This window comes from Periplaneta americana, chromosome 5 (assembly GCF_040183065.1).
Source record: "Periplaneta americana isolate PAMFEO1 chromosome 5, P.americana_PAMFEO1_priV1, whole genome shotgun sequence".
In the NCBI taxonomy this organism is placed as follows: Eukaryota; Metazoa; Arthropoda; class Insecta; order Blattodea; family Blattidae; genus Periplaneta; species Periplaneta americana.
In genome coordinates, this window is record NC_091121.1 from 161,610,909 (window position 1) to 161,682,997 (window position 72,089).

Consider the following 72,089-nt stretch of genomic DNA (forward strand, 5'->3'; position numbering starts at 1 on the left):
TGCTGTCCACTTGCTGGTTTGCTATCTAGTTGTTAAAGTTGCCGCCAGATCGCGTGTGGCTGATTAACGTTGGCGCTCGCGTCGCTGTACACAATCTATTAACACTTCAACAGTTGGCTCCCCTTCTCCAAGGTTCGATCAGTCGATGTGTGATCTCTCGCTTACTGTCCGTTTACCTACGTCGCATCCCGATTTCCCCCACCTGTTTCTGCTCGCTCCTCTGTAAAAGCTGGGCTGTCTTACCTCTTTTCTGAAAACATTAATTTCTGTTAGGAATTGGACGTTTACGTAATATTATACAGCTATTTAAAATAACTTAAATAAAAGGGCGTCGTTCAGTAATTAACTGTCACGTGATTTCCCCTCTTTCTACGATCCTGCGGCATAACCACTTGGACGGACAATAGATAGCATGTCTGAGTAATTTTATCTGTGAGGGTCGGGCAGAAGTGAAGATTGAATTTACAGTACGTAAGGCACTCTTTTATAGAGTAGGTACAGAATTATTTCAACATGAGTTACTAGTACGAAGGACGAAACTGGCAATTGAAATTAGATGCAATAGTCTATAGTGCGATAATATGCACAAAAGAACTGAAGCCTGTATCGAAATGAACGGCCACCATTTAAAAAAAATGTGTTTAAATATTTATATTATGATTATTTTTCAATTTACCTTCTTTCTCTATATTGTACGCCAATGTGCTGTAGACAGTATAATATACACTGCATAATGAATACGTTCGCATGGATAACTCAGTTCGTGAGTAAAAACACTTATTCTTAATACAGTACTGTATTATGATTAAGCAAAAACCTAATGAAAATTATCGAACTCAAAAGCGCAATATTTCCTAGTTTACGTAAATGGATGAACTACTTTTCTTCCCTCCTGTACCTAGTAGAGTGATTTTTGTTTATGGTTTACGCCAGTATCATCGAACTACAGTCGTGGAAGGGGATAGAAAACAGTGTTTCCTGTTCTCTAAAGGTATATCCAGGTTAATATTAAAAATGTTAGTAAAATAAAATGATGTCCCTGTAGATACTTTCTATCTACTGAAAGAATTTAGTATACGATTCCAATATAAATTTGGCATTTTCTAAGTTAAAAATAAAATTGGAGATGCAATCAAGAAACTGAGTAGAGAAATAGTTATATTCTTATCATTCAAGAAGAAAGAGAGAACAGAGAATTTTTTTCCTGTCCCCGATTCTGACAGACGCTAAATCTCACCGAAAAGAAAGATTGGCTTGTTGGCACTTACTTGAAAAGATGTTCACTGCATGCATCAGCATTCTTTTTTCTGCTAGTTCATGTCTAAGATATGCAACATTCAGTAGTTGCATTAAAATATTATATTATAATGTCGTTTCCCACGACTTGCTTTTTATCAGAAGATATTTTATGCTATCTGTTGCATAAAATATATATATATATATATATATATATATATATATATATATATATATATACACACACACACACACACACATACAGGGTGATTTACGAGGTTTTACGGAGCTTATTTTCGAAGATATTCTGAGAAAAAATGTCATATAAACATTTGTCCTATTCTCAATATTCTCAACATGTTTTGCTATTAGATCTATGCAAAAGATAATAAATATCAGTACCTTAAAAACAATATACTTTGTATACCTCCACTCGGTAATGAGTTTTGGAATAATATTCTGGGGAAATTCCACAGATAGTAACCGTATATTCCGACTATACAAAAGAGTAATTAGAATAATAGTGGGTGCCAAAACTACGGAATCGTGTAGGACTATTTTCGAAAAACCACAAAAAATGCCCATAGCTCGTCAGTATATTTTTTTCATTAATAATCTTCCTCGTATCTCATCGTGAAAACTCTGTAACTAATTCAACAATTAATAGCATAAATACGCGTCAAATATTACTATCATCTTGTATGTATGTATGTATGTATGTATGTATGTATGTATGTATGTATGTATGTATGTATGTATGTATGTATGTATGTATTTATTCACACTGCAATGGGTATATACCCGGTGGCAGTGGTATCTAATTACACTCAATAATGACAATAATAAACTTATTAATTAAAAATACAGTTAATAATAATACTAATAATTAATATTAACAATAATAATAATAATAATAATAATAATAATAATAATAATAATAATAATAATAATAGGGAATATCCTAAATTAAATAAAACGATCACTTAAAATAATATTTGAAATAAATTTCATTTGTATCTTAAACCTAAGATCGAACTAAAACCCACAAGTACGATATGTTCATATCTGCACAAGTATCTTTCAACATTACACTCATTTCGCTGTCAACTCACTCACTGCACTGGAACTACGACACATTTCACTGATTCCATCCCGATTTCACTAACACTTCAAAAACATTTCACTGTTCAAATATTTTGTACTGCCACTATAAACTATAAAGCTTCACTGACACACACTTCACTGACACAACGTAATTCTTCACTGATACAACACTTCAATAACAACATATCAATTACACCCTTTAAATACTGTGTATAATTACCGTCTATTAGTAAAGTCCTAAAGCCTATTTTTAAATATATTTTAGGTTGTTGGTAAAGCCTTTAGTAAGTCTGCAGGTAAAGCATTCTAGTCCCTGATAGTACGATTGAGAAAGGAAAACTTTCCAGTGTCCGTCCTCTGCCTTCTTTCCCTCAATTTATATCTTATCCCACCACCCTCAAATCCATTTTAATGTTATCCTCCCATCTACGTCTCGGCCTCCCAAATTTTTTTTTTCCCTCTGGTCTCATAACTAACACTGGTTCATATAAACTATATTAACAAAATAAAGGAACATTTGTAACATAACTTGCAAAGTCATCCATTTCTCTGTATTCAGTGTCAATTCCAGGCGCAACTAATAGATACGAACATATGAAGACTTTGTCAGCTATGGATCCCTATTTCATAATTTATTTTCTGCAATTTATAATGCTAAGATGCCATGAAGTGTTGTAAATATCAAGAATATTCACTTGTTGCATAAATAGCTATTAGGGCCAAATTAAAAAAGTACCTAATTTCTTACGTCTTCTATTCTGTAGGTGAATTCATGACATTCAACAACGCTTCAACAAATATTTAAGTGTTGTATTAAGTATTGATACTAAAATTTTGTGTTGTACTAGTGAACTATATTGTTAAACTCTTCTGTATATAGGTCTGGAATGGATGGGGCCGTCTATTGCTTATGTTACAATGTAGTATTAATATGTTACATTTTATTGATAAACGTTTTCGGCATATTTATGCCATCTTCAGACCTTAAAAGTTGTCTTTATACATACTTAATATTATGCCACATTGGTTAAGTATGTATAAAGACAACTTTTAAGATCTGAAGATGGCATAAATATGCCGAAGCCGTTCATCAATAAAATTTAACATATTAATACTACATTGTAAGATAAGCAATAGACGGCCCCATTCATTCCAAACTTATTGTATTCTGCTTATGAATGAAAACTTCTAACAAAATGATAGTATCTTCTGTATATATTTCAACTAGACTGTGACTATAATAATTAAGACTTTGTAGCACTAATATAATAAAACCTGTCTATGACGGAACCTTTAAAAGAAAGAAACCTATCAATACGGAAAGAAAATCTCAGAATGGAACGATTTCATGCATGAAAGCGACTTCTATAAGCCGGAAACTATTAAGATTTTTTTTTCGTTTGGCATATACCGTATTCTAGTTGTGAAGCGATGTACGAATATCATGGAATGTAAGTAAATAATACAATATAACTCAACCCGTGTTAGTAAAGAAGAGAGACAATTTGAGCATATTTTCATATATTCTGTCGTCTCGCTTCACTTATCTTTCTTCCCACCACAATCTGAACACACGCTCTCGCCATGAAACAATACCATCCCATCGCACCTCCTCATACTCATCCTCTTTCACAATAGCCTTACCAAGACTCTGGAATTCGTTACCTGTTAGCATCAGAGACTGTCGAAATAAAATTGAATTCAAACGCAAACTTACTAGGCACTTGGTCAATAATTGAGACTCGTTCAGACATGGTTTCTTGTAAATAGTTCTCTTAATCTATCACAAAATATTTCAATATCCGGTAATTTCATTACTATACAATTTTGTTATTGTAGGTTTAATTTGTAATTCAGTAAATACAAAAATATTCTTTGTCCTTTACTTCTATGATAAAATGTCTAGCTCTCATTAATCAGCTAATCTTGTCGTACTTTAATTTTTATTGTAATTGTAATTGTAAATTTAGTTTTAATTGTAATTTTATTGTTCATATTATAGTTGTAATCCCCTGGTAGATGGGCAGAGATGGCCTGACGGCCTTATCTGTACCAGGTTAAATAAATAAATAAATATTAAATACTAAATAAATATTTTGAAATTAGTTTTAAAATCATTGATATTTTAGCACTATGAAATTTGATGTTGGCGTAATTTCTGTTGTTCCTATGTAAGTTGAATTCACCAAAATGACGAAATAAATTTCAGACATAACTTTGTAGAGACGAGAAAGTGAAAGAAGATGGACCTATTCTTGTTGCGTACCTGTACCTTTTCACCTGTTCGCTCATATTACCGATATCACATTTTGTGCTTTTGTTGCTACATATCCGTCTTTATCCTTTATCCCTTTGCAGCGTCTGTTTGTACAGCATGTGTTACACACATAAGTAGCTCAATTATTACACACAATAGGACCAGAAGACAATGAGAGACGCGAATTTCAAAAGGAATGAAACAAATTCCAGTACGCTTTCGTTCTTCTGTATTTTGTACTGCTCTTTTGTCCGTATTGTTACGGATAGCATCGTCACGCTCTCAACAACCTATACGTCTCACGGGTTACACAAAACCGGCAATTACGAAGATGGATTGCTTCTGTTGTAAAGCCATTTCATACATAACACGAGAAAACTTTGTTGCTTTCTGTGCGTAGGATGACAAGATTTTGTAGATTTTCTAAAGAAAGTAATGAATGATAATAGCAGTGGTTTATGCATAAAATGATGCAATGAAGTTATTTCTTTATACATTTTGCACAAAGTCACAGTGCAACCTCATCAAAGTTAGTTGTGTAACGTCTACTTTAATGTAATTACACTCATATATAAATTTGACTTCACAAACTGCAATTCGAAGTCCATAAAGTTTATGAACTCTTGTTATAAATTACTGCATTTAGAATTTATATGAACTCTTACATTGACATTCTAAGCTAGTATCTAGACCAATGGTCCTCAACCGGAGAAACGTGGCTCCCTGGAGATTAGCAGAGGAGGACAGAAAAAAATAATTGGCCTAATAATAATATTAATAATTTCATTCATCCATAGTTTTCTGCCCTAGGACAAGTCTTTCACTTCAAACCCAGCATTCTCCAACCTTTCCTATTTCCTGCCTTCTTCTCTGTTTCTGCATATGATCCATATATCTTAATGTCGCCTATCATCTGATATCTTCTTCTGCCCCAAACTCTTCTCCCGTTCATCATGTTGTCCTGTGCAGCCCTCAGAAACCATTTTTTTCTCTTTCTAATCAGTTACAGCATCATTCTTTCTTCACCCCTCTTTCCAACACAGCTTAATTTCTTATTCTGTCAGTCCATTTCACACGCTCCATTCTTACTATATCTACAATAACATTCAAATGCTTCTAGTCGCTTCTCTTCACATAGTCGTAATGCCAACATTTCTGTCCTATACAATGCCGCACTCCACACAAAGCACTTTAACTAGTTTCTTCCTTAGTTTTTTCCAGAACTCCTCATAAAATGCTCCTTTTCCTTTGCCGTTGCTATTCTCCTTTTGACTTCCTGGCTGCAGCTCATATTACTGGCTTATAGTACACCCCAAGTATTTGAAGCTGTCGGCTAGCTCTACTTACTCGTTTAGAATTCGCAACTTTACTTCCTTTATTTTTCTTCCTATGACCACAGTTTTCTTCTTCTTTGTAGTTATCTTCATCCCATACTACTAACAGCTGTCATGTAGCTCCAGTAGCGCATCTCTTGGTATCGTCTCCTCTTCTGGTAACAACGCCATATCATCAGCAAATCTTACGCAATTTATTCTTCTTCCACATACTATCACCCCTCCCATGTACCGAAAAAATTTCTTAATTAAATACTCCAAATAGATATTGAACATACTAGTAGTAGATGTTAAAGGGCATCCTTGTCGTACTACTCTCCCTATTACACTTCCTTCCGACATGTATTCTCTTATACTGACATTGGCACGTTGTTTCGTATTATAAAGGTTACAAAAGAGCCTCGTCTCAATCCAATCCACAGCTATTTTCTTCAAAGGTCCCCGTTAGCTTTTTCCAATCAACTCTGTCGAAAGCCTTTTGTATGTCCACAAATAGTATATAGGCCTACATTTCTTTATTCTTCTCGAGGTATCTTTCATCGACAGTTCGAAGCAGTCCAATTGCAACTCTCAAACCTTTTCCCTTCCTGAAGTCAAACTGCTCTTCTTCCAACTGTTCATCCATCTTAGAATATAAACGTCGATTCAGTATTTGCAGGAGAGACTTCGCCGAGTGCGACCGAGCTACGTCGGTAGCTCTCAAAGTACATTATGATGAAATTTTTAAAGGAGCATTTTTAATGAGTGTCATCTACACTTATAACTCAGGTGATTTTGAAACTACTTTTACATCGCAATAATTTAAACGTCTCATTTTCAGACTGCCCTTGCTGGAGACATCAAGCTCTAACTACCCCTTCCGACCAGCACGGTAAGTAATGTAAGAAAGTAGTTTATTGTAGGAAATTGACAGGGAATGTAAGCGAATTACAATGATTGTGAGAAATGTCTAAGTTCGAATTTAAGTATTAAAATACAAAACGTATCGGTATGACACATACACCTAATAATATTTCCATGACAATTATGTGGAATAAATCGAATGTTTGAGTTAATAAGGAAATAGGATGAGGTATATTTAGGGTAAGGTTGCCTAATTCCGTGACCTTCTTAATGTTTATAGTTTTTGAAACCTATACACACCTATACTAGGAAAACTACAGTACACAAGAGACAAACAGATCTGTAAATTAATATAACCTTCGTAATAAATTTTGAAGTTCTCATTAAATTACACAAATGAAGATCGACTTATTGGTATTATGATGTCAGAGAATCTGTTGGCAATCCTGGAAGCATGGCCTCCTTGATAATATTTATTTCATTATTTTGTTTCATTATGTAAAGCTATTAGTAAAATGGGAAAATTATGAAGGAAAATTGACATTTCACTGAAAACTACTATTTTTACGCAAATCCTTGGATGCGAGACTTCAAAATGAGGGGTCATTCATTAAAATCCGCTCATCCGTTTTCTCGTAATTTTCATTACCAGTTAAAATTATATGTATGTATGTATGTATGTATATAATATATATAATGTAAATTTAGCCTTCATAATATTAAAATGAAGGCAGTTTCCAATAATTTCAGTTTTCTCCATAACTATAAACAAGGCACCATAAGACCAAAGATTCAGTAAAGTTACAATCATTTACCGCAACCAGTTTTTACACACGGACTGTTGTATACAGCTCTATAAAGAACACGATCACAAGATACTATAAAATATATGTAACATAAAGTGAGGAACTAGGCGCTCATTTAAAAGACAGCAGAGGTTTTACGAGAAACATGATCTTTAAAGAAGTGTCTTCTGCTTGTGGTGAGTGAAATATTGCTGCTTTATCATGAATTTGTTGTTTCCTTTATAGTCAATTATGTGTTTAGATATCCAAGACTGCGTTGACACACAAAGGACTGCTTACTGCTGCTGAATTAGTATTTGAAACACGTATGAATGTCTCATTTTGACACCGACTCTTTTAATTTATTTCGTGGTTTACCTTCGTCGATTTACTGTTCTCCATGTAAATTTACACTAACAAACTGTGTCGCGTAAGAAAGACGCATACCTTTATTTCCATTCGTTAGAATAACAATGAAATCAAGAGGACATCGAGAACAAATAAATTTCTGTAGTTTATACAACATTGGCAGATCAGGAATTAATCTAGACGTATTTCCTAGGTGTTTTAGCTCTATTGCTGTCATGATGAACAGCATTTTTAATTCCTATCCTCCATGTAACGGAAGGATAATTCTATAAAATTATTTGTCACTATATTTTAATTTTGTCCAAGAAAAGTTTATCTGATTTCTTAATTAAAATGTCTAATTAATTGAAATGTAAAAATATTTTAATCAATGATGGTATTCTGAATGGAACAATGATTATCATCGATTAATTCTGTATGTTCAAAGATTGAATTTTAAAAACTCGTAGATAATGCCAAAATTACTTCGGTTTCTATATTACTTTTCCCAGCTAAATTTAATTGAGTCTTTCTTATTTTTCGACTTGAAAGTCGGAATAGAAGCATCAGTACAGGATCACACATTGGGGGCTCTAGTAACATGGATTCGGAGCGTTGCTGGAAAATTTAATTAGAATTTCAAGAGAAGAGACCGTTATCCCCACATTCACTATGCAGTAATAGAGTAAGAGAGATAGAAATTATATGTATTCATAACCTTGGTGTTAGAAGGAAGTCAATAATAACGCTAGGCTGATTACACTCAGAGAAAGCATCTCTTTCAATCTACTCGAAGTTACAGATAGGAAGGAAATGAAAACCTCTCGCCTTTCCCAGAAATAAAAACATGAAAATTTTTGGTTAGTTTTTGTAATGAATTGCTTGAGAATTCAACCTTGTTCAGGACGATGAGAGGCATTTGAATTATTGAATCGTGTCACAAACTGTATGTAACGACATCCAAAACTTTGTTTTTACATATTGTTCCCATTCTCTCATAGTTCCTCATAAAGGATTTTAGATCTTCCATGCTGTTTTCAGAACATGGTAAGGGTGATAGTAAGAGGAAGAAGAATAAAGTGCATAAGATTTGCTAATGATAAGGCGTTGTTAGCAGAGGAGGAGATGATACTAAGGGATATGCTACTGGAGCTAAGTGACAGCTGTGAGCAGTACGAGAAAAATATAAAAAAAACGAATACGATGGTTATCGGAAGAAGAGTGAAGAAAGTAAAAGTGCGAATTCGAAATGAGACAGTAGAGCAAGTGTACAGCTTCAAATACTTGGAATATACTATAAGCAGTAACATGAGCTGCAATAAAAAGGAGGATAGCTATGGCAAAGGAAGCTGTTTTTAATATTATTATACTATTATCATTATCATTATTTTATTATTATTATTTATGTTAATTGTCATTACTGAATGTAATTAATTACCACTGCCACCGGATATTTACCAATTTGCAGTCTGGATAAATACATACATACATACATACATACATACATACATACATACATACATACATACATACATACATACATACATACATACATACATCTTCTGTGGCCTTCTGGAAAAGAACTAAGGAAGAAACTAGTGAAGTGCTTTATGTAGAGTGTGACATTGTATGGAGCAAAAACATTGGACATAATGACGAAGTGAAGAGAAGCGAATAGAAGCATTTGAAATGTAGATTTGGAGAAGGATGGAGCGTGTGAAATGGACAGACAGAATAAGAAATGAAGCTGTGTTCGAAAGAGTGGGTGAAGAAAGAATGATGCTGAATCTGATCAGGAAGAGGAAAGGAATTGGTTGGGTCACTAGCTGCGAAGGAACTGCCTATTGAAAGATGTACTGGAAGGAATGGCGAACGGGAGAAAAGTTCGGGGCAGAAGAAGATATTAGATGATAGACGACATTAAGATATGTGGATCATATGCGAAGACAAAGAGGAAGGCATAAAATATAAAAAATGGAGAATGCTGAATTTGCAGTGAAAGACCTGCCCTTGCGCAGAAAGCCTTGAATGAATGAATGAATGAATGAATGAATGAATGAATGAATGAATGAATGAATGAATGAATGAATGACCAACATTTAATGTCAACTTTCGAAGTTTGTTAGCCGAAAAGAAATCTTTCCGGTGTCGTTAGCTGCCGCATGGTTATGTGATCTAAATTCCCTTTTTGGTGTTTAATTGGTCTTACTTAATACCTTTTATTCTTTCTTCGCATTTGTTTTTTCTTGTTTCTTTCAACTGAGTATTCGCCATCTCTCAAGTGAATGGATGGATTGATGAATGGATGGAAGGATGGAAAAAAGGGCAAAATTGATAGAAGAAACATTTATAAGGTGATCGAAATTGCGAATTTGCAGGGGAAATTGGAGCTGAGAACAATAATTGTCTGTGTGAGCTCAAAGCCTATTGGTTCACTTGTCTCAATCCGATTTTCGCAGTTTCATATGAAGGAATATTGGAGATTTTTGAACTGGAAAATCGAAAATGGACGTAACCCAGAACCTACCACATGACTGGTGAGGTAAGCATGACTGAACAGCAACTAAGTAGGATCGTTTGGACAGCGAGTGGGTAGAAGGGACATTGCTGTCCTCGCAAGAGAAGGGATCGAGTCTTTGCGCTGTGCGAGTGACGCTCTCCAAAGTACCGAAGTCATTATGCGAAAACCAAGGCTCCGATTTCAAAAGGTTTTATTTTGAAAAAAAAAAATGCCGATATTTGTTTGGGGTGATACGTAAGTCAGTGGCCTATTTTTGTTACGGCTTCTCTCGACGTTTGTCTTAGGATCGTTTTCATAGATGAGACTTTGGAACAAAGTTGACTTTGGAAAGTATAAAGTCGTCATTTTCCTATTCACAGTCGACACTTTGACGAAAGTGAATTTCGATCGTGACTTTACTTCGAAATAGCAGAAAATCCAGACTTAGACTGTGACTTTCGTTCGTGAACATAAGAAAAATGGCTGATATTTGGGATATTGTTATATTTTCCGAGAAGATTTATAACATCCTGGAAATTATGACATGTGCAAAACTGTATTGAATTTTATAGAGATAATGAATTCAAATCAAGATATAGATTTTATAAATAGACCTTATTAAATAATATTCACATGTTTCAAGATGCACTGATGAATAATAGAATAATAAAAAAGGATTACCTGTTCCATAAAAATACTCTTATTTCACTTCAATATTGCTTTATGGGTTTAATGATTAATTGTTTACTATTTATTTTGTATATTCAATTGTATTCTTTATACGTCTTCACCAGTTCGAGTAGCATGTCTCTTTCATAATCTGTCTTTGGTGGCATCTTCTTATCTTTCACGTCTTCACAATTATTTTATATTGAATATATTATTTGTATTAACAAAAGCCGCCCTAAGTAAGAGTTCAATAGATCGGCCTGCTAATCAATTCATAGTGAACAATAATTAATAATTAATGATTATAATGCTGCAACAGTCGCTTAACGTTTGCCGATGTTCTATTGTTTCACTGATTTGAGACTTAAAAGATGGCTTTTATTATGGCAATGCCTACTCTACTTCAGCTATTCATTAATTAAATTTTTTTAGAAGGCCATGACTGTTTGCCAACATTAGAACAAGATCGTCAAATCTCGACTTACCAAAGTCAAAGTCAAATTCTCAGAAGTATTGTCTATGAATAGGACTTTTAACAAAGTTAAACTTTACTATGAAAGTTGACTTCGGGAAGTTTTCAGCCGAAGTCTCGTTTATGAATACGACCCTTAGTGTTTTAATAAAACCACAGGCAGGATGAGTTGTCTTAATTAGAATACTAACCAATTGACTGTGACATGACAGGATATGGAGATGCTTCTGGCATAAGAGGAATTGGGGATGAGTCCTAATCTTGAAACTCGATCAGGCATTAGATGCTAGCCGCATCACTGGTCGCTCCTGATGCTGTATTTCAGGTTGCCAGATACCGAGTCCAGCTCCGTCAGCTTAAGTTGGATTAGGGAAGGAACAAAGGCAGGAGTTAAGGGCGGTGATTCTGGCGTAAGATAGACTGAGGATGGAACCTTATCAGGAACCTGCAACAAATTTTGTCGAGTTTCAAGTCATTCCATCCTTCAAAGCAATCGTATTCTCTTTTGAAGGAAGAGTCGGGTGAAAAATTTGGTAATTTTCCATCAGAAATCGCATTTTCCTTTTTTTAATGAATGAGCAATATCTCAATTGTTTGTTGACCAAGTTTTAATGAGGAAGGAAAGGAATGTTTTCTTCGTGGCGGTAAGAAAAAAGCCGTTGCACATTTATTGCTTTTAAGAGAAGTTTAATAAATGTGTTCTTGTATGTTGTAGTAACATTTTTCGTACAAGACTTGGAAGTTAGTTTCCTTGCGGTAATTTGCATTATGTCTGTAGACGTTTTTACTAATTTGTATTCATCTTGTTTCTTCCGACTCCACAGTACAATGTCGTGAAGTAAGATTTCTTATAGCAGTTCCATGTAATTGATATAGTTTTTTCTCTACGTCGAACCACTCTCTTGATTACGGTGCTTTGTTGGAAGTTCTACATGAATTGCAAATGCTTTGTCAGAAAGGATACTGTTGTAATGAAATTCTTTTGATGAGAAGTACAGTGTGGAAGTTTGGATTTAGTGTACAGATGTTCAAATATGGTTTATAGTTCGATACATATTCAACTAAATAAATAATAGAGTGCCTTATAAATTATTTAAAAAGCAATAATAGGCTAACTAAACCCCTTTGGGAAATTATTTACACATATATATCTGTGATTGATCTCTTTCCTATGGCGATCTGCTCACTTAAGTTGGGTCTTGCAACTAGTGCTAATAGACGACTGTGATCACCTGATAGCAAATTGATACCGTACTAGGAAATTTTATTCTTCTGGAATTAATGATCTTTTGTTTAATCGTCTTCAGTTATTTATAACTGTGTTATTTCTTTTACTTTTCCTTCTCCATTGTTTTTTTTTCATTATAATTGTTTACCTACTATTTACTAAAAAAACAACAATTTTTTGGTAGCTTTGTCTTCTAGGCAGCCTTCACTTGGAGGAAGCTGAATAAAATTCAAAATAATAAAACAAACACTATTTTAAGGCGAAACATATCTCATTGTTGATGTTATTGATGAGGATAATCGCAATGATGATGGGTGTTTCTTACTGAGTGGGTGAACTGGTTTTGATTTAGGATATCAAGAGTTTGAATCCGGTCTGAATTCTTGAAAATTTCCCTTCTTGAACTTTAATCCTCTTATAAAATGTTTAACGGAGATTCTGCCGTTGAGAATAAAATACTATCAAGTCGCAGTACTGATAATAATTATTACTGTGGTTAAAGAAAGTGGAGAACTTTATGTATAAATCAAATAAAGTCATGCTAAGGTTTGCTTCGCTGGCATTAGGTTATTTCTCAAGTGAATCATCTTCAAACTTAACATAAGTAGTAATTTATTCATGACGAAATGGAAAATATATAGCTTCACTCGTAAATTATTTGTTACTAAAAATGTCGATAATTCAACAAAGGGATAATTGACCTTACTATGAACAGGGGTTCCAAATAACGCCAGTTCTGAATTTCCAAATTTAAAAGTAAACAGATTTTATGAACTTTTCAATTGATAGAAGAAACGATTGAATAAAAATATATTTTATTTAATATAATAAAAAAAACTGTAAGTCACTGAGAAAATGGTCTTCACACTACAAATACATTTATTTATTTATTTATTTATTTATTTATTTATTTATTTATTTATTTATTTATTTATTTATACATTTATTCATTTATTCATTTATTAATTAATTTATTTAATCGTTTATTAATATATTTATTCATATATTCATCCATTTATTTACTTATTTATTTTTACATATATTCATTTATTCGTTTATTCGCATACTTATTTATTTATTTATTTATTTATTTATTCATTTATTTATTCATTTATTTATTTATTCGTTTATTCATATATTTGTTCATATATTTATTTATTTGTTTATTTATTAATTTATTCATTCGTTCGTTCATTTACTTAATCTGGCTGAGTTAAGGCCAATAGGCCTTCTCTATCACACCACCAGAATACAAATAGACATATACGAGAAATAAATGCAGAATGAAGAAGGAAATAAGAAATAGAAGTAAAATTACAGATACTAATACAAAAAGCACAAACGCAAAAAGAATGAGAGAAATAAAAAAATATATACATATACTAGTAGGAAGATAAGATTACAATGAGTACAAAATGTACCAATACAGTATATTGTTTACCTATACTGTATTGGTACATTTTGTACTCATTGTAATCTTATCTTCCCACTAGCGACATACGCTGTATTAAATAACGTTAAATCCTATGACAGTGTGGGAAAATGTTTGGCAAAAGTTCGACAGTTGAGGGTGGAATTGGCCGAGGGGGAGGGAGCCGATGGATAAGGGAAAGATTTATTAGTGTTGCAATGAGTAATATTAACATTGAGCGAATGATAGAATTAGGGGATATTTTTTTTTTTTACTGTGTCTTTTGTATTTTATTGCGTGTGTGTGTTTTTATTTATATACTGTATTACCTTTATATTTATTATTTGGATTATTTGGTGCAGCTTCAACAAGAAATTGAATTGTTTATACTGTATATATATATATATATATATATATATGTGTGTGTGTGTGTGTGTGTGTGTGTGTGTGTGTGTGTGTGTGTGTGTGTGTGACACTGTGCGTGTCTGTTTTTCATATCTCCCTTTTATTTTATTTGTATTATTTTTGTGAAATTTGGGTATAAAGTTAGATTAGTTATAATAGTGGTAATCAATGATAACGGTAGTAATAATAATAACTGTTGTTTCACTATTTTATTATTAGTTGGCATTATTTTCGTTTTGAAGATTCAAACTGTGCATAGTTACAGCACGAATGGCCGTATGAGCTCGTGCGAAGGATCTTGTGTACATGAGTTTGTATAATTTATTATGCATCAATAAATGCACTTATCTATCTATCTATATTGTTTACCTAATGCATTAGTGAGTAAGCAAAATGATTAAATATCTAGAAGTAGCTGACTGTGGAAATGTAAAGCGAAACAAAACATTAACAATTTCGAAACATTTTCAGCGAGTTAGAATACTCAGTTTACTGCATTGCTCTCTACGCAGTCAGAAAATGCTTAATGAGTTTGTTTTTGAACACTGTTAAATTCCGACAGTCTCTGATCTCACTAGGTAGGGTATTCCACAAGCGCGAAGGCGATGATGAATACGATTATGTTTATGACATAAGACGTATGTGTTGGTATGGTAGTATGCGGCTACTTTGCGTGCGTGTGAAGAGATTATGATACAATGATAGATAACTCAAGCGGTAGGCAAGGTAGGTAGGTATAGGTAGAAGTATGAAGGACTTGGTAAAGGAGAACTAGGGAATGCAAATGTCTACGTTCGGTAAACCGTAGCCAGTTTTAAACAACAAATGGGGTTTGGATATAAACCCATCGAAAACGAATACCTAGTAATAGGAGGTGATGCTGCTGATTTCTAAATAAGAACGGAAAAATAACATGAACGAGAAGTTTCAAATATCTGGGAGTCAAAATAACATAAAATGGAGGAAATAATGAAGAAATTACTGCCCTAGAGACGGCGTCAGCTGGAAAAAAAACTCGCATATACATACAGTACATAAGTAGAAGCACTTATGACGCCACTTTTTTGACAAGTCATAGTGATATTAATGAATTGAAAACTCTTAGTAATTCCGTTTTTAATAAAGCCAAGAAATGGTTTCACTCTAATAAATTTCTTTTAAAAGAAAGTAAACCTACATCTTTGTTGTTTAGTAGTACAGTCATGGAAAATAATACTTTTATACTTCTTGGTATTACCGTGGACAGCACACTTACTTGGGCAGACCATGTTGATTCTGTTTGTAAAAATTTGTCAGGAGTAATATTTCTTCTGCGAAATTTGAAAATGTATGTTCCGAAGAATTATATTAGAGTTGTCTATTTTTCTTATTTTCATAGTATACTTTCGTATGAAATAGTTTTATGGGGTAATAGTTCTCATACTAATAAGGTACTTATGTTACAAAACAAAGCAATTAGAATTACAACTAATTCGTCAATGAAGGCACACTGCAGACCATTATTTGTAAGTGAAAAAATTATGACTGTAACATCACTGTATATTTATCAAGCCCTAAATTTCGTTAAAGAAAATTCGCATAATATGTTGACACATAGGAATGATGTTCATACAGTATATACAACACCAGAAACCGTGACCTTTTTGACGTACCTAAGAGTAGGCTAACTAAAACAATGAATAATTATTTTATTATGTCGTTAAAAATAGCAAATAAATTTCCGAGATATCTTTTTAATCTGGAAAGGAAGTCTTTTAACAGACTTGTCTCTGGTTGGTTAATCAACAAACCATTTTATGAAATTAATGAGTTTTTTAATGTCAACGTTGTTGAGAGTTTTTGAATTAATTTTATTGTTCTGTTGTTTACTTTTATTACTGACTTTGTCAATTGCACTATGTTGTGTACTCTGACTGTAGAACACTGAATATACACTGAATATATTGAATATATTTAGAATGGCATTACCAAATGGACAGAAGTTCGTTGAAAAGAGTGTAACCATATAGCACAAACAGATAAAAGCTGACAAATCGATACAGCAAAAGACGACGTGTTGTATACAGCAAGATAGGTTGGAAGACTCGTAGAAAAGCGGAAAAGTAGTTGGGCCTGTTTTCTTTTAGAAACCCAGAATGAGTGAAGAAAGACAGACTATTAATCTTATTTAAAGTGGTTCCTATTTTCTTCTACAGCTTAGAAGCTGGTTAAGGCGTCGACCTTTTCAGATATTCAGGAAGCCAGTCCTACGTGTTTGCTTTCTTTAACCCCAAGAATATGACCTTAGCGCTCATTTTTGTTAGAGACTGAATGAATTGCAGGGTAAATTAATGGAGAAAATCTATGACCACATCGGGAGTCAGGACCGCGACTTTTTGGCTTGAATCCTATCACCCTAACTGCAATGCAACCGTGTTCCCATAGCCTAATTTATAAGAAGGTAAAGTAAGCAAAAATAATTGAACTGTTAATCTATGAGAGTAATATTGTGTTGAAGCAAATATTCGTAGCGTTTTTCCCTAAGACAGACGTTTTTCTTTGTGATAAAAAGAAGACAAAATTTAATTATTACAATGATGTACCGAAGTACATATGATATTTCCGTGCAGGAATTCTGATTTACCATATGTTGAAGCATGGGTAGATCTGAGAAAAATTCTCTCCGGCACCGGGAATCGAACCCGGGTTTTCAGCTCTACGTGCTGACGCTTTATTCACTAAGCCACACCGGATTCCAGTTCCGATGCCGGATTGAATCCTTCTCAGTTTTTAACTTCTACCTCTCTGTTCCCCTTTGGTGGCAGAGGTCCACTCAGTACGAGTAATTAAGTGACCGGGATCCGACTCATTCTTTTACCTGTAATACATCATTGTAATATGATAAGCGTAAGTAATCATTTCGTGATTCAAAACGACGCCTTGTTAGGTCGGACCCCAGCCACTTAATCACCCGTAATGAGTGCACCTCTGTACACAGTGTTGGATATTGTGCCACTGTCACATATTCCGTGACACAGTACATGAGGGTAGATCACCAAAGGCGAACATAGAAGTAGAACTTAAACTAAGAAGGATTCAATCCGACATCGGAACTGGAATCCGATGTGGCTTAGTGGCTAAAGCGTCAGCACATAGAGCTGAAAACCCGGGTTCGAGTCCCGGTGCCGGAGAGAATTTTTCTCCGTTCTACCTATTCTTCATAAAAAATTGTCTGTGACGGACTGTTTCAAATACTTTGAGTGTATCTATTATAAGTACTAACATGAGCTGCTGTCATGAAGTGAAAAGGAGGATAGAAATGACAAAGGAAGCTTTTAATATAAAAGGATCATCTTCTGATGATGTCAGAAAAAATAACTAAGGAAGAGAATAGTAAAGTTCTTTGTGTGTAGTGCGACATTCTATGAGGCAAAAATATGGATATTTCGACGAAGTAAACAGAAGCGACTAGAAGCATTTTAAATGTGAATTAGAGAAGAATGGAGAGTGTGAAATGAAGAGACAGAATAAGAAATGAAGCTGTGATGGAAAGAGTGGCAGAAGAAAGAATAATGCTAAAACTGATCAGGAAGAAGAGAAAAAGGAACTGACTGGGCCACTGGCTGAGAAGAAACTGTCTACTGAAGGATGCACTAGAAGGAATGGTGAACGAGAGAAAAGCTCGGACAGAAGAAAATATCAGATGATAAAGGATATTAAGATATGTGGATTATGTGCGGAGACTACGAGGAAGGCAGAAAATAGGAAAGATTGGATAATGCTGAGTTTGCAGTGAAAGGCCTGCCCTTGGGCAGAAATATATGAATGAATGAATTATCTATGACTTCATGCCAACGTTGGGATAGTTTTTGGAATCATCGTCTGAAGATATCTCTGTATTTTGTTATTAATATCCCAAATAATTAAAGGAGTTTTTTTCTCTAAATTATAGTCTGTTGCATGACTTGTAAATCACCTTGATATGTATCTGAACGGACTATTTTAAAATATTTCATTATTTTAATATCTGTACCAAGTGGCAAGAGAGATATTGGACTATCAACCTAACCATGGAATGATTCAATGTAGGCTATTTTCTTTAGGCTTTTTCACCTTCAAAATTTTATAGAGCTCTTTCAGTGGTGCACTGAAACCAGATGTGAGACAAGTGGCCAACAGGCTTGGAGGTCACATATTCAGTTTTTCTGAGCCCCGAACTCTCTTGCAAAGATGCCGTTCTCGCGTACGTTTTAAAGTTTCTCCTCCCATTTCCCTCTCTTTCAATTTAATGAACTTTTTTCAATTCAATGCTACGCGTAAAAATGGCTAATGCATGAAAGCTGATGATGATGATGATGATGATGTTGATGATGATGATGATGACGACGATGACGATGACGATGATGACGACGATTATCCTACGTTGCCTCTTACTGTCACCAATGAAACTTGTATTTTTGTCTATCGTTTCATTAGTACGTTCTAAAACAAAGCACTATGTACATGATTTCAAATCATCACAAAGCGAACACACTCGAAATAACTACTTTTGTACCTAATATCTTTCTATCAGCAATTCCCCATATGATATCACTTTTATAGTTGCAGATGAACTTGCTGGTGTCTGGAATGTGTATAAAACTGGCATTATTACTTACTTACTTACTTACTTACTTACTTACTTACTTACTTACTTACTTACTTACTGGCTTTTAAGGAACCCGGAGGTTCATTGCCGCCCTCATATAAGCCCGCCATTGGTCCCTATCCTGAGCAAGATTAATCCATTCTCTATCATCATATACCACCTCCATCAAATCTATTTTTATATTATCCTCCCATCTACGTCTCGGCCTCCCTAAAGGCCTTTTTCCCTCCGGCCTCCCAACTAACATTCTATATACATTTCTGGATTCCCCCATACGTGCTACATGCCCTACCCATCTCAAACGTCTGGATTTAATGTTACTAATTATGCCAGGTGAAGAATATAATGCGTGCAGTTCTGTGTTGTGTAACTTTCTCCATTCTCCTGTAACTCTTCCCTCTTAGCCCCAAATATTTTCCTAAGCACCTTATTCTCAAACACACTTAACTATGTTCCTCTCTCAAAGTGAGAGTCCAAGTTTCACAACCATAAAGAATAACCGGTAATATAACTCAGTTATAAATTCTAATTTTCAGATTTTTTGACAGCAGACTGGATAATAAAAGCTTCTCAACCGAATAATAACACGCATTTCCCATATTTAATCAGTGTTTAATTTCCTGCCGAGTATCATTTATATTTGTTGCTGTTGTTCCAAGATATTTGAACTTCTCCACCTCTTCAAAAGATAAATTTCCAATTTTTATATTTCCATTTCGTACAATATTCTCATTATTATTAATATTATCAAGAGTATTGGTCTTAATATTAATTGCAAAATTAATTTTTGCTTTATATTTATAGCGTACGTTCTGCTTACATAATTTAGTATCTTTTTGTTTCCTATATACATCATGTCATAAATTTTCAGATGTTCTGTGTACAAAAGAATGGCGATAGTGTAGAAAGATTGATATCAAACGTCAGCATTGCGAATGATAAAGGTTATATAACGAAGATATGCGTCATTTGTATCTTCGTTTCCACGGCAAATAAAGAAAGGAACAAGGTTACGAAACTGTTATAAAATACGTCAGAGAAGTGTAGGCGTATTTTCAGTTGATTACTGATATAACTGATCTTTGACATATCTTATTATTGAAACGTTTTATTTTTACTCCGGTATTATAAACCGTCACTACACAAAGAAATAATTGTTTGTTTAATACGACTTCTGCGTTTGTTATGATACTTCATACTGTGCAATAGAAAGTGGCGAACAAAATGATCTCTGCCGATTTGGAATAAACCGCCATTGTGTGTTGTTTATTTTAAATATAGGCCTACTCTAAAATTCTAATAGTACAATGATTATATTCTATGTATATCGTTTCCAGATGAACTGAGTAGTAGGCAATGAATAAAAATGAAGTTCTACAATAGTTCATGGGAAATTACTGCACACAGACCGATAGCCAGATGGTATGATTAATTTCTTCTGTATGTGAACTTTGCCATATTGCAAACCTGTAGCAAGCGTTAGCGTTTTTGACGTATAGAATTGTATTGTAAACTTGGATGCGAGTTTCCTTGCGATAAGTTATCGGATGACATCTCAAATTGTCGGAGTTTTAATTTTTTCCGTTTCGGTTAAGAGCCGATTGAACAGTACAGTCATTTCTGAATATCAGTGTACACCAGTGATGTCAAAGCAAGCGCATTTTTCTGACCTTGACGTTGTGCGCGGGCATCAAGCGCTAAGTATGGAAAGAGAAAGGGTTGTGTATATGAATAAGCAGCCTGTTGGGTTAAGAAAACAGTGGTGCACAAACTTCAAACGCAACGTGAAATTTTATGTCGTTATTTTTATATGGCTTCTTTCTGTTTGATATTATTTATATTGACTGTAAAATAAAAGTACTAATATCAATTTCTTAATATTGCAGTTTTGTTTTAAATGTTAGTAACACAATAAATAGTTAAGAAGGAATATTCACATAAATTCCGTAGTAGTACAACTATACTGTACTAAATGGATGTAAACACATCATTCATAAAGAAAGTGATATCCCAAAAAAAAAAAATAATAATAAATAAAATAAAATAAAAATAGAGATTGTGTATGACATGGCAAGTTGGAATTGATATTGATGATACATTTAGTCTTATAAAAGTAATAAAAAACTAATCAAAACAATATTACAGTACAAAGCAAAGATACCTAGGTGCTGTATATGTTTTAAGTGTAACTAATATTCCATAACAAAACTCTTAACGCATTATGCTTTTATGTTGATATTGGTGAGCAACTTCCGATCATCAGAATATTAAATTATTTTCTCGAAATGTGCTGAAGCTATAGAGCTGACATTTTTTCAACACATGGGCACTATCTTTTGCTTATGATGTAACAGTAGTTGCTTTGTTAATTCATTTCCTTACAAACAATTTCCATGCGAATATTTTCAAAATTTTCAATACACTATCTTCAGTAATACGTATATACGGTATATTAGATTTACGAAAACATTCTGTAAGGCTACTAAATAAATAGGCCTATACCTGAAAATTTCACTTTTCTATACGAAAAGTTGAGAAAATATTTCTTTTGAATAAAAAATCAAACTTGTGAAAAATGAGCATTAAAATTAAAACTTACATTCTTATAATGCATTTATACTTCTCAGGCAAATCTAAAAATTAACATGGATACAGTTTTAATAAGTTCTCTTGCCTTTATCTATTGAATCAGTGCCGGCCATCCCTGCATATAGCTCGACCAAGCGGCATATACTACCTCTTTCGTCTGTCTCTTTCCTCTCCGCTGTAATGCGCTCAGGCTCTCATATATAACCGTAAGTAATCTCATTAATTTGAAGGTGTTATTCTTTGAGATATTAAAACAAGTTTAATACAATTTTGCTCGTTTCTACTTTCTTTGCGAGAAAAAAAATGCTTTATATGAAATATGCTCAGTCAATTTAAGACGGCGGTGTATTATGATAATTAATGATCAGTCGGTAGACTCGCTGGCCTGCTGAACCAGAGCTGCGCTCGGGCTTGGGTTGGATCTCCCGTTTGGTTTCCTCCGAGGTTTCCCCCAGCCGTGGGACTGATGCCGGGTGGTCTATGGCGAGTCTTCGGCCTCACTTCAGTTCACCCCCGTTTGGTCTGATTACAAGGTTGGGTTTTTTCCGAGGTTTCCGCAACCATAAGGGAAATGCCAGGTAATCTTTTGGCGAATCCTCGGTCTCATCTCATCTCACTACATATCGCTAAAAAAATTGAAAAAAATTATAGAAAATTGTAAACTTGTATAAATTGTAAAAAAAAATTAAAAATTGTAAAATAATTTGTAAAATTATAATTGGGATGTTCTAAAATTTTTATTTGTTCCACATCTTAAACCTTCATTGCTAATGTAAGGTCTATAGAATATAATACATGAAATGAAATGAAAGAATTAATAGATGTGTAGAAATTTTATCCGAAGAAATGTAACTTTTCATTCTGAAAACGAATTTTAAAGTGTTACATTTGTACGAATCAAATTCATACATTTTTAAACGAAAAAACTAAAATTATTTCAATCATTTATTATCAAAATACACTACTCTCTTAAATTGACTATATATTGGGAATTAAATCAGTGGCTGTCCCAAAACACGCTATGAAATATTCTATACAAAACATTTTTTTTTTCCTCGGAGAGAAAGCAAGAACAAGGAAAATGGTATTAAACTTTTTTGTTTGAAATATCTCAAAGAATAACCCCTTCAAATTAATGACATTACTTACGGTTCGTACTATATATGAGGGGTTCACAACCAGAGTGGACCAAGTGCTTATGGAATAATTTTGAAAAAAAAAAAATTTAGTCTTGAAGTTCCTGGCTCATGCTTAGCAACCTTCACCTTCCATAGGAAATGCTGCCCTCTGTGGAGTAACAAATGAGTTATGGACTTTGTTTGTTACGGCAATGAATAAATCTAAGTTTTCTTCATCCGAGATTGTATTAATCCACAAACTGACCACTGGTGAACTTTGTCCACTCTGGTTGTGAGCCCCTCATATAATACATAACATTTTTCTGTGGTGCTTTGTAAGTCAGATTATAAAATGCAGCAAGTATGTGATCTTACTTACAATGCGAATAAACTAAGATTCTAAAGAAACGTAAACGAAATTGAACCGAGAAAAATTAGAGTGATTGGGAATGTCCTTCGTTTAAATTCCAATGCACGTAAGGTCAGTTGGAATAGAATGAGGATACGAAAGAAATACAAATACGGGAAAGGTTCTTTGCTGAAATTAGATTACCGCAACATAAAAGGAATCAAAAGAAAACTTACCTTAATGAAAATACGAGTACTTTGGATTTTACCAAATAGTATTTAATTAATTGTAATTACAATACTGATATAATATAGCTCTAAGCATGAATGTATCATTTCTCATCAGTATCATATTGTAATGTGTTTCCTCAAATACTAATGCAACGCTCAGCAAAACATTTCCATTGGTGTTATCCTTTCATCCACTCTGCCGTTACAGCTTCTTTCCGGTCTTGGCTTCTTCATCAGAAAAACCCACTTCCCTATCCTGAGGTCGTATCCTTCAAACTATTATTCGTAAGGGTCCATAGCGCATGTCTTTGTATTGCATATTTCCATCTTCCTCTCGGTCTACTCATTAGTCTTTAATATAAAATGTTCCATTAAACACTTTTCAACATATTTGATCTTCCCCCATTCTTTTTATTTTTATTGGGTTATTTTACGACGCTGTATCAACATCTGGGTTATTTAGCGTCTGAATGATATGAAGGTGATAATGCCGGTGAGATGCGTCCGAGGTCCAGCACCGAAAGTTACCCAGCATTTGCTCGTATTGGGTTGAGGGAAAACCCCGGAAAAAACCTCAACCAGGTAACTTGCCCCGACCGGGATTCGAACCCGGGCCACCTGGTTTCGCAGCCAGACGCGCTGACCGTTACTCCACAGGTGTGGACCCCCCATTCTTATTAGATATCCCGCCCATCTTCATTTTCTAATTTTAATACCATCTATTATATATATTATATATATTTTGATGTACCGAAGTACATATGATATTTCCATGCAGATATTCTGCGTCATCATATGATGAAAGAGTGATGGAACGGAGAAAAATTCTCTCCGGCGCCTATACCGTCGGATCCCGGCCAACCAGTCACTCATTCGAGTGCACCTCAACACATGTATGGACTTCGGTCCTGCGTTCATAGACATCTATGACGTAGTGCAGAGGGCGGCCACTAGAGGGAACCCAAGAGATGGAGCTTAATCTGAGACGATTCTGACCGGCGTCGGGGTTGTATCCGGCGTGGCTTAGTGGATAAAGCATCAGCACGTAGAGCTGAAAACCCGGGTTCAAATCCCGGCGCCGGAGAGAATTTTTCTCCGTTCCATCACTCTTTCACCATCTATTATGTTTAGGTCTTTATAGAGACTATATATTTAATCATTCCATCTTAGACCCCAGCATCCATTCTCTTTAACTTGTCTATTTGTCCTTCCTAGAATATTCCCCTAATAGTACATTATGCAACGAGCCTATAATGGTAGTAATTAAGAAGCGAGTATGTTTATGAAACGAGCGCAAGCGAGTTTCATAATTTTCATACGAGCGTCTTAATTACCATTATAGTCAAGTTCCATACGACTTTTTATGCTCGACCATATTTCTAACTTGAAATTATTCATAGGTATTCATGTTATTCTTATCTGACTGAGGAGCGGAACTGACCTTGCGCAATACCTCGTAAATTGTGAGATGTGCGCAGACGCGAAAGTATTCATTTTTTCCGAGAAACCGATGTCGACATTGACCTCGGCATTGAAAAACGAGATGACAAATTGAATTTATTTGAATATTATTTACAATTAACGCTAATTATTATAGTAACAGAACTGACTTTATTTCAAATATAGATGATTTATTGATTTATTGTTGTCTTTCGATTGCATATCCGAGAATAATCGATACTTGCGCTTTTATATTGCTACAATGGTATTTTCTGATTGGTGTAACACCTGAACTTTAATGAATAGATGTACTTTAATGAGATCCATTAAAGGGCTGCTACCAGGTATATAATTACTACATTTCGGCATGGTCGAGCATAGAAGTTTTTAATGCACCGTCCCCTGTTTTTATCAATGTCCATATTTCACTCCCGTAACACAGTGGAGATTTTATTGCGGTTATATACAGTCTCATTTTGTTATTTCGATGCTTTACTTTTGGATCTGAATATAATTTTCAGTGAATAATATACTGTGTTGGTTGCCAATACTCTTTCTTCGATTTCGTTAGTTTAATTCATTCTAGTGTTGACTGCAGTCCTAAATTTCATTTTTCCAATGGCGCGAATTTGACTTTTGCTTAAGTACAGTAGGTCCATAACCTGTGCAAGATTAATCCAGTCTCTATCATCATATTCCACCACCCTCAAATTCATTTTAATATTATCCTCCCATCTATGTCACGGAAAATTTCTCAAATTTATTTTTAAAAATTCCACATAATGCTGCTATATAGCAATGGAGTAACTGCTAAGAAATTTTCAAAAAAAAAAAAAAAAAAAAATTATTGAAAGCAATTTATATTGCTTATCTGTTTTTAGTTGACATATTTGTATTCATTAGTAGTAAAATGTAACAATGTCCTTCTTTTAAATCATTAAAATATATTATATTTAGTATGTTAAAATCCAACAGTATTAGAAAACACACAACAATACAATTAAAATTCATTTGGTAAACATATTTCAGGACATCCTGTCCCATTTTCAATAGCTTTGAGGCCGGGTCAGCTGCAATACGTACCAGCAGGATGCAATAGCATGAACAACAGCTGATCCGGTTTCAAAGCTACTGAAGATGGGACAGCACGTCCTGAAACATGTTCAGCAAATGAATTTAATTGTATTATTATATGTTTTAATACTGTTGCATTTTAACACATTTTAGTTACTTATCTATTTTACTTTATGCTTATTTCTTTCACAAATAAATTTCGAAGCGTTTCTTAAATGAATTTAAGAAAAAAAAGTGTGTTGTGTTTGGTAGTTTATTAAAAAAATGCAGTGCAGATTCGGCAACAGCTGTGTAAGCTTATTTTACAATATTGCATCTTTCTTTAATGGAATATACCTATACCCTGTTGCATAATGCACGCTTTAAATTTTAAATTTTTTATTTGCTTAGTTGCAGACATAAAGCTCCCATTTCCATTCCCCAAACTTTTTTTTTTTTGCTCTAGAGAATTGGCTTTAATAATATTAACTGCGTATTCCCATCACGTTTTACATTTTAATATCAATCCCAGTTTCCTGCCAAATATCCCTGGAGACAGGGAAATTGGATGTAGCGTAGCAGTTCATAATTGGACCTCAATATTCAATAATATGGTTAATAATAAAGAAATAGTAGTCCTAACTGATGATAATTTATTTATCTAAATTTGTCACTGTTGTAAGTTTCAAATTGTTTCAACCTAGTACATAATAATTATCTCCCAGTCAGTTTATCGATGATTATGTCTTACAGTCTCCACCTCGCGACACTGAAATTCCTAGTCACAAAGTATTAGGGGCTGCAAGACAATAAACTCTTTTTAAATAGCTTAAAGGATAACCTTCTTATTAGCAATTTACTCTAATCATACTGACTTTAAAGGTCACTACTAAATGATAACTTCTTTCTTAAGACATGCATCCTGATAACGCTGTATTTTCACAATTTGTCTCATAATAATCTCTTCCTATTATCTAACATTATTTGAAATATATTTAAATTCTATGTAGCCTGTATTATTTTAATTCTGCTACACAGTTTCATTCAATTTCATTGCTTAATTAATAGTTCATAGTATGTATATATGTATGTATGTATGTATGTATGTATGTACAGTATGTATGTATGTAGGCCTATGTATGTATGTATATGTATCCAATATCTACCCACTTCACTTTACGTGATTCGGGTTCCGCGTATTGCGGATAGATGGCAGGACTGTGACCCATTTTTATAGTTGTACATCACTTCGGCGGGCCACACTGTATGTACATGATGTATATCTGTGGAGAGTTATTTCGTGTACAAGGCTGACTGTATGTGTAAGTGTAGTGTCTGGAATGAGTGATGATCAAGATGAGGAAGGGAGAAGGGGAAACCCGGTGCCAACACGTAGCCTACTCCTATCGAATAGCACCAAGGGGGCCGCCAAGCTTAACGTCCCAGTCCGACGGACGAATCACTATCAACAGTGACTTACGCCTTCTCTTCGCACTGCGGAGAGATTTCCCGGACACTGCTAGTCTGGGAGACAGACATGCTACTACAGAGCTAACTCGGTGGACTAGTTCATAGTATTTCACTGTTTAATTCATCAGTAAGTCTAGTAGGCTATACACGTAACTTTGATCGAAATCAAATGTTTGTATTCATTGTAGCTCGTAACTTCATTCATAATGTAAATAAGGCTTTTTGCTGTTTGAGTGGAAGAGAAGGCCTTACAACCTTAATTCTGGCAGCTAAAAATTATTAAGTTTACATACAGAATTCAAAACATTACTTGGAACAAAAAACACTTATAAAGGATGAAAGAGTGATGGAACGGAGAAAAATTCTCTCCGGCGCCGGGATTTGAACCCGGGTCTTCAGCTCTACGTGCTGATGCTTTATCCACTAAGCCACGCCGGATACAATCCCGACGCCGTTTAGAATCTCTCAGATTAAGCTCCATCTCTTGGGTTCCCTCTAGTGGCCGCCCTCTGCACTACGTCATAGATGTCTATGAACGCAGGACCGAAGTCCATACATGTGTTGAGGTGCACTCAGATGAGTGACTGATTGGCCGGGATCCGACGGTATGGGCGCCGTCTTAAATCACAAAGTGATTTATTACGCATATCATACATATATATATATATATATATATATATATATATATATATATATATATATATTTTTTGATGTACCGAAGTACATATGATATTTCCATGCAGATATTCTGCGTCATCACATGATGAAAGAGTGATGGACGGAGAAAAATTCTCTCCGGCGCCGGGATTTGAACCCGGGTCTTCAGCTCTACGTGCTGATGCTTTATCCACTAAGCCACGCCGGATACAATCCCGACGCCGTTTAGAATCGTCTCAGATTAAGCTCCATCTCTTGGGTTCCCTCTAGTGGCCGCCCTCTGCACTACGTCATAGATGTCTATGAACGCAGGACCGAAGTCCATACATGTGTTGAGGTGCACTCAGATGAGTGACTGATTGGCCGGGATCCGACGGTATGGGCGCCGTCTTAAATCACAAAGTGATTTATTACGCATATCATACATATATATATATATATATATATATATATTTTGATGTACCGAAGTACATATGATATTTCCATGCAGATATTCTGCGTCATCACATGATGAAAGAGTGATGGACGGAGAAAAATTCTCTCCGGCGCCGGGATTTGAACCCGGGTCTTCAGCTCTACGTGCTGATGCTTTATCCACTAAGCCACGCCGGATACAATCCCGACGCCGTTTAGAATCGTCTCAGATTAAGCTCCATCTCTTGGGTTCCCTCTAGTGGCCGCCCTCTGCACTACGTCATAGATGTCTATGAACGCAGGACCGAAGTCCATACATGTGTTGAGGTGCACTCAGATGAGTGACTGATTGGCCGGGATCCGACGGTATGGGCGCCGTCTTAAATCACAAAGTGATTTATTACGCATATCATACATATATATATATATATATATATATATATATATATATTTTGATGTACCGAAGTACATATGATATTTCCATGCAGATATTCTGCGTCATCACATGATGAAAGAGTGATGGACGGAGAAAAATTCTCTCCGGCGCCGGGATTTGAACCCGGGTCTTCAGCTCTACGTGCTGATGCTTTATCCACTAAGCCACGCCGTTCCATCACTCTTTCATCATGTGATGACGCAGAATATCTGCATGGAAATATCATATGTACTTCGGTACATCAAAATATATACACTTATAAAGGAGCTTCATTTATCTTCATCTCTTTATTTTCAAGAATTATATTTAATAACTTCTTAGGCCTTTTATTACATTTAACAGAATTAAACTGTTGCCTAAAACATAAAAAATTTTTGTGCATCATACATCAAAATTATTATCTTAAAGTTCAGTTGGAATCATATTAAGCTCTGCACGTTAAGCAGTAGTGATTTGAAACTCGTGTTACTTTCTTATACAGAGTGATTAAAGAATAAAAGTAAATATTTTAAGCAGTGTTAGTATAGACTATTTTGAGTAAAATAGTTCGTATAATTGTGTGTCCAATTTTTAATAGGTGTCGAAATACAACTGTTTCAATGTTACGCAAAACAGACGTACTATCGATTACGCACAAATGAATAGTACGTGTCGCTCTTGTTAGATCGTCTGAGGACAGACTGATGATAATAGATTTAGGCTATGTGTTGAACTATCCAAAGTACATTTACCCCATGCTCTTTAACTTTAATGAGTGCTCTGACATACATTTAAAATATCGGGGTGTACTACAAGCAATCACATGAGCTGCTGCAAGGAAGTCAATAGGAGGATAACAATGTAAAACGAAGCTTTTAATAGAAAAAGGAGCATATTTTACAGACTTCTGGAAATAGATCTAAGGAAGAGACTAGTGAAGTGCTCTGTGGGGATTGTAGCAGCGTATGTGGCAAAGATATGGACATTACGACGAAGTGAAGAGAAGAGACTAGAAACATTTGAAATGTGGATATGGAGAAGAATGGAGTGTGTGAGATGGACAGACAGAATAATAAATGAAGCTGTGTTGGAAAGTGAGTGAGGAAAGAATAATGCTGAAAGTGATCAGAAAGAGAAAAAGGAACTGCCTACTAAAGGATGTACTGGAAGGAATGGTGAACGAGAGAAGAGTTCGGGGCAGCAGAAGATACCGGATGATAGACGATATTAAGATACATGAATTGTATGCGGTAAACGGAAGCTTTTTACTTCACGTTTCATCTTAACTGCGAAGTTTATTTAAAGACATAGAGGGAAATGAAATAACCCTGCAGGTTTTCAGAGCTAATAGTCATTTTGTATCAAAAAATTATAATACCACATTGGTGAAAAGTTCATACTTTTCCCAGAAAAAAGTCTTTTCTTTTCCCCCGCTTGTTAACACCCTCCTCTTCGGTAACTAGTAGGATCGTTATTTTTGTCTATACCGACAGAAAATCTAATAATGAATCATTTATCCCTCTGGCGTATTTCAATAGCTTAGAAGGTTTTCGTGTAAAATTAATTTAACAACCACTGATTTCAAGCCACTGAACAATCCGACCAGATTATAACGTTGTAGCTAGAGAGGGAGGTTGGAGGTAGTTCACCTAGGGAGAAAAACCTGAGGTCGTCGACCTCTTACATCTTTATTACGAGAAGAAAGAGCAGTGTGTTAACGGCGATGTTGTCAGACTTCTGAAACTTACAACGTAATTTTTTAATTAACCGTGCATTTAATTACAAAACGTAATATAGATTTACTATTAATTTAAGTGTACCCTAACGCCGTTTTCAATCTACATCATTATTTCACTTACACCCTGTATAATTTAGTAATACAGATGTACAGTGCAGAGAAAACTAAAATATTTAGAACTTGAGTGACCAAAAATGAATTTTCCACCAGGTACATTGTTTCAAGAAATGCAATAGCATTAAATTTGTTTATTTATTTAAATCTGCATCTCAACAGAGACTATTCTGAATGCAGATATAGCTAATTGTACAGAAGTAATGGAGCAATGGTGGAATGAAAATTTGAGTGAAAATCGCGTTCACGGAGAAAACCTCCCCAAAGTTTACGCTGCGTAAAGATTAATTTTTGGTCCTACAGAATACAGTATATCTGTTATGGTAACAAAGATTATTATAGAAGAAAAATTCGCTCCGGCGCCGGGAATCAAACCTGGGTCCTTGGTTCTACGTACCAAGTCCTCTAACCACTGAGCTACGCCGAAGTTCAATCCACAGCACCGGATCAAATCCCTCCTCAAGTCACTCAATTGAGTGCACTCCTTTTATAATGACAGTTGACTTAATATTATGTCAACATATATGTCGAACTTGGAGTCAGGCCACAAAGGGAAAACACTAGAGGAGAGGGATTCGATCCGGTGCTGTGGATTGAACTTCGGCGTAGCTCAGTGGTTAGAGCGCTTGGTACGTAGAACCAAGGACCCGGGTTCTATCTTCGGCGCCTCACAGTGTGCAAAATCGCAAATCTAGAAGGACAGAATTAATAACTTCTCTGGATTTAAACGTATTCTTATGAATCTTTGTATAGGTCTTATAGGGGGCACATATATTTTGAGTACAAACTCTGAGTACGTTTGAGTGAGAGGAACTATTCCTTTATAGGGGTGATTTTAGACAAAATTAACAACTTCTCCCCTATCTACCTGATTTTTATGAAACATTATACGGAAGTTATAGGTAGCATTTTTTTTATACAAACTATATTTACGGTTCCATAAGACGAACTACCCCTTTGTAGGGGTGCATTTACACAAAATTAACTTCTGTCCTACTTAACAGATTTTTAAGAAAATTTGTACACGTGTTACAGGTAACACATATATATTTTTTGTGTACCAAGTCTGACTACATCTGTATGCTACCAGTAGGCGTAATTCTTGTACAAAGTTTCATAAAAATATATTATATGGCATAAAAGTTATTAATTTTGTCTAAATTCACACTATAAAGGCACAGTTTGTCATATACGGGGACATCATTTTATTTTTACTAACATTTTTAATATTAATCTGTCTGTATCTTTAGAGAACCGGAAACACCGCTTGCTCCCCCCTCCAAGACTGGAGTTCGATGATACTGGCGTAAAACACAAATCACTCTACTAGGTATAGGATGGAAGAAAAGTAGTTCATCCATTTACGTAAACTAGGAAATATCGCGATTTTGAGTTTGATAATTTTCATTAGGTTTTTCTTTAATCAAAGTACAGTACTGTATTAAGAATAAGTGTTTTTACTCACGAAGTGAGTTACCCATGCGAACGTATTCATTATACAGTGTATACTGTCTACAGCACATTAGCGTACAATATAGAGAAAGAAGTTAAATTGAAAAATTATCATAATATTAATATTTAAACACAATTTTGAAAATGGTGGCCGTTCATTTCGATACAGGCTTCAGTTCTTTTGTGCATATTATCGCACTATAGACTATTGTATCTAATTCCAATTGCCAGTTTCGTCCTTCGTACTAGTAACTCATGTTGAAATAATTCTGTACCTACTCTACGTACTGTGAATTCAATCTTCACTTCTGCCCGAACCGAAAATATAAAATTACTCAGACATGCTATCTACTGTCCGTCCAAGTGGTTATGCCGCAGGATTGTAGAAAGGAAGGAAATCACGTGACAGTTAATTACTTAACGAGGCCCTTTTATTTAAGTTAAATTCAACAGCTGTATAATATTACGTAAACGTCCAGTTCCTAACAGAAATTAATGTTTTCAGAAAAGAGCTAAGACAGCCCAGCTTTTACAGAGGGGCGAGCAGAAGCAGGTGGGGGAAATCGGGATGCGACGTAGGCAAACGGACAGTACCTGTGCGAAAATATGATTCAATATTGAAAGCTCTTTCGTCACTGGAAAACGCGAACATATTCCTGGAACGTACTATACTCAGTAACTCAGTACTGCTTACTATCTGCGGTCTTGGTTCTGTGTGGAGTTGGAACTTCCTTAGTAGAAGGGGTGGGAGTGAAGTACATTCAAAAACTCAGGTACAATAAAAATTGAAGTAAAAATAAAATGATGTTCCTGTAGAAACACAATCAGACTTCGTAGAAAAAAATATATGCTACTTCTAACTTCTGTATCAAGTTTTATAAACATCTGTTACAGGAGAAGTTATTAATTTTGTCTAAAGGCACCCGCTATAAAGGGGTAGTTTTTCTTGTGAATACGTAATCAATATGTGCCACCTTTAAGGCTGTACAAAGTTTTATAAAAATCTGTTCGAATGCAGAGAATTTATTAATTTTTTCAAACTACTAGATTTGCGTTCTGATCCACGGTGGAGTTTGTTATGGTTAGATAAAAATGTGTCCTAGTTATTTTTAACCTGATGTTCTATGTCATGTGGATAATTTTTCAGGACTAAACACTCATACAGTGATTAAAAACTTTCTTATTCCACTATTCTTTTCTGCTGTTAAGCCAAACGTGAAATAGTTGCCGCCGCGTTACCGTATGCTCCACCACCGAAAAAAAATTAATTACTGAAAAATTCGCAAGAATGCGCAAACTTTAAAACAAGAATTCAACACTCTAATTGATGCAGTATTAAATGATAAAAGAATTGTTGTAACCAGACGTGACCGACTATACTAAAACTCACATTATGTATGTATATATTATGTTATGTTATGTATGTATGTATGTATGTATGTATGTATGTATGTATGTATGTATGTATGTATGTATGTATGTATTCACACTGCAAATGGGTATACTATACCCAATGGCAGTGGTAACTAATTACACTCAATAATGAAAATAATAAACTCAATTAATAAAAAATACAATTAATAATAAATTAATAATAATACCAATAATAATAATAATAATAATAATAATAATAATAATAATAGTAATAGTAATAACAGGGAGAATTCTAAATTAAATGAAGCACGATCACTTAAAATACCATAAAGTAAATTATATTTGGAAAACTTTAAAGAAATATATTTTTCATTTGTAATATTTAAACCATATTGTAAGAAGAAAAATACTTTGCAAAATTGAAATTCAAGTTACATTAAAAAGAATGTACCTATCTGAACAGTTTACATGTCTTACAACACAATAAATCGCTAACAATTGGCACTTATTTACCCACATAATAAGCCGACTGAACAGGAGCGACATGTGTTAAAAAGAACTCGTTGTTCATACCCTTCTAAATATAGCTTGCTGCTGATGAAAGAGTAAAAGTTATTTCTCACAACATTCTCCAAATGAGCCGTTCAGAGCAGAAGTGGTGTAAGTCAAAAATGGGTGATGAGGGGTAAAGTAAACATTGTGTAAAATACAGGGCAAAGTAGGAATTAATATACAATTTATTTAAACTATTAGCAGTCAGTGGATAGCACGAAGGACATATTAATTGCTACTTTGCGTTATATTTTACAGAATTTTTACTTTAAACCTCATTACCCAATTTTGACTTAAACCACTTCTGCTCTGAACGGCTCAAATGTTAAAGAACATGAATTTATATTCACCTACGACTAACTTAAGTTGAAATTTTGATTTTCGTCCACCTAAATTAGGAGCGAATTTTTCTCCTCTAATAATCATTAATAATCATAATAATCACTCCTCCTGAAAATGACAGCAAATTTAGCAGCTGTTCGTTCCGTTCCCGGCAGATCTCTCGACGGTACCCAGTGCAAACATGGCTGCCCGGAGATTGAAACTTTAGCACACGTCTTGGGATTCTGTGAACAGGGATTGCTCTTGAGGAACTCTAGACATCATCTTGTAAGATCCAAAATTGCTGCCACATTAAGAACTAAGGGCTGGATAGTAGAAGAAGAAATCTCCTGTCTAGCTGACAATGGGTCAACGAGACGAGTAGATATTTTAGCGTAAAATGCTGACACTAAACAGGGCATCATTGTGGACCCCATGATACGTTTTGAAGTAGGATGTCATCAGTCAGCCGAGGTCCACCTTGAGAAGAAGTCGATCTATGAGCCTACAGTCAACTATTTCAAGCTGAAATATGCCTTAATTCACGTTGAGGAATTCGGCTTGCTCATAGGTGCTCGAGGGACTATACCAGCTTTTTTCGAAGAATTTCGACGGAAATTTGTTCTGCCAACATCTCTGAGGGATGCCATTGTGATAATTGTGTTAAAAAATCCTGCCAAATCCTAATTAATCACATGGTGCCACATTAATAGCAATTGTAATGTTTCACGCCCTTTTCTTTGTTTCCCTTTTTTTGAAAATTTAATACCTATGTTTACATATGTATAATAATTTTTGAGGATATACTGAGTCCGTAAGGACTACCCTCAATGGGGGCAGTTTAGTATTATTATTATGTCCACTACAAATCGCGTATAATGCGTATGAAATTCAACGTTAATTCCTTTGATGAATATGGCCGTAAATTGGATCGTTCTAAAATGTTACACATTTTATCGTACCCAGATTCTCGTTATAAAGGCTGGTTCACAATAAACCGGGAACGAAAACGACAACGAGAATGAGAACGGATATAATGTTAAAATAAATTTATTTAAACATTATTTCCGTTAACTAATGTGAATGCTCACATTTAATATTAATATACGTTACAAGAGCGGTATGTTGACGTTTTCATGGTCGAGGAAAAGATTGAAAAAGCGAAACGTAGTTGAGCTTTTTTAATTTCCGAGAACATGAAAACAAACATACCGCTCGTGTATCGTACATTATTTTGTGCGAAGATCGTTCATTATATACCTGAAAGACGAATTTCTAATTAGTTGCAATGAAATCTCCATGTTGGTTTCTGTTTAATGACGGCAACTTCAGAACACCAAAATATCTTTCTTCAACATTGTTGCTATAAAATGTTTTCTGTGTTTACTACACTCCAGCAGGCCGTGATATACGTCTGTCTTTTTTTTCCCCCTGTCTATAAATGCGAACTTAAAACAAACGGTAAGATTATGTAATGATTTATTTTTCATTTTAATATTTTAACAATATTATTTATATAACATATTGCAGTAATAACATCCGCATCTGGAATCTAGTTGATTTTTTCACGGCTTCCTTAATGTTATTTGTATCAGGAATGCAATAAGTTTCGTGGAGTAGTAGACTTTACTTAATTTTTGCAAATATTTAAAAACAATAATTAACATTGCAATTTAGGTGAAATTGCAGTGGTAAGTTTCCAATTTATAATTATTACTATGGTAAACGTCTCTAAAAATAATATGTTAAAAGCCTAAAGCAGTAAAATGAATGTCGCGCTTAAGCGGTAAGAAGAGGGAAATTGTTATGTGCTTTAGGTTGGGAATACTGAATGTGGTATTTCACACTTACCGCGTATGGGTTCTGTTCGGAAAACAAGCAAATACGCACGATCTCGCACAAATACATTTATTTTAACAGTATTTCCGTTTTCGTTCTCGTTGTTTCCGTTCTCCGTTTATTGTGAACCAGCCTTAAGAGTTCATCTGAACTACTGCTGCTCTTTTAAAAGCTAGAGATTGTTTACTTGGTTAGACATGGCGCACTTCTCTTGGACTCGTAGGTTAGATTATTTATCCCGTCTTGTCCAAGCACGACGCGATGCAGCTAATGTAGGGTCTACTGTACTTTCTCGAGACTAGCCGTCCCCGAGGAATAACAACACTCCACTCCGCAGTCTGGCGTTTTAGCGCTCCACTTGACCTTAACATAACTCGCCATGGGGAATTAACCTTCTTTCGATGTTTTTCTTGCCTCTCGGAGGTATAGTTTGAATGGTGTCGGATTTAATGACCCGTAAAAAGTATACAAAAATGAGTGTTTTTCTCAGTTGTTGATGAGCTTGTAACTGTAGGAACAATCTGTGGACAATATGCGGTAATTCTTCAAGCTAAATGGGTCAACGTACTCAAGACCGAGTTTCAGTCGTACACAACACTTGTCTTATTTACAGACAAAGCTATGCTTTAACATGACTCACAAGCTGCACTTCTTTATTTTGTACGCCACAATTTGTAACAGAGCCTATACACAGAGTGGTTCAGAACTTACGTTTTAACGACGCTTTATCAACTGCTGTGGTTATCTAGCGTTTCAGTGATATGATGATAATGCCAGCGAAATGATTCCAGGTTCCAGCGTCGAATGTTTTATTTATTTATATATTTATTTATTTTATCTATCTATCTATCTATCTATCTATCTATCTATCTATCTATCTATCTATCTATCTATCTATCTATCTATCTATCTATCTATCTATCTATCTATCTATCTATCTATCTATCTATCTATCTATCTATCTATCTATCTATCTATCTATCTATCTATCTATCTATCTACCTACCTACCTACCTACCTACCTACCTACCTACCTACCTACCTACCTACCTACCTACCTACCTACCTACCTACCTACCTACCTATCTATCTATCTATCTATCTATCTATCTATCTATCTATCTATCTATCTATCTATCTATCTATCTATCTATCTAACTATATATCTATCTATCTATCTATCTATCTATCTATCTATCTATCTATCTATCTATCTATCTCTCTATCTATCTATCTATCTATCTATCTATCTATCTATCTATCTATCTATCTATCTATCTATCTATCTATCTATCTATCTATCTATCTATCTATCTATCTATCTATCTATCTATCTATCTATCTATCTATCTATCTATCTATCTATCTATCTATCTATCTGACTGTCTGTCTGTCTACCTATCTATCTATCTATCTATCTATCTATCTATCTATCTATCTATCTATCTATCTATCTATCTATCTATCTATCTATCTATCTATCTATCTATCTATCTATCTATCTATCTATCTATCTATCTATCTATCTATCTATCTATCTATCTATCTATCTATATATCTATCTATCTATCTATCTATCTATCTATCTATCTATCTATATATCTATCTATCTATCTATCTATCTATCTATCTATCTATCTATCTGTCTGTCTGTCTGTCTGTCTGTCTGTCTGTCTGTCTGTCTACATACCTACCTATCTATCTATCTATCTATCTATCTATCTATCTATCTATCTATCTATCTATCTATCTATCTATCTATCTATCTATCTATCTATCTATCTATCTATCTATCTATCTATCTATCTATCTATCTATCTATCTATATGTCTCTCTGTCTATCTATCTGTCTGTCTGCCTGTCTGTCTGTCTGTCTGTCTGTCTGTCTGTCTGTCTGTGTAATGCTAGTCCAGGCATGATGCAATAGAATACGCTACGTAGCTGCAACGCTGTACAATGTTAATGCTAATCTATAGTAGGGTAATTCCACTGTAATGGACGGGACAATCATACAAGTTGTTCAGTATAATATATATATTTATTTCGGACGGAAATTATTTAATATACAAAATAAAAGTCAGAATGCCTGCATCAGGATATAAGCTGATATTATTTCTGTGAAAAAGCAAGTTATAAAATATTTGATAACAGTCATAAATGTTTAAAGAAAGGTAACAGACGGGACATAAAAATGACACAATATATACAATGAACACAAACTCCATACAATCTCTGTCCTGCTAGGAAATACAAAAATACCATAATATTACCAAATATTGCGATTGTACACAGCTATTCATGGGTACATTCAAATTTTGTGTAATATGAATTGTGTATTGAGAGGCATTGTCTAAAAATGGGTAACAGACGGGACATACAGGCAACGGACGGGACATTTTCTGAATGGTCTTGTAATGAATGGAAAGAACAACTGAATAAAACAGTGAACTATTATAAACAAGTTTTAAACAATTAATAGACATTATGTCTGCACATATTACTTTAGCATATATCCTATAACAACAAAATAATACAATTGAGTAGGTCTATAATGTCGCATATTATGCAACGTAAACATTTAACGTTGTTATACCAAAACTGTTGATTGATGCAAGTACAAATAAAACAAAGAGTAAAAAAATCAGATTGAACATACATACCATAAATGCATTTAATAGGTCTATTTTTATTTTGTACTTGAAGATTAGTTTTTTTTTAATGTAAATTCATGGTCATCAGAGCTGTAAGAGTAATATTTCCATTTGATTTTGTATGGAGATACTCCAATTATGGAATGCACTTTTTGTGTCTCTGGAAGGGACTCAGTGTTGTTTCAACGCGCGTTCAACATATCATGATGTTTCACTGTTTCGTCTGTAATCAAAATTAATTGCATCATATTCGACATCTTTGACAGGGTTTCCTATTACAGATATGTTGCTTTCCTTTATCCATAATTCACAGGTTCTCGCTAATACACCCACAACCTCACAACCCCTTCCTGGACTTTGAGGCAGATTACGGAGAGCACGATGGACAGCTTTAGCCCTAGTGTTAGAAAGAGAATACTTGAACAAGTTGGTTCTTCACTTGGACTCGGACTATTCAATTTTTACCGGTAGACACGTTTCCGTTCACGATCATATTTCTTTGCTTTCTCATATCCTTCACTGTCATAGTTGTCTTCTTTAGAGCCCGTGCATGTTTCTTCCTTTTTGCCTCCTTAGTTTTAGCATTTTCATAATTATCCGACTCTTTCAGGCATTCTCTATACCGCTTCATTTTCTCGGCTGGAGACATATTTGCCATGTTGTTAAAGTACTATTAACCTGCAGTATACACTTTAACTCACTATATGGATGACTATGATGATGATGATGATAATAATAATACTAATAATAATAATAATAATAATAATAATGCTGATGATACTAGTAATAATAATAACATTAATAACGAATTCATGGTATGGGCTTAATGATTACGGACAAGTAACGGATGGGACAGTTATTCTTGTCCTGTCTGTTACCATAAGATGTCCCGTCTGTTACATCGATTAAAAATATTGTTTTCAATTTAATTAAGGTCTTAAAGGTTAATGGTGTTCATCATGGAATATTGGAAGAGAATATATTTTTTCGTTGGCTAGTTTGCAATAGTATGGCTTGAAACTAAATAAATTCAAACATTTGGTAATGGACGGGACATGAACTTGAGCTGATTTAAATGACCTCATAGCAAAAGTTAAAACTATCGAATGAGGCAATGTATTATACCTTCTTCATCCTCTTTCGCGAAGGTGTACGTTCAACCAAACCACTCACTGTTAAGATCATTCACAGACTGATGAGATAAGGGCGACCAAAGTTCACTGCAGTTGCTTCGCTTGTAGGAATAATATGCTCTAACTTCCCGCTCACATTCAGAACAAACTATAAACGAAAACAAGCTCTCTTCTGTGCCTCGGCCTTGTCCATTCATCACTCTCAGACGTAAAAATAATAAAGACTTTAAAACAACAACTTCGTATGTGACATCTGATGTCATGGTTTTCGTGGAATTACCCAGTAATAATAAATCTGTAGCCGAAATTTTTCTGGTAATTTTCGATTTTCCAAAAATAATTGGTCCTAACATATATAATTAACCACCCTGAATCCGAAAATCGTTTTTTTTTTATTTTTGTTTGTATGTCTGTCTGTCTGTCTGTCTGTATGTTTGTTACCTTTTCACGCGATAATGGCTGAACGGATTTCGATTAAAGTTGGAATATAAATTAAGTTCGTTGTAACTTAGATTTTAGGCTATATGACATTCAAAATACATCATTTAAGAGGGGGGTATAAGGGGGCCTGAATTAAATAAATCGAAATATCTCGCTTATTATTGATTTTTGTGAAAAATGTTACATAACAAACGTTTCTTTACAAATAATGTCCGATAAGTTTTATTCCTTGAAAAATTTTGATAGGACTGATATTTAATGAGATAAATGAGCTTTAAAATTAAAATAAATGCCATCTAAGGCCGTATAATGAAATAAAAATCAAATGACTTCGTAGATAAGAGGCCTTGAACAACAACAATCGAAAGCTATGACAGATAGTCTACAGAGAATGTTTCTGTGTTTGTATGAAGTAATATCGGAAGCTAAATTAACCGATTTATATAATTAATTATTATTTCACCATTGGAAAGTGTAGTTTCTCTAGATGGACATAATGCTATAATGTTATTACAGTAACTTCTGATATAATGTAATGTAATGTAGAATAATATAATATAATATAATATAATATAATATAATATAATATAATATAATATAATATAATATAATATAATATAATATAATATAATATATGTAATGTAATATTATATAATATAATTTAAGTTATTTGAAGGGTTCAGAACCATAGTGGGTCAAACGCTATTTACTGAATATGTAGAAAAGAAGGGTTAAAATTAAGTTATTACCATAATTCAATGGAAACATATAGCAAGTAAAATAAAGTATAGATATTAAATCTAAATGATGTCAATGTTCATTAAACTATGGTTGCATGTAATAACAATTAAGAAACATGTCAAAGGAATTGTCATTGCACCAAATGAGTGCTCTCTGGACCGAAATGATCGCATTTTAATTATTTAAACACAATTTAAATTAAGTAACATATTAAACGATTTATCCTTCTATCAAACACGCATGTTCCCTTGATCAAATGTCCTATTTTAATTATGTAATTACTCTATATTTATTTCTAACGGGTGCAGCGTAGCGCACGGGTACGGCTAGTAATAATAATAATAATAATAATAATAATAATAATAATAATGATAATCAATAAATATAATAACATTATAGGTGAAACTAGATAAGACTAAACTTACATTTGTTGTTGAGAGTGGCACACTACTGAGCCTTGAGATTCACTAGGTGTGCCGCGAAAATTTCAATACTTTTCTGGTAATTATAATAATTTCACTCAGTATAGCAGTTTTCAGAAATAGAATATGATGCTTTTATTTTAAAAATTCAAACTATGCATTTTTATGCAACATAAAATCAGCTTTGATGAGCTTAAACACGAAAATATGCTACAATAATATAATATATAATGAAATAATATGCATATATAAAAATGTCAAAATATGCAAATAGTGAATCATAAGATCTGGTTTGATAAGCCTAAATAAATTTTGATGATTCGTGTAGATAATTAATCAGCAATTAATTACAGCCAATGGATAAATATATGCAAATGCACGAACTTCCTGGCTCTACTGTATTTATTAATAAAGTATTATTTGAAAATATAAAGTATTCGAAAGACGTCCGTCCCGAAGCAATGTTGTCCATCAAAATTCTTGAACGTTTTTCGGTTTAACGAGACATGTAGCACTCAACAAAGCAGGTGAGCCATCAGGTCTGATGTTATTTTCGCCCTAATGATGGATTCTATAAATTCTTCTCAAAGATTTGTAATGCAGTATTACGTTCAAAAGCACGATGTAAATCAAAAAAGTATGTTCTTCTCAATATATAGTTTTACATTCTTTCCTTATTTGTGTGATATTTATTTTATTTGTATTTACTCTAATTATTCGTAACAAAATTTAACACAATTTTATGCATTTTCATTCTCCTGTTTTCTTGCTCCCTTTATTTTAAAATTTATTCATCTTAAGTTTTATTTTGCGAACTTAATTTTTTTCGTCACATAATGGGAGGGGTCAGCATTCTACATTAGGAAGGTGGAAGAGCTTTAAAATTTACCAGTATTGATAAAAATTTTAAGCATTCCTTTTATTGTATTACATTATAGTATCCTGTAAAATATGTTTCGTTTTAAAACTTTATCTCTACTGATTATTCTAATTCTTAACTTTTATAGCAATACCAGTCTGTTATCCTATAAATTGCCAGTAATTATGTATTTTCAGTCTAAGAAAGATTACTGTCAAAATTTAAAAAAATCTCTTGAGTTAAAAAATAACGAATAGTTACTGAAGAAAAAAGTAAACGTGGCTTAATCAATGACATTGGAAGCGTGTGAGTGAGGACATTTTCCACATTTTGCGTCAACTATTTCTTTCCTTTTTTACATAGCACATAGGCATCGCATTGACAACATGTTAAAGCTACCCTGAATGGAAGTACGGTAATGCATATCGTCGATTTAATAAGCACGTAATACATTGGCTCGAAATTCAATGCAGACTTCATTATCCCTAGTGGAATTACGCTTTCAATCCTGTTAGGCTTTCGAGTCTTTTTAATTTAGTTAATTTTTATGTCTCTGAATATGTCTTTTCATTGGTTGGGGCCCTAAAATATATTATAATTTTCTTATAAGATAGTAATATCTTCTTCATGCTTTCTGACTGTAGCTTACTCAATAATAAAAGCGTACCTTCGATATTATGTAGAGGCAATCGCCATGTGTCTTAAAATCCACGCAAAAGATAAGCATAACACTCACTATGCACTGACAAAACATAAGCTTGAACATCAATTTGTGACGAAAAGTGAAAAAAGAACTTCGCCTCAGAGGAGTCTTGGATTAGTTCAGTTAGTCCACTAAATTACTTTCCAGGGTAGCAGAAATTCCATTCTCACCATATTTTAATTTCTTTATATACCTCACATTTCGAGATAATTTGTATTATAAAACTAATTATTTGATTACAGTAATTCATAACTGCTATACATAAAAACAACGAAGTTTTATTCGTAATTACTACAAAAACGCGTAAGAAAAAGCACTCACAGTAAGTACACCTTCAACATTACGTCGATCTTAAAGTCATTAATTCTAATTACGCCTCGAACATATTGTTTATACTACGTTACAAAGAGTGTTCTTCAGGAAACAGGTTTCATTCAGGTAAATAGGTCTAACGTTAGCTTCTTGTCCTTGCGTATTACGCACAGGTAACACAGGCTGAAGCGACGTCATTGTTAGAGCATTAGTGTACAGCTGACTTCCATTGAATGAAGTTAAGTTTATTTCATGACAAAGCAGTGTACATTAAAAGAGCGAACCTTCATTAATGTTATGGGTATTACGAAGAAATGATATGTGTTTCAGAATGATCATGCTCGTTTGTATACCAATCTATACTAATAATAAATCTGTAGCCGATATTTTTCTGGTAATTTTCGAAACATAATTGGTCCTAACATATACAATTAACTACCCTGAAACCGAAAATCGCTTTTTTGACATTTTTGTTTGTATGTCCGTCTGTCAGTCTGTCTGTATGTTTGTTACCTTTTCACGCGATAATGGCTAAACGGATTTCGATGAAAATTGGAATATAAATTAAGTTCGTTGTAGCTTAGATTTTAGGCTATTTGGCATTCAAAATACATTATTTAAAAGGGGGGTTATAAGGGGGCCGGAATTAAATAAATCGAAATATCTCTCTTATTATTGATTTTTGTGAAATATGTTACATAAAAAAGGTTTCTTTAATAATAATATCCGATAAGTTTTATTCCTTGAAAAAATTTGATAGGACTGATATTTAATGACATAAATGAGTTTTAAAATTAAAATAACTGCCATCTAAGGCCATGTAATGAATTAAAAAACAAATGACTTCGTCTATAAGGGGCCTTGGACAGCAACAATCGAAAGCTATGAAAGATAACATACAGAGAATATTTCGGTTTTGTATGAAGTGATATCGGAAGCTAAATTAACCGATTTATATAATTAATTATTATTTCACCATTGGAAAGTGTAGTTTCTGTAGATGGACATAATGGTGTAATGTTATTACAGTAACTTCTGATATAATATAATATAATATAATATAATATAATATAATATAATATAATATAATATAATATAATATAATATGTAATATTATATAATATAATTTAAGTTATTTGAAGGGTTCAGAACCATAGTGGGCCAAGCGCCATTTACTGAATACGTAGAAAACAAAGGTTAAAATTAAGTTATTACCATAATTCAATGGAAACCTATAACAAGTAAAATAAAATATACACATTAAATCTAAATGATGTCAATCTTCATTAAACTATGGTTGCATGTAATAAAAATTAAGAAACATGTTAAAGGAATTGTGATTGCACCAAATGAGTGTCTCTGGACCAAAATGATCGCATTTTAATTATGTATTTGGATGCAATTTAAATTAAGTATCCTTCTATCAAACACGAATGTTCCCTGGATCAAATGTCCTATTTTAATTATGTAATTACTTTATATTTTTTTCTAACGGGTGCAGCGGAGCGCACGGGTACGGCTAGTAACACATAAGAAAAAATGAGTGTATAAGGGTACAGTACATCACTTATTGATAGATTTCAAAAAGGCATATGACTCTGATAAGATAGAGATTTTATATAACATTCTTATTGAATTTGATATTCCCAAGAAACTAGTCTGACATAATCAGGAACATAAAGTCAAGACGTTTGAGATGAGCAGGGCGTGTAGCACATATGGGCGAATCCAGAAATGCATATAGCCTAGAGTGTTAGTTGGGGGTCAGAGGGAAAAAGACCTTTGGGGTGGCCGAGACGTGGATGAGAGAATAATATTAAAATGGATTTGAGGAAGGTGTTATATAATGATAGAGACTGGATTAATCTTGCACAGGATAGGGATCGATGGCGGGCTTATGTGAGGGCAGCAGTAAACCTGAGGTTTCCTTAAAAGCCATTTGAGAGTAAATCCAAATTAGAAATGGGAGATAATTTAAATTAGTATTAATATGTTATTATATTTAACATATGCTACTGTATATTTTAAATAAATATCTTGTTAATTTGTGATACCGTTCTTTCATTTTACTATATTTGATTTTTAGTACACTCAACTTTTTTATCAAGTTAACCTACAAAAGTTTATTTAGATTTCTTACTAATATTAAATTCTTACTAAATAGAAATCCTTCATTTATTTTCATTTTAAGTATAATATTATATTCGTTTCCTGGTAATGAGTTTTACTCACATTGGGTTTATGTTTATATTAAACAGAACATACTGTTTTCTAAATGTTTTATCTAAATATCGTTTCTTTTATGGTAATCTAATTAGTTTCAGACAAATCTATTTCTGTGACCTATGTTTTATAATTACCGTGTTTATGTCGCTTCTTTTCCTTATTTTTTCATTTATGTAGATCTACAGTTACACGTGATATGTGTTCTGATATTCTAATAATAATAATAATAATAATAATAATAATAATAATAATAATAATCATAATAATAATCATAATCATAGTAATAGTAGTAGTAGTAATAATAATAATAATAATAATAATTATTATTATTATTATTATTATTATTATTATTATTATTATTATTGCAGGAGATGCAATGAGCATGAAACGTTACCTCACGTGCTAGGTTTCTGCTCTCAGGTCGAATTACTGCGAATTGACAGACATAACACAGTCCGCTCAATAATTGCTAACAGATTAAGGGAACATGGTGAATACGAAATATATGAGGAAGTTCAATGTCTTTCAACGGAAGGATCTACACGGCGTGCTGACATCATAATAATTGACCGAGATAAAAATACTGATCTCATTCTGACCCAACTGTAAGGTTCGGAATTAATGAAGATCAACCAAAGCAGGTACATGAAGAGAAACGTACTATTTACCTTCCATGTTGTGATGATCTCAGTCATAAACATAATATTCAAGATTGGAATGTCATTGGACTTACTTTTGATGCGCGAGGAACAATATCCAAATTTACATTGGAGATCCTCTGAAAATTAAAGGCTCCTGATGAGACTCTTCAGACAATTGCATCAACCATTTTAAAATCTTTATTGAACATCATCAATCACCATCTCCATTCATATTTATAATATTCAATGTATATTATTTATTTTCAATAAATTTTTATCGTTTTGATAGCTACCATATCTTGTCGCAGAATATTATGTTTTTTTTTTTAATTGGATTATGTATTTTTTAACATTAATTTACATTTTCTTTTTTGTTCATTTGAATTGATTAGGATGCCGATATTTTAAATCCAAGATTTGGACGGCTATCATTTCGATCTATTATTATTATTATTATTATTATTATTATTATTATTATTATTATTATTATTATTATTAAAATTGTTACAAAGTGCTTTTGTAAATAGTATTGCCCTGTATAACATTTTATAGGCCTAAGAATAATATTCGTTTCTACACCCTACAGACGTAATATTTAGCCTGCGTTTGTCCTTCAGGCGAACATTTAATGTTTTCCTTGCTCGGTCTATATTGCTCCATCCAACTAACATGATGTGTGTATAAGGGGAGGGACTACTTTGCCAGCTGCTTTGTAAACACTGTATTATTCTGTGTGTTCTTAACTTCACAGTAAATATGCCTCAACTTCGAACTCTACTTATTTGTGAAGAAATTATTGCATTTATAAGCAATGAACTTTCTTGCTGTTTTAATTTCTGTTCTCTGTGTCACAAATATAAGTTTGTATTACGAGTGTATTGATGAATTTGCTAGTTGCAAAGCAGCTACATCTTGCAACTAAATATAAACATTATTTCAAAGATTCAGAACCATAGTGGGCCAAGCGCCATTTACTAAAACCGTAGAAAACAAGGGTTAAAATGAAGTTATTACCATAATTCAATGGAAACATATAGCGAGTATACACATTAAAACTAAATGATATGTCAATCTTCATTAAACTCTAGTATTCACTTAATTTTAACCCTTGCTTTCTCCGTTTTTAATAAATGGCGCTTGGCCCACTATGGCTTTGAACCTTTAATTTCTTTGATAGGCTGTTCCGCTCTTCATTAGTTATCTCTGATGCTCTTTCCTGAATTGACATTAATAAGTAATTACAAAGTTCTAACATCACATGAGTTACAGACAGTTTTACCTTACGTACACATATAGAATAAACAATTTCCATAGTGCTCAAGAATACTATGAGAATAATTCTGAGGTAGGAAGCTAATGCCCGGAAGCACGTTCATGGAAAGACACCATCACTCGAAAATGTTTCTTGCGCCTGAGACGTTTGTTTCCCTTCACACATTTTACATGTTTTACCTCTTGCGCGTTACGCAAAGTTGGCTTTCTTTTTCAACTTCATACTACGCATTTTGCATGGTTGGCCTGAACCAATTCCGAAAGTTATAACATGCTATGAAGTTCTCATAATTTGCGTAAGTAAGCAGCGAAATAAATTAAACTAGTGGCTTGTGCAGCAAATGCTGCAAACTAAGTTCATTAGACATTCAAATAAGTACTTTTCAGATTTATTTTCAATGAAGAATACCAGACATTTTGAAAGTTATTTGCTGCCTTAATGATGAAAGATACTCTCTCTGAATGGCTTTTTATGCCAAATACATTTCTTGAACCTATACACCTTCAGTTTTTGAGTTCCAACGAGAAAACGCAAGTAACAATGTCAGGACGATCAGTGGGTTTTTCATATGGATGTAAAGCAATAGCTATTTCAGGTCATTGTGGATTCTAGGTGAAAGATAAAAACTTTTAGGTTTGCTATACTTTTTCGAACAATAGACATAGCATCTTTGTATAACTGCTGCATGTAGAGCTTGAAAAGTAGGGGGTAAAATCATTTTAGCCTGCTATGAGATTTTCCTGAAATGATCGAGAAACTACATAATTCTGTAGGCTTCTTATTTTATCAGTAATACCTTTTGGTCTCTCCTTAGGAACTGTAATTTTTTCGCGTTCTCGAACCAATACTGAAGAGAATGACGCACTTAAATATCTACACCATACTGCCATTAAGTACATGAAAAGACCCAACCCCACTTGATAAATAATTATTAAAATATTTGATTTTTAATAACAATATTATTATCTCACGTAAGTTTTGTAGTTATATACTATATAGCCGCCACTCAGGTACATTATAGAAATGAAGATCTAATTTAAGATATTCTCTACATCTACTTACATAACCCCAAAACGTTTCACTTTCATATCATCACTGTAACATTAATATGTATGATTAATTAAAAATAGCCACATCATGGCATTAACTGTAATATTATTTCATTTCTAATGGTAATAATGTCATCAAACGACCTCAAGTTTTGTAGATTTTAATATCCAATACACAGCTGTACTCAGAAAATTACACACCGCAGAATCAGAACTGTAAATTATTTTAGTAAGTCTAGAAGTTTTAAATAACCAATTGACTTTGAGCTCTAAATAATATGTCAGCAATCCTGCAGGTCTTGGTCTTCGTGTAATAGCCTATTGTTTATTGTAGTGTGTGTTTTGTTTTATACTGAAATGCAATTAGTTCTCAAAACTGACGAAAGATGGATTTTGGAAAATAGGAAAATTATCGCTTCACTTAAAGTTACTATTTTTCTGAAAATCCTTCGATGCCAAGCTTCAAAATGACGGGTCACTCATGAAAATCCGTTCAGCCGTTTTCCCGTAATTTCCATTACCAGTTCAAATTATTAGATTTTCCTCCCATAAGCGCAACACTGATATTTACCTAGAACACCCCAAGTACGCATTTTATATACGTGACTTCTCTTCCTCAATAATCTCTCCATGACCTGTATCAGTTTATCAGAACTATTTTCAAATGAATTGTGTATCAACAGTGGTGCCAAGGTTAGTTGTAATTATTATGTTTGCTAAAATTAAATTGCGGACTAAGCTGTTTGAATCACCGCAACAAGATATTTCTATTAGCTCACCAATGTAAATAAAGTCTTAAATTCCTGTCATTGTTCCCAGGATATTTTCAGTAAGTTTATTGTTTCCGGATCAGGTTGATTTCGCACGGGCATCCTATGAGTAATTGTTAACGCTCAGGGGAACACAATGTGGCTATAAACAAACCGAAGACCACAGCCACTGAAATAAACAACCTTTCTCTTCTTTGTGCAACCAAAATAATGTTACACCTTTAGTCAGCAGAAGTACTCAATACAAATACAGTAGGACCTCTATAATCCGAAATGATTGGGACGAGGGTAGTTCAGATTGTCAAACATATGGAATTACTCTACCTGAACCTATGGTAGTATAAAATATACAGTGTGTTAAAAAAGTAGCCAATATTTTAGGAGGTGATAGTATGCATCAAAACACGAAAATGATGTATAATAAACATGGGTCCTACAACACATACCTTCTGAGATCTGAACACTTGTTCATAGGAGGTGCTCAATGTGACATCCATTCATGGCAATGCGTTTCTCTGCCCTACAATACAGCAGACTACCAGATAATCATACCGTAGTTGACACCCCTGGCATGGAATACTGATACGTCGCAAGGAAACTGGAAACAAAAGTCTGGTTGCGGATATGAGCGGGCTTGGCAGAGATGGTGTTGTGAATTTTCGTAATCAGGATATGTAGGCTGATGAAAATCCCCATGCAGTTGAAGAAGCAAGGTATCAGCACCGAATCTCAATCAACTTATGGGCAGGCGTTCTTGGTGTAGATTAATAGGGACATACGTGCCACAACAGAGATAAGGTAATAACTGCCTCCCATTGGAGGCAGAAGGACTCAGTATACTCTCCTACATGAATTTTGAAATATTAAACGTTTACATAAATTTTGTAGAAAGGAAATTAAAATAAACACATATGAATAGAAAATGAATAAAAAAAATTAAACAGAGTGAATATGATGACTCAGAGTTTGGCAAGAGCGTTTCAAAACTGAATTTATGATGTCAGCAGTAAGTGTCTGTAGTAGTTCAAAAGTCTTCCTGAAGCGTTCAAAGGACTTGGGAATCACACCACGAGCTCCAATAAGAAGACCAATCACCTCAATGTCTTCAAGCTGGTATTTTGCTTTGAAGTAATCAACTGTTGGCAGATAAATGTTGATCTTTTCTTGATTGACATCCTCCAGCTGGCTACTCCCCGTTTCAATCCTTATGGTAGGATCAATTATATATCCTTTCTTGGTAGTCTGGGAATACGCTATGATGTCAATACGTCTAGAGGAGCCATTAGTAGCAAGGCAAAACTTCCTCTTCTACTGTCCAAGACTTTTTTCTTAAAGCAGTTGCAATTAAGGATCGAACATGATGGTGTCTGGCATTTCGGAGGAGTAAACCTCTGTTACACTGACCTTGGACGTGGGCAAGGGTTTCAGTCTCCGGGCAGCCATGTCTGCACCGGGATCCGTCCAAAGAGCGACCAGGTACTCCTCTAACTGCTGCTAAATTGGCATTCATTTTGAGGCAGGTTACCCATTCAGATGTAGATAGTCCAGAATTATTAAAAATCCAGGCGTTGACTTTAGGTACTTGGCTGTACAATTCTACACCTCTGCCTCTTCCAGGCATTACATTCCATGATTCGAATTCTGCATTTCTGAATTCCTCTCTTAATTTCCTAGTCACAGATTTACGAAGAGAGATCGTTATCAGGATCAACATATTGAAACAATTTTCAAAGAGTGCGTAATTCCTTACGCCGAAGGGCAGAGGAATGCATTGCCATGAATGGACGTCACATTGAGCACCTCCTATGAACAAGTGTTCAGATCTCAGAAAGTATGTGTTGTAGGACCCATGTTTGTTATAGACCTACATTATTTTCTTGTTTTGATGCATACTAGCATCTCCTAAAATATTGGATACTTTTTTTTAACATCCTGTATAAGAAGCTGGTAAAAGTCAATGTCTTTCTTTCTTTCTTTCTTTCTTTCTTTCTTTCTTTCTTTCCTTCTTTCTTTCACAACGACTCCTCTGAACAATCTGAAGACGAAAGCGATATTAGTGCTGCAACTCCAGTGTCGCCATTCACATGTGAAAATTCACTAGATGGAACTAAGTTGGAAATAATAGATTCTTTTCCATTATCATATAGGCAAACATCTCAAAATATTTTGCGTATTCTACCGAACCCTACATGCTATGCATTTCAAAATATTTAGGGACAATTAATGTATAGTGAATTTCGTTTGATTATAAATGATGAATTTGTCTGTAGTCAAGAAGTGTACAGAGAATGAAAAACGAGGTCGGACAATATCAAAAGATGAATTCCCACTTTTTTGCACTGCTTTGTGTGAGAGGCACAGTTTTGAAGGTCTGGCTGACTCCACGTAATCCTATCATGCGGACGTCGTGTGTGTATTAGTTGAAAATTAAAATTTTCACATCTGAAACAAACAAACAACTTAAAAACTTGAGTTGAAAACAGACAAGTATAAATGTAAGTATAATTATTTAAATCAATTGTTTAATTGCTGGTAGTTAAAAAGTCGTATTAGATCCGAATAGTTTCAAGGAGAGATAAAAATCTTTATCATGACTTTCTTAGGTCGGCAAGTGGGATTAGAAGTCCTCGCCATGGATTACGGCACGAGAAAGAACACAGATCAAAGTAAACTTACCTTTCTTCTGTTCTTCACCTCATCAAGTTCCCTGCTTTGTGGTCATGATGTCTCGCTCGAGGCTGAGTTGTTTCTAAAGGACATTATCTCGTGAAATTGAAGAGACTTCCAGCAAAAGAATCTGGACACAAAAGCTTTAAAGACCTTAGCGCATAAGAGCCTGAAAGGAGCAAATCATTGTAATAACTTACATTTAGATCCCTTTCCTAAATCAAACTTAAGATCAAATCTTGATTACTTTTTCTGTATTTTCTTTAGTGTCAAAGATGATAGCGAAGGTTATAGGAAAACCTTCGAAAATTCTGAAACCCATGCCTCATTGAAAAATCGTACACAGGTTTCTTACGTACTTACTTACTGGCTTTTAAGGAACCCGGAGGTTCATTGCCATCCTCACAAAAGCCCGCCATAGGTCCCTATCCTGAGCAAGATCAATCCATTCTCTATCATCGTATCCAACCTCCCTCAAATCCATTTTAATATTATCTTCCCATCTACGTCTCGGCCTCTCTAAAGGTCTTTTTCCCTACGGCCTCCCAACTAACACTCTACATGCATTTCTGGATTCGCCCATACGTGCTACATGCCCTGCCCATCTCAAACGTCTGGATTTAATGTTCCTAATTATGTCAGGTGAGGAATACAATGCATGCAGTTCTGTGTTGTGTAACTTTCTCCATTCTCCTGTAACTTCATCCCTCTTAGCCCCAAATATTTTCCTAAGCACCTTATTCTCAAACACCCTTTACCTATGTTCCTCCAATTTTCACAACCATAAAGAACAACCGGTAATATAACTGTTTTATAAATTCTAACTTTCATATTTTTTGACAGCAGACTGGATGATAAAAGCTTCTCAACCGAATAATAACAGGCATTTCCCATTTTTATTCTGTGTTTAATTTCTTCCCGAGTATCATTTACAGGTTTCTACTGAAAAGAAATTCCAAATTAAATAACTGCAAGGCACGATAAACAGATTATAAAAAATATTTCTCTGTGCAATGACTTACAGTTAACCGTCCACACTCAATGTGCCTGGCTCAGATGCCACTAATGTTGAGAAACGTTGAGATTATTCACAGTCAACCACAGTCGGTGGACTAGGAGAATAGTTTGAAACTTGCATTCGGTTATCTTTTCTTCCCTTTTCTTCCTTTTAAATTAAAGGAAATCCTAGTCCAGATAATTATCATGCCGTAGTTCGATTACTGCGACGTTCTATTAAGTGTTCTAAGCTATGATCTGACTAAAAAATTACAGCATGTCCATAAAGTTATGATGGGCCGAAGTACGTATGATATTTTCGTGCAGGAATTCTGCATTACCATGTGATGAAGAATGGGTAAAGCGGAGAAAAATTCTCTCCGGCACCGGGACTCGAACGCGGGTTTTCAGCTCTACGTGCTGACGCTTTATCCACTAAGCCACACCGGATTCCAGTTCCGATGCCGGATTGATTCCTCTTACTTTAATTTCCACCTCTTGGTTTCCCTTTAGTGGCCAACCCTCATGCACTGTATACCGGGGACAGAACAATTAGAGGCTTCAGTGACGTCACTACAGAAGCGTCCACACACAGCAGAATTGTTCGTTGCACTACAAACTGAAAACGTTGACCACTTACTTTCACTGATCCAGCTGTGCTCTCACAATACAGTAACTTCCGTTCAGAAAATGTTTTGCAGATGAATGGTACCGTACCTGCTAGTGCGGAAGGAGGGGGTGGTGGGACCGCTTAAAAGTAACGGCCTCCAAGCTTCTAGATGTTCTGTCCCCGGTGTAACACAGATGTGTGACAGTGGCACAATGTCCAACACACTATGTGCAGAGGTGCACTCATTACGAGTGAATGAGTGGCCGGGATCCGACGGAATAAGCGCCGTCTTAATTCACTAAGTGATTATTTACGCATATCGTATTATTGTGATGTACCGAAGTACGTATGATAATTTCGTGGAGGAATTCTGCATTACCATATGGCAGCCGTGGCGAGAACGTGATTCGCGAGATATTGTGGCTCGCAGTGATAGCTGTGTATTTCGCTTGCTTCTAACCTCTGCCAACCCCCACCCCCTCACTCACTAGAGTCAAACTCCGTTCCATTTGTATTTGTCTCTTACCTCCAAGTGGCATATGTCTCTCTCGAAACCACGTACGAAAGTTCCAAGTAGGATGTGAATATGATGAGAATATTAAATGTATGATTTGTTCACAAGTATTACGAGGAAAACGGTTGTATAACCTAAAACGACATTACACTACATGTTACTGATGATGCCTTGTACTGTATAAAATTATATTTAACTGTTATTGTTGTTGTTATCATCATCATCATCATCAACAACATCATTATCATTATCATCATCATCTCTGTACGTCGACCCTTTTTCAGCAGATGTACGAATAATGCGGCTAGCTCTTGAATTTAACTCACAGATTTACTATGTGATGTCAAATGAAAGCTAGATGTAAGGACTTGACAAATGTTGAACTTTCAAATCTTTGCCAAAAAATAAATATCCGAAGCTTCGTTCTTTCGCTTGCTCTGTTGAAACCAAGTTCACTACAACTTACGTTTGTGAAAAATTATTTTCAACAGTTAAAATAGTAAAAACCAAATTTAGATCACGACTGACAGACAAATACCTTCGTGATCAACTACGACTGGCAGTAAGTGACATAATTCCTGATTTTGAAACTTTGTTGCAGAGACATTCTGAAGACAGTTAATTTTAGATTGTGATATTGTTCATTTATTGTTCATTTCTTTCTTTGTTACACGTACTAAACATTAGTTTGTAGCCTTGTACTGTATAAAATTATATTTAAGTAATTGACGTAAGGAAAATGAAAATCCGTTAATAAATCAGACAGTTGCTTCACTTCCCCTTCGGGTGTCCGCCTCTCTCCATGCACGTTGCAGGTTACACAGTGGCTCGGCGCACGATTACATTTTTGCCACCGCTGCCATATGATGAAGAATGGGTGGAGCGGAGTGTAAACTTGCAAAGGAATGGAATTTTCCGGAGGGGGGGCACTATGGCCCACCACTGCGACCTTTTACGATCCATTGCGCTAACCCAGAAGCTAGGCGCATTCCCAAACCCATATCGCCTGACCACACTAAAGTTCGCTGCGTACCCGGGTTTCGAGAAGGCAACCCTCCTCGTCCCTAGGCCAGCCCCCTCCGTGCGTCGCCAACCGGGGAATGCTATGGAAAGATGACGAAATGGAGAAATGGTGACGGAATGATGTAGATGCCTAATCTGAGAAAACGATAGAATCCCGAGAAAAACCAAAACTTCGACCTTGTCAACCACAAGTGTCACTATGGATTATTCAATTAAAAGTCCCAGACCTGATCGGGACTCGAACCCGTACGTGACAGACCAGATGTCTGACCACTCTGCCACCGCAGGGAGTAACTTGCAAAAGAAATCATAACCGTATAGGAAAGCAAAGTGCTTTTATGTATGAAATCGTAACTGCTATTCAATATAGCAATATAACAGATTTTCGCATAGGCTACATATACTTACTACCCCAAAGAAAATCCTTCTATACAAGTATAAAAACAAACAACTTTTCTTTTCCTTCAAAGAGTAAGTAAGAAGGAAGCAACTTCTATTAAACAAACGGATGTTCCTTCCTCTTTTATTTTGCATATATTTTCCGGAACTGCTTGGCAAGCTTTCAGTCTTGGAGATTGAGGTTTCGATCTATAGCGGTCACGAAGAACAACTCACGGAAGTTTCGCCTTCCAGTAGAGGAATTTTGCTCCGTGGTTACTACGGATTTTCCCTTCTTTAGTTTCCTCTGCTCCACCCAAGTTGTGCTACCTGTTCCTACAAAGGAAATATGCAAAGGCCTTCCGCTTCGGGGAATCCACGTCTTTTCACTTCAGTCAGGATAATTGTAGATCGCAGCATGCTGCTGTTTTCAGTGACGGCGTTTCCATATTCTGCTATAATTGGAATTCAAATAAACAATAGCGTACTTGCATCGCATGTGTCGTACTTTCTCTATCACTAGTTCAAAATATTATCAACAGTGATTAATAATTTTGCATTGACTTCTATCCACATACAATCATTATAGTTATTTATTAACAATAGTAATATGCGTTACAAGAGCGGTATGTTGATGTCTTCATGTTCGAGGAAAAAATTGAAAAAGCGAAACGTAGTTGAGCTTTTTTAATTTCCGAGAACATGAAAACAAACATACCGCTCGTGTATTGTACATTATTTTGTGCGAAAATCGTTTATTACATACCTGAACGAGGAATTTCTAATTAGTTGCAATGAAATCTCCATCCTGGTTTCTGTTAAATGACGGCAACTTTTAAAAACTAAAATATCTATCTTCAACATTGTTGCTATAAAATGTTTTCTGTGTTTACTATATTCCAGCAGGCAGCGGTATACGTCTGTCTTTTTTTCCCCCCAGTTTATAAATGCGAACATAAAACAAACGGTAGGGTTATGTAATGATTTAGTTTTCACTTTAATATTTTAACAATATTATTTATATAACATATTGCAGTAATAACATCGGCATCTGGAATCTTGTTGATTTTTTCACGGCTTCCTTAATGTTACTTGCATTACAAATGCAGTAACTTCTGTGCGAGATCGTGCGTATTTGCTTGCTTTCCGCACAAAACCAATACGCGGTAAGTGTGAAATACCATATTCAGTATTCCCAACGTAACACACATAACAATTTCCCTATTCTTACCGCTTAAGCGTTATATTCATTATACTGCTTTAGGCTTTTAACATATTATTTTTAAAGACGTTCAATATAGTAATAATTATAAATTGGAAACTTACCACTGCAATTTCACCTAATTTGCACTGTTAATTATTGTTTTTAAATATTTGCAAAAATTAAGTAAACTCTACAACACCACAAAAGTTACTGCATTTGTAATGCAAGTAACATTAAGGAAGCCGTGAAAAAATCAACAAGATTCCAGACTCATCATAGACTGGGGAAAAAAAAAGACAGGAGTATATCACGGCCTGCTGGAGTATAATAAACACAGAAAACATTTTATAGGAACAACGTTAAAGATAGATATATTTGTTTGTCGTTGAACAGAAATCAAGATGGAGATTTCATTACAACTAATTAGAAATTCCTCTTTCGGGTATGCAATAAACGATCTTCGCACAAAATAATGTACGATACACGAGCGGTATGTTTGTTTTCATGTTCTCGGAAATTAAAAAAGCTCAACTACGTTTCGCTTTTTCAGTCTTTTCCTCGAACATGAAAATGTCAACATACCGCTCTTGTAACGCATATTACTATTGTGGCGTTGCAGAGTTTACTTAATTTTTGCAAATATTTAAAAACAATAATTAACAGTGCAATTTAGGTGAAATTGCAGTGGTAAGTTTCCAATTTATAATTATTACTATATTGGACGTCTTTAAAAATTATATGTTAAAAGCCTAAAGCAGTAAAATGAATATGGCGCTTAAGCGGTAAGAAGAGGGAAATTGTTATGTGTGTTACGTTGGGAATACTGAATGTGATATTTCACACTTACCGCGTATTGGTTTTGTGCGGAAAGCAAGCAAATACGCACGATCTCGCACAAAAACTATTTCCCTTTAATTAATATTTCTTATATACATATTTTTATACTTTAGTTTCCTTCCCATTTCTTCTTTACTATATACAAAAACCTGCAGATTTCCCTCAATTTTCTTCCGTTTACTGTTCTATACTATTTCTATATGCTATTTGTACATTCAGTTTTAGTAATTCTTCCTTGAATAAAAATGTTTCTTGTTCTTTTATTTTCTGGACAAGATAGAAGAATGTGTAATGCGTTTTCTTTTGATTATATAAAGGATATATATCTTTTCTTTCTATTTTTAGCTTCCAAATACCGAATCTCCACTACGCTAATCCCATCCTTTCCTTCCTGTTGTTAATTTTTGTATATTCTTTCTGTCCCCACATGATTTGCATTTCTTTGTAATTTATTATTGATTTTAGATCATTTAAATTGTTAAACATTTCCTGTCCAACTATCTCGTTACTCGTCTCCATTATAATTTTGCCTATCAAATTTATATCAATTTGACCAGTTTCTTGGCATATTTAATTTATTCCTAAACTGCTTAATCATTTTCTAATTCTTTTATCCAATTAGACTTAGTTTTCATTGCTTGTAGTAATCTTAAACATCTCTTCAAAATATCATTTTCTTCTTTCTCTACAATATAACCAAAGAATTTAACTTTCCTAAATAATATTATTTCACTACTACCCTCCATCCCCATTTCCGATCTGGCCTCTATATTTGAGACATTCCATGGGATCCCCAAATAATTCTTACAACAATTAGATCTTATTCTGTCTATATTTATCTCTGAAAAAATTTAAAAGACAAAGAAAGTATCTCAAATATCTCTTTCTTTTAAATTTTGGTATTTCGATGCCTAGATGATATGAAAGGTACAGATTTAAAGTACAAGACGGGAAAGAATGGGCTGGTATTTTATTGGAGGTCAAGACTAATCTGCAAGAGTCGTGAAGTCAAAGAGGAAGAATAACAAAGGAATATTGGTGTATTCCAGCATTGTGTGTTTTCCTTTTGTCGTCTCAGATAAAACATATCAGTGAATACCGATTAAATGGATAGAAAATCTCTAAAATACATTTTATTATTATTATTATTTTATTATCGTCATTATTGTTTTATTATTATTGTCATAAGCTAGTTTTTATAGTGACACGCATAGAATCATATTAAATTGTCAATTAAGACTACTCATATCTCTAAATCAGCTGTGACCAAAACTCGAGCTGCAGTGATTACATGCGATAGACAGCCTATGAAGTAAGGAGAAGGAGGAAAGGTACTTGGCATGAAAACTACAACCAGTGGTGGTTACTATACTAACATCTTGATCAATCCCGCGGATAAAAATCTCAAGCTTTGCTGTATCAGTAATTTCACTGCTGTCATCAAGAGCCAGTGACTAATATACGATTTTCTTGCTTCCTTTTTTAAATTTCCTCTTGAATATAATCAGGAATTTTCTAAATTCTTCTCTCGATACTTGGTCGAGAAATTCCTAGTGTTTCAAAATTAAAAACTTCTTATAGACAAGTTATTTAAGCTATTTTAATTATTACTTTTTTGAGAAATTATGTTCTATTAAAAGGCTTTAGAGCCGAGATATTTCAAACCCCATTAGGTAGCCGACTTCCTTACATTTATTTATCTCATCTTTCTCTTCCTGGCTATGATTTAAGACATGTCAATTCCTGGCGTTTAACAATTCGTTGCCCCATAATATTGAATCGGTTTTTCTGCAATATTATTATTAAGTGAATAACTAATAAATAATTACCCTCATCTAAAGATTAAGAAGATTAAAATTGAGATAAAACCTAATAATTTTATCCTTCTAGGGAGAAGATCTAAAAATATCTATATTCATGCACGTACAGAAGAATTATAGAAACACATACTTACTGCTTTTAGAGACAGAGTTTGTAGAGCGACATAATACCGCCATTGCTTGCCTTCAGTACTTTAATGAAACAGCAATTGACAGGGAACTCCTCACACTCAATTGTATGCCATTTGTCACCGCTGCTCTAGACCTAATACCTTGTAATAAGTTCACAGTGCCTGCTTTAACATTATTGGGTTATTTTACGACGCTGTATAAACATCTAGGTTATTTAGCGTCTGAATGAAATGAAGTTGATAATACCGGTGAAATGAGTCTGGGGTCTAGCACCGAAAGTTACCCAGCATTTGGTCTTATTGGGTTGAGGGAAACCCCGGAAAAAACCTCAACCAGGTAACTTGCCCCGACCGGGATTCGAACCCGGGCCACCTGGTTTCGTGGCCAGACGCGCTGACCGTTACTCCACAGGTGTGGACGCTTTAACATTAGGCCTATATAACATTTAAAAAAGTATTTTGATGTCTGCCATTTGTTACTATTTTTATATTATTGTAGAAACCGATTATATGTTATATGAGTTTTATACTTCAGTACTTTTAGGCTTTTCATAATCATTTTCTTATAAGAAAGCTACAGCGGGAATTCAAAATGTGGATCTCCTTAGTTTAATAAATATATTCGGTTTATTATTATTATTATTATTATTATTATTATTATTATTATTATTATTATTATTATTATTATTATTATTATTATTATTATTATTTGCTGTTGGTGCTGACATTTTTACATACAAGTCTTTAGACATTAAAATAATATGCTTCATGGCACATAATATGCTCGTTGCTTCGCACTACTGTACAAAGCACTGGCAAATATTTATAGGAATAAGCGGAAGCTTAAATCATATGCACGTAAAAATAGCGCAACACACTGCGTTTACACCTGAGTGAATAGTGCAGCATAAAACGTTGTTGGTAAGGAGATCTTTACGCTATATCGTCTGCGCCAGGAATAGAATTCAGTCGGCCAGTTTCCGTCTCCAATTGCAACAATTCGCTGTCTTTGCCTTTTTCTCTCCTTCATCCCTACCTTTCACTCATGCCATTCTCTTTTCCATTTTCTCCAATATTATAAATCATACTTTATAAAAAGAACCTGTTCGTCGAGTTAAGTAGGCCTACAACAACAAAAATATTATATTATATTACGACGAGTTCTGAGAAAAATGTTGAATATAAACAGAGAACAGATTTATATTGACTAAAATGTATGAAATATTAAATATATATGTACTTACTTGTATCAAAATATGAATTTAAAGATATAGACTTACAATGAAAAAAAAAAGATTATCTACGTTAAATCAAACTAGACAAAGAGTATAATAGACTGTCTTATCTTTCATTGTACTACAGTATTTTGTTATGTGAACCTCAAACAAAACACAAATTTTATTCCTGTTACCATAACAATGGGTTACAAACATATCTACGTTAAATATTAGTACAGTTTAATCAAACTAAACGTACTGAACGTACCTTATCTTTCATTTTGTTAGCCTATGTGAACTTAAAACAAAACACAAATTTTATTGCCTGTTACCATAACAATGGGTTACAAACATATCTACGTTAAATATTAGTGCAGTTTAATCAAACTAAATGTACTGAACGTACCTTATCTTTCATTTTGTTAGCCTATGTGAACTTAAAACAAAACACAAATTTTATTGCCTGTTACCATAACAATGGGTTACAAACATATCTACGTTAAATATTGGTACAGTTTAATCAAACTAAACGTACTGAACGTACCTTATCTTTCATTTTGTTAGCCTATGTGAACTTCAAACAAAACACAAATTTTATTGCCTGTTACCATAACAATGGGTTACAAACATATCTACGTTAAATATTAGTGCAGTTTAATCAAACTAAATGTACTGAACGTACCTCATCTTTCATTTTGTTAGCCTGTGTGAACTTAAAACAAAACACAAATTTTATTGCCTGTTACCATAACAATGGGTTACAAACATATCTACGTTAAATATTAGTACAGTTTAATCAAACTAAACGTACTGAACGTACCTTATCTTTCATTTTGTTAGCCTATGTGAACTTAAAACAAAACACAAATTTTATTGCCTGTTACCATAACAATGGGTTACAAACATATCTACGTTAAATATTAGTGCAGTTTAATCAAACTAAATGTACTGAACGTACCTTATCTTTCATTTTGTTAGCCTATGTGAACTTAAAACAAAACACAAATTTTATTGCCTGTTACCATAACAATGGGTTACAAACATATCTACGTTAAATATTGGTACAGTTTAATCAAACTAAACGTACTGAACGTACCTTATCTTTCATTTTGTTAGCCTATGTGAACTTCAAACAAAACACAAATTTTATTGCCTGTTACCATAACAATGGGTTACAAACATATCTACGTTAAATATTAGTGCAGTTTAATCAAACTAAATGTACTGAACGTACCTCATCTTTCATTTTGTTAGCCTGTGTGAACTTAAAACAAAACACAAATTTTATTGCCTGTTACCATAACAATGGGTTACAAACATATCTACGTTAAATATTAGTACAGTTTAATCAAACTAAACGTACTGAACGTACCTTATCTTTCATTTTGTTAGCCTATGTGAACTTAAAACAAAACACAAATTTTATTGCCTGTTACCATAACAATGGGTTACAAACATATCTACGTTAAATATTAGTACAGTTTAATCAAACTAAACGTACTGAACGTACCTTATCTTTCATTTTGTTAGCCTATGTGAACTTAAAACAAAACACAATTTTGGATTATGTTGTAGACCAGGGACTTTGGTGTAGACAATACGGTACTGCACATTGACACAAATTACAAAATATTTTATTGTCATCATCTTTAAATTCTGAAATGTAACTTCTTAATTTTAAAGTGGTCGAACGTGGTACTTTTGGCATATTTACTGTCTTTATAGACTGATTAACAGAACTGAACCAATGCAATGTGTATTCTGACTTACATGTAACTGTGGGGCTGCACATATGTTTTCTGTTACAAACTTCAAGATTAAAATAATACAGTTTCTTTTATTTTATTTTAGTAGGTTATTTTACGACGCTTTATCAACATGTTAGGTTATTTAGCGTCTGAATGAGATGAAGGTGGTAATGACGGTGAAATGAGTCCGGGGTCCAGCACCGAAAGTTACCCAGCATTTGCTCATATTGGGTTGAGGGAAAACCCCGGAAAAACCTCAACCAGGTAACTTGCCCCGACAGGGAATCGAACCCGGGCCACCTGGTTTCGCGGCCAGACGCGCTGACCGTTACTCCACAGATGTGGAGTACAGTTTCTTAACTTGCTTTCCCATTGTTGAAAGGACAGTTAATTTTCAAATAACTCTGATTTTAAAGAAATTACTGAAAATGTTTGAAATTCTGTTGTTGAAATGTATTTTTAAATTTAATAGAATTTTATTTTATTGTTAATCTTAATATAATATGGATTGTTTTTAAATGAAATATGGAAAATATATGGAAATAAATTAAAATATATTCTAAACCCTGAGATATGGAGAAATATGGAAACTAAAAGTAGCATTTTTCAACTCTAAACACTGTGAAACATGAAGATAATACAAAATATAATTCATATTAGTTTTATTAGTAAATACGTATTTACATAGAAATCCTTTCCCTGAATATAACAAAAGTTGAAGACTAGGTCTAGAATTTAATTCGTGAAATACAGAGCGTTTGCTCGAAAACAGATTTCGCTCAGATAAACGCCTTCGGCCTTTTACTGTTATACTCGTAGATCGAAAGTAGATCGTAGATTAATGTTTACTCTTTCCCTGGATCGAGTTTGGGAAGGTTTTGTGTTGTGTAGTATGGATAGATAATAAGGAAAAGTGAGGCAAAGGTTTGAGCATTAGTATATAGCCAACTTCCATTCAGTGCCGTTCAGTTTATATCGTGGCAACGCATTAAACAAGCAAATCGTCATATTTATTATGCGAAGAAATCCTAAAAAAAAAAAAAAAAAAAATTGTTTCTACGGACATGTCCTGGCGTTCAACAACCATTTAGTTTAAAAGCTGAGAGAAACCGGCTCATTTTTAATAGAGAAAGAAGGCGCATAACTCGTGTTTTACAGGGTGTACGAAAAATGCCATCCAATAATAGCACTGTAGGATAGAGTACATTATATTGATTAATTTGAGTATACGAAGCAACATTCTACAATCCATACTTTCGGAGATATCGCAAAGAATCTGTCATTCAAATGGGGCATATTGTCAAAACTATTGAAATCAATTAAAGAGATCTAATAGTGAGTTTAGTTTTATTCCTATGATACATACGCTAATATAGTATGAACAACTAGGCTCTACATCAAAAGATGCTCCATCTGAAGGCATCTCCTATCTCGACGCACAACACCCTGAGTTTCCCTGCGCAGCTCATCTCCTCTGATGGTTGTAACACCGCATGCAGGCGAGCGATGGTATCTTCCTGGTCCTGCAGAATCACCCTGTAAACGAGCTTCTTGAGTGACCCCAAAGGAAGTAGTTCAGCAGATTAAGTTATGGTGTTCTCGGGGGCCAAGATACAGGCCCTCCGCGACCTATCCATCGTCTTGGATAATGCTTATTCAACGCCTAGCGGAACTCATTAGAGTAGTGGGGAGATGCACCATCATGCTGAAATCACACGTTACATCGTATCGCGTAAGGGATGTCTTCCAGGAGGACGAGCAGATTTTCCCTCAGAAACAGGGCATAGCTTCTATCATTCAGATACATTACGTTCATTACCCCATTTGACCTGGGCTGAAAATTGCGAGTTAGAGGGTGGGATCCTATCTTTATCTTAATTTGTCTTCATCCCCTTTATCACGGCCTGTGATTATAAGACGACATTTTTCGTACACCCTTATAATTATTAAGAAAAACTCGGGTACAGGCTATAGGCTAAAAGAATAGATATCTCACGAAATCGTTAAGAAAGTTTGTTCAACAGGCAGATGAATCCAAGACATCACCTGGGAAAAAGACTAAATTGTTAAAACTAAAGCCTTACAAGACAACAGTCGTCAATAAATAGAATTAAACGTTTCGTGTGTCTAAGTTTCAATTCTATCGATAGAGACCACACCCAGCGTGTCTATAAATCATTTGAAAAATACGTGAAATTCTCATTATGCAAGATGGTCGTCAGTTCCAGCGCCTATTAGTAAAGTACGATGTAGAAATTACATCTGTAATATAATATATAAGTCGCGAATTTCCATTGCCAAAACAGAAGCGATAAATCGCCGCTAAGCGGGCGCAATAGCTACTAGGCGAAACCTATTTTCATGAGTACATCTATTACCCTACACGATGTAATGGTGTATAAGGCAATAACAGACTGTGTCTTTAATAACATTATTCTCCCACTTATCATCGTGCTACATTCTTTGAAAAATATACTTGCTATAGACCTGTACATTTAACAGAAGTGAAAATGCCCAAATTGTAAGTGGGTCTCTGATGACGTAGAAACGAGAAAAACCACTTGCTCCATAAAACGGTGCTACAATATCATTACTAACAAAATCATAATCTAGATAAGAAACTCTCAATTTACTTTACTCACTTACATACTTACTGGCTTTTAAGGAACACGGAGGTTCATTGCCGCCCTCACATAAGCCCGCCATCTGTCCCTATCCTGTGCAAGATTAATGCAGTCCCTACCATCATAACCCACCTCCCTCAAATTCAATTTAATATTATCCTCCCATCTACGTATCGGCCTCCCCAAGGGTCTTATTCCCTCCGGCCTCCCAACTAACACTATGCATTTCTGGATTCGCCCATACGTGCTACATGCCCTACCCATCTCAGACGACTGGATTTAATGTTCCTAATTATGTCAGGTGAAGAATACAATGCGCGCAGTTCTGCATTGTGTAACTTTCTCCATTCTCCTGTAACTTCATCCCTCTTAGCCTCAAATATTTTCCTAAGAGCCTTATTCTCAAACACCCTTAACCTATGTTCCTCTCTCGAAGTGAGAGTCCAAGTTTCACATCGATACAGAACAGCCGTTAATACAACTGTTTTATAAATTCTAACTTTCGGATTTTTTGACAGCAGACTAGATGACAAAATTTCTCAACCGAATAATAACAGGCATTTTCCATATTTATTCTGTGTTTAATATCCTCCCAAGTGTCATATATATTTGTTACTGTTGCTCCAAGATATTTTAATTTTTCCACCTCTTCGAAAGATAAATCACCAATTTTTATAGTTCCATTTCGTACAATATTTTGGTAACGAGACATAATCATATGCTTAATCTTTTCGGAATTTACTTCCAAACCTTTCGTTTTACTTGCTTCGATTATAATTTCCGTGTTTTCCCTTATAGTTTGTGGATTTTCTCCTAACATATTCACGTCATCCGCATAGACAAGCAGCTGATGTATCCCGTTCAATTCCAAACCCTCTGTGTTATCCTGACCTTTTCTAATGACATATTCTAGAGCGAAGTTAACAGTAGAGGTGATAGTGCATCTCCTTGCTTTAGCCCACAGTGAATTGGAAAAGCATCAGATAGAAACTGACCAATACGGACTCTGCTGTAAGTTTCACTAAGACACATTTTAATTAATCGAACAAGTTTCTTGAGAATACCAAATTCAATAAGATTATTATCATTTCTGATTGAATGTAAGAGTAAAATACTGCCAACAGTTTTGTGCGTTCATGTTCATAAGATTTTTGAAGTAAGATTGTAATTAAGCTATTAACACACAATTCTACAACCCTACTACATTAATTGTATACGATATCCATTCCGGAAATTTTCTACTGCGATTTGTATATGTAGAAATATGTAATGAATATTTATGGCTCCGTTATCTTTCGACAGCTCTTTTCGCATCCCTAGCAAAGTGTAGTCTAAATTCGCAATTGAACAGTGTGATTACTAAACTCACTCAGACCATTTGGCCACTTTTATGATTTATACTTACAGGATGATTCATGAGGAGCTTATTTCTGAAGATATTTTGAGAAAAAAATGTCCTATTCTCAATATTTGCAGAGTTTAGTTATTTGAACGCATTGCTGTGAACGATGCGTGACCTTGGCCACCGAGCAGCTAGCAGATAGCGAGAGCACGTGACAATGTCGTGTCAGCAGCTGTTTCACTGACGACGGGGTTCGTGCAAGTCAGATTATTGCCTTTGGTTGCGAATGTGTGAGGTTCGTTCGAACAAGCGCTTCATGTATCAGTTCGTGTACGAACCATGGATTATCTTATGCGCATGCGCTGATTGGATATCTGCTACAGGATTGAAACAGAACTGGACGATGTTAGAACCCTTTTTCGGAACATCGCATAGATCGGGATCGGGTGGATTTATCCCACAAACTGCAACGTGTTCATAATGCGTGTGTTCGTTTCATTTGTAATGTCCGCTTCTACGATCACATTTCGCCTTCTTTCGATAAATTATTGTGGCTCAGGTTAAATGAGAGGAGACAGTTACATTCCCTTTCTCTCTTATACCGAATTTTGCACACCTCTACTCCCTCTTACTCATCTGTCCGATTCCGCAGTCTTTCTCAGTATCATAACTTAAATACTCGGTCACAATATAACACGCTAGAAATACCACTCCACACATCATCTCTTTATGCTTCATCTTTCACTGTTGCTACTTCTCGTCACTGGAATTCTCTGCCGCCTGAAGTCAAGGGCTGCCGAACTTTAATTTCCTTTAAATGTAAATTAGAAAAATATCTTATGATGAGTTGCCAGACCTAACGCGTTGCAAATATTTAATGGAATGTGTTCCATTGTATTTATTTTTTTGTTTCTTATTTTTATTGTGTAATCATGTAAATCGTGTTTATTTATCATTTAACGCCAATATGTATCCCACTGTGTTGTTTTTTATTATTGATCTATTTTTTGTGTACATTTTATTCAATTGTCGGTTTCTGGTTTCATTATGTGAATCCTACTTAATTCTAATCTAATACTAATATGTATTTTTATTGTGTACATTTTTTATTGAATTATCGGCTTCTGTTTTTATGTGATTCGTATTTGATTCTAACAACATTAATATGTATTCCACTATGTTTATTTTTATTTTATGAAGTAAATTTTTATGTAACTACCTCTTTTGCTCTCATTATGTACCTAAATTATATCAGTATGTAATTACTTAATTCTGATCCAGTTTTATGTTCAACTATGTAAGCAAGTTTTAATCCTGGTTGAGTGTAAGAGAAGGCCTTACGACCTTAACTCTGCCAGGTTAAATAAAGCCATTATTATTATTATTATTATTATTATTATTATTATTATTATTATTATTATAAATCGAGAGATGCCATAACTGTGATCATCCTTGCATGAGAACGGGCTGCTTTATTATCGTTTCGCAGCTAATTCAAATTGCAGAAAATAGAATTTCGATAGTTTTCTACAAAGAGATGACAACAAATAGGGGAGGTAAGAATTACGCTAATTCGATGTAGTGTATCTGGGGAGTCCTTCATCTAAAAAGAAAAAATAGTTTGTTTTTAAATTATTCATGTGCTTTATTTATTATAATTTTAGTCAAAGTTATATCACATTCTAGTATATACAGTCACGATGCTTGAGTTTATGAGAGTACTAGGAACAATAGACTGTGCAGGTACTATTTCGCATTGTTTGTAATGAGGCGATAGTAGCGCTCCTAGTGGTTAGCAGCTATGTATGGTTGCATATTTACTACGTATTGAGCTTCGCGAATGTATTAACTAGACTGTGGTTATATGTTGAAAATGTAATTAAATATTTTAATACACAACTACTTTTCATTCTCTGTCTTTTCGGCGAAAATTTAAATTAAATCTCTAGTTTTATTATTCATCTGCACTAACACTTTCCATCTTAACCTCACTGAACAGTCGCTCTTGTCTTTTTTCAGTATCCAGTAGACGTTGATGGGCGTATGTATAGGATAGCAAAGATAGCCGTATGCAGTTACGTAAAACGACGAGTGCGGTTCACAAGCTTGCGGCCAGTGTATCGAAGCGGACGGCGACATTTTTGAAAATGTGTTGTAAACTCTCTAAGACTATACATTAGAATGCAAAATTGAACTGTAAATAATCAAGTCGGTTGATGTGGTGTGATTTGTAATAATTGTTGTGATAAGTGCGTAAGAATAATGTAATTTTTAGTTAAAAATTGAAAATGATGTTTGCACGAAGCAAATAAGGAGTTCACAGCACATTTTTAGCTTCAGAACACTAGCCAGTTAAAGAAAAGATACTTCTGAATGGTTTATTCTCTATTTATAAGTTAATATTCTTTCACCTTCAAACTAAAAAACAGAGTATTTTACAAACAACTTCAAATTAGTGTAACTCTGTAAATATTGAGAATAGGACATTTGTTCATATGATATTTTTTGCTCAAAATGTCATCAGAAATTAGCTCCGTAAGTGGCTGTAAATCGTCGTGAATCACCCTGTATATTATGATTAAATTTGAGCCTTCTATCATCATATATCAAGCATGATTTCTTCCAAAACAATTCCAATCCTTCACTAAAATGTTGCGTTATTGTGCATGCCACCTGAAAAATCTCTCAGTTCGTAGATCGGTGGATACGAAAACTAGTCCAGTCCTTTCATAAAAATGGACTGTACGCGTTTTGAGATCACACTCTTGAATTACACGAAATTAAATTCCCAATAAATGATATCGCATTAACAAAAAGCATCAATAGTTTGTGAGGATCGAATTCCAGACCGTTGCTACATTAATAATAGGCCTATATTTCTTAATATGGAATGATATAAGTATTTTTTTCTGCTATCATTTGATTGGGGAAATTGTGTAAATGAATCAAGAGTTTTATAACATAAATGGCACTACACTTCCTTCACGTGGATGGGAAATTAGAACTCTGAAGTCTGTGTCCTTGTTATATGTAATTAATGTCTATATCGTACTTAATTTAAGATCTAAGGCATGAACCTCTTTATGATCTTGTGAACTTAATTAATCAGCAATCTGTGTAATATGATGACGTTATAAATCTGAGCACGCAGAATGACGTTAGAAGCATGAATGTTACTATGATGTATTTTGTATCAAGAATAGATCCAATGGAACATCATTCACATCTAAAGTCGCGTTTGGTTTACTATTCCTTGGTTCGATTCCCACTTGACTTGATTATTTAATCTAATTGAGTTTTTTTTTCAAAGTTTTTCGCAATTGTAAAGAGAATGTCAGGTAATGCATGACGAATTCTCGACTTCTGCCAGCCATATAAATCTCGCTGTCACCAATTCCGTCTACGCTAATTAAACTAGTAGTTCATAGAGCGTCGTTAATAATAACTAATAGATTATAAAGTAGATATAATAAGTTAAATTATCTCCATACCGATAGAACTCATTTACGAAATAGACTTCAGTTTCATATGAAGAGTATAGGGCAGGCATGTCAAAACCCTGCACATTGTGCAGTCGCGCACATTGTGCATAGTCTCTGTGCGATGTGCACTTTCTATTCCCCTACCTGGAGGGAGTGAATCGCCTTCGAGGGGAACGCGACAGGGTTATACAGATCTGCAACAGATTATCAGCTTTTGTTTCAGTAACTCAGTTTCAGTACGGGTACTGATTTGGCTGTCTGTGAATGAGTTATGATAAAGAAAGTGAGGAGTTCACAGATAACGAAAAGGGAAATTATGAATCATATAACATAATTGTTATAATTTTTTCCTCAGCCAACAATAATTATTTTAAAATGAAACGTTTTGATCAGCCCATGTAGAGGTAATAGTATTGTGACAGTTTAGATCAGATTAATAAAGTTCTCAAAATATGATATTGGCAGCGCTTATTTCTTAATCAGTACTCTCACGGCAAAACGAACTTGACATTGGCGTTGTTTTAGAGTCTGTAGTAACAGCCACCAAAGATTAGACGACTTACGACTTTCATTTCATAAGCTGGTAAGTGATGAGAATATTGTGAGGAATACTATATATTAAGGCTCTTGAGGTTGTAAGGAGCGAAGAAAGCAACTATTTGCAAAGCAGAAAAATTTTCTGGAAAAATATATAATGCTAAATTTTCTGTCTCACGTCACTTAATCAGTTCTCCCAATGGCAATGCACAAAGGCGGGAGTGCCGCAGGGTTTCGTATTAGGACCACTACTCTTCTCTATCTACATTAATGACATATCAAAGAAATTGCAGTATTGCCGATATCACCAGACCCAATACGATTAATGAATTAATTGACAAGTTGAATTGTAACCTAGCGACTGTCTCCATTTGAGCAGCCAATTTCGGACTCGCACTTAATCCAAGTAAGACTCAAGCTATAATTATTGGCCATAAGCGTTTAGTTAACTCTCTTAATAACAGTAATCTTTCAGTTGTTACCCTTAACAACACGCTAATCCCTTATTCATCTGTCGTAAAAAATCTTGGCTTCTTTTTCGATAATAATCTAAATTGGAATTTTAAAGTTAAAGAAACGATAAAAAAAATCTGTTCCTCCATTCACTGTTTGAGTCGCTTAAGAAACTTCTTGCCCCAGCAACTAAAACTTACCCTAGTACAAACCCTAGTAATGCCGCATTTCGATTATTGTGACGTTTTGTTAAGTGACCTAAGTTCTGAACTGTCAGTCAAGTTACAGCGAGTTCAGAATATGTGCGTCAGATACGTATGCAACATCCGACGATATGATCACATATCACCGTCCTTCGCAAGTCTTTCGTGGCTCCGACTTAAAGAACGTAGAACTTTACACTCTTTGTCATTGCTCTTTCGAATTCTGCACACCTCAACACCAAATTACCTTTCGTCTCGTTTCTCTTATCTATACTCTAACCACGACGTAAATACCAGATCACTTATCTGTGGCGCGTTAAGTATACCTCTTCATAGAACATCTCGTTATTCATCATCTTTTACAGTATCCACCTCGCGACAATGGAATTCCCTGTCACGAAGTATTAGGGGCTGCAAGACAATAAACACTTTTAAAAACAGCTTAAAAGATAACCTTCTTAGCATTTCACTGCAATCATACTGACTTAAACTATCACTGTCTACATAGTTACTCCTTCCTTTAGACATGCATCCTGATAGTGCTGTATTTTCAAAATTGTATCATAATAATCTCTTTCTATTATCTAACATTATTTGAAATATATTAACATTCTACGTATTTTAGCTTAATTCTGCTACATAGTTTGTATTTCAGTGTTTAATTAATAGTTCATAGTATTTTGTTGTTTAATTCGTAAATAACTCTTGTATACATGTAGCTCTTATCTAAATCAAATT

At 34.4% G+C, this 72,089-nt stretch overlaps 3 non-coding genes across 3 annotated transcripts; all 3 read right to left on the minus strand.

Moving 5' to 3' along the window:
* Positions 1 to 27,834: 27,834 nt before the first annotated feature.
* On the minus strand, positions 27,835 to 27,906 carry TRNAY-GUA (transfer RNA tyrosine (anticodon GUA)). The gene has a single exon. It is a non-coding gene; the product is annotated as a tRNA-Tyr (tRNA).
* A 355-nt stretch (positions 27,907 to 28,261) lies between these two features.
* Positions 28,262 to 28,333, minus strand: TRNAY-GUA (transfer RNA tyrosine (anticodon GUA)). Its single transcript has one exon. It is a non-coding gene; the product is annotated as a tRNA-Tyr (tRNA).
* A 332-nt stretch (positions 28,334 to 28,665) lies between these two features.
* Positions 28,666 to 28,737, minus strand: TRNAY-GUA (transfer RNA tyrosine (anticodon GUA)). The gene has a single exon. It is a non-coding gene; the product is annotated as a tRNA-Tyr (tRNA).
* Positions 28,738 to 72,089: the final 43,352 nt, after the last annotated feature.